The sequence below is a fragment of the Amblyomma americanum genome, chromosome 8 (genome assembly GCF_052857255.1).
Source record: "Amblyomma americanum isolate KBUSLIRL-KWMA chromosome 8, ASM5285725v1, whole genome shotgun sequence".
NCBI classification, from domain to species: domain Eukaryota; kingdom Metazoa; phylum Arthropoda; class Arachnida; order Ixodida; family Ixodidae; genus Amblyomma; species Amblyomma americanum.
The window spans coordinates 104,652,681-104,724,769 of NC_135504.1; positions in this window are offsets into that span (position 1 = coordinate 104,652,681).

Here is a 72,089-nt window from a genome sequence, read left to right on the forward strand (position 1 = left end):
TCGTAGCTCAGTTGGTAAGAGCACCGAACGCGATATTCGGAGGATATGGGTTCGGATCCCACCGGCGGCATGGTTGTTTTTTCTGCTGATTTATAAGCAATTTTCTTCAATCGATAGATTAATCTAAGTATCATTTTCCCATTGATTAGCACAACACATTAAAAAAAATTAAAACAGTCCCCTATGCACCTTGGTTTCGGTGATTGTCGGTTTTTTTCATAAGTTTGTCAAAACGAGTCCCTAATTTTCCTTACCTTATCTTCTAATTGCTTAACGAGGGTCTCGGTTCTGGCAGACTTGATGCCATGGGTAGCATAAGAAGGCTCTCGCACAGTTTCCGCCCTCGCCGTTAGATGACGTTGTACGTCACACTCGCGGTATTAGAGGACGTTCTACTTCCACCGCTATGGAAGAGGGTGGCGCTGTTGAACACTCTCATGGTTAGCTTACAAGCATAAATATAAATACCCACGAAAGCAGCAGATTGGACAGCCGTCGTCGTAGCTCAGTTGGTAAGAGCACCGGACGCGATATTCGGAGGTCGTGGGTTCCGCTCCCACCGGCGGCATGGTTGTTTTTTCTGCTGATTTATAAGGAATTTTCTTCAATCGATAGATTAATCGAAGTATCATTATCCCATTGATTAGCACAACACATAAAAAAAATTAAAACATTCCCCTATGCACCTTGGTTTCGGTGATTGTCGGCTTTCTTCATAAGTTTGTCAAAACGAGTCCCTAATTTTCCTTACCTTATCTGCTAATTGCTTAACGAGGGTCTCGGTTCTGGCAGACTTGATGCCATGGGTAGTATAAGAGGGCTCTCGCACAGTTTCCGCCCTCGCCGTTAGATGATGTTGTACGTCACACTCGCGGTATTACAGGACGTTCTACGTCCACCGCTATGGAAGAGGGTCGCGCTGGTGAACACTCTCATGGTTAGCTTACAAGCAAAAAATATAAATACCCACGAAAGCAGCAGATTGGACAGCCGTCATCGTAGCTCAGTTGGTAAGAGCACCGGACGCGATATTCGGAGGTCGTGGGTTCGGATCCCACCGGCGGCATGGTTGTTTTTTCTGCTGATTTATAAGCAATTTTCTTCAATCGATAGATTAATCTAAGTATCATTATCCCATTGATTAGCACAACGCATTAAAAAAAATTAAAACATTTCCCTATGCACATTGGTTTCGGTGATTGTCGGCTTTCTTCATAAGTTTGTCAAAACGAGTCCCTAATTTTCCTTACCTTATCTGCTAATTGCTTAACGAGGGTCTCGGTTCTGGCAGACTTGATGCCATGGGTAGTATAAGAGGGCTCTCGCACAGTTTCCGCCCTCGCCGTTAGATGACGTTGTACGTCACAATCGCGGTATTACAGGACGTTCTACGTCCACCGCTATGGAAGAGGGTCGCGCTGGTGAACACTATCATGGTTAGCTTACAAGAAAAAAATATAAATACCCACGAAAGCAGCAGATTGGACAGCCGTCATCGTAGCTCAGTTGGTAAGAGCACCGGACGCGATATTCGGAGGTCGTGGGTTCGGATCCCACCGGCGGCATGGTTGTTTTTTCTGCTGATTTATAAGCAATTTTCTTCAATCGATAGATTAATCTAAGTATCATTATCCCATTGATTAGCACAACGCATTAAAAAAATTAAAACATTCCCCTATGCACATTGGTTTCGGTGATTGTCGGCTTTCTTCATAAGTTTGTCAAAACGAGTCCCTAATTTTCCTTACCTTATCTGCTAATTGCTTAACGAGGGTCTCGGTTCTGGCAGACTTGATGCCATGGGTAGTATAAGAGGGCTCTCGCACAGTTTCCGCCCTCGCCGTTAGATGACGTTGTACGTCACAATCGCGGTATTACAGGACGTTCTACGTCCACCGCTATGGAAGAGGGTCGCGCTGGTGAACACTATCATGGTTAGCTTGCAAGCAAAAATATAAATACCCACGAAAGCAGCAGATTGGACAGCCGTCGTCGTAGCTCAGTTGGTAAAAGCACCGGACGCGATATTCGGAGGTCTTGGGTTCGGATCCCACCGGCGGCATGGTTGTTTTTCTGCTGATTTATAAGCAATTTTCTCCAATCGATAGGTTAATCTAAGTATCATTATCCCATTGATTAGCACAACACATTAAAAAAAATAAAACATGCCCCTATGCACCTTAGTTTCGGTGATTGTCGGCTTTCTTCATAAGTTTGTCAAAACGAGTCCCTAATTTTCCTTACCTTATCTGCTAATTGCTTAACGAGGGTCTCGGTTCTGGCAGACTTGATGCCATGGGTAGTATAAGAGGGCTTTCGCACAGTTTCCGCCCTCGCCGTTAGATGACGTTGTACGTCACACTCGCGGTATTACAGGACGTTCTACGTCCACCGCTATGGAAGAGGGTGGCGCTGGTGAACACTCTCATGGTTAGCTTACAAGCAAAAATATAAATACCCACGAAAGCAGCAGATTGGACAGCCGTCGTCGTAGCTCAGTTGGTAAGAGCACCGAACGCGATATTCGGAGGATATGGGTTCGGATCCCACCGGCGGCATGGTTGTTTTTTCTGCTGATTTATAAGCAATTTTCTTCAATCGAGAGATTAATCTAAGTATCATTTTCCCATTGATTAGCACAACACATTAAAAAAAATTAAAACAGTCCCCTATGCACCTTGGTTTCGGTGATTGTCGGTTTTTTTCATAAGTTTGTCAAAACGAGTCCCTAATTTTCCTTACCTTATCTTCTAATTGCTTAACGAGGGTCTCGGTTCTGGCAGACTTGATGCCATGGGTAGCATAAGAAGGCTCTCGCACAGTTTCCGCCCTCGCCGTTAGATGACGTTGTACGTCACACTCGCGGTATTAGAGGACGTTCTACTTCCACCGCTATGGAAGAGGGTGGCGCTGTTGAACACTCTCATGGTTAGCTTACAAGCATAAATATAAATACCCACGAAAGCAGCAGATTGGACAGCCGTCGTCGTAGCTCAGTTGGTAAGAGCACCGGACGCGATATTCGGAGGTCGTGGGTTCCGCTCCCACCGGCGGCATGGTTGTTTTTTCTGCTGATTTATAAGCAATTTTCTTCAATCGATAGATTAATCGAAGTATCATTATCCCATTGATTAGCACAACACATAAAAAAAATTAAAACATTCCCCTATGCACCTTGGTTTCGGTGATTGTCGGCTTTCTTCATAAGTTTGTCAAAACGAGTCCCTAATTTTCCTTACCTTATCTGCTAATTGCTTAACGAGGGTCTCGGTTCTGACAGACTTGATGCCATGGGTAGTATAAGAGGGCTCTCGCACAGTTTCCGCCCTCGCCGTTAGATGATGTTGTACGTCACACTCGCGGTATTACAGGACGTTCTACGTCCACCGCTATGGAAGAGGGTCGCGCTGGTGAACACTATCATGGTTAGCTTACAAGCAAAAAATATAAATACCCACGAAAGCAGCAGATTGGACAGCCGTCATCGTAGCTCAGTTGGCAAGAGCACCGGACGCGATATTCGGAGGTCGTGGGTTCGGATCCCACCGGCGGCATGGTTGTTTTTTCTGCTGATTTATAAGCAATTTTCTTCAATCGATAGATTAATCTAAGTATCATTATCCCATTGATTAGCACAACGCATTAAAAAAAATTAAAACATTCCCCTATGCACATTGGTTTCGGTGATTGTCGGCTTTCTTCATAAGTTTGTCAAAACGAGTCCCTAATTTTCCTTACCTTATCTGCTAATTGCTTAACGAGGGTCTCGGTTCTGGCAGACTTGATGCCATGGGTAGTATAAGAGGGCTCTCGCACAGTTTCCGCCCTCGCCGTTAGATGACGTTGTACGTCACAATCGCGGTATTACAGGACGTTCTACGTCCACCGCTATGGAAGAGGGTCGCGCTGGTGAACACTATCATGGTTAGCTTACAAGAAAAAAATATATATACCCACGAAAGCAGCAGATTGGACAGCCGTCATCGTAGCTCAGTTGGTAAGAGCACCGGACGCGATATTCGGAGGTCGTGGGTTCGGATCCCACCGGCGGCATGGTTGTTTTTTCTGCTGATTTATAAGCAATTTTCTTCAATCGATAGATTAATCTAAGTATCATTATCCCATTGATTAGCACAACGCATTAAAAAAATTAAAACATGCCCCTATGCACCTTAGTTTCGGTGATTGTCGGCTTTCTTCATAAGTTTGTCAAAACGAGTCCCTAATTTTCCTTACCTTATCTGCTAATTGCTTAACGAGGGTCTCGGTTCTGGCAGACTTGATGCCATGGGTAGTATAAGAGGGCTTTCGCACAGTTTCCGCCCTCGCCGTTAGATGACGTTGTACGTCACACTCGCGGTATTACAGGACGTTCTACGTCCACCGCTATGGAAGAGGGTGGCGCTGGTGAACACTCTCATGGTTAGCTTACAAGCAAAAATATAAATACCCACGAAAGCAGCAGATTCGACAGCCGTCGTCGTAGCTCAGTTGGTAAGAGCACCGGACGCGATATTCGGAGGTCGTGGGTTCGGATCCCACCGGCGGCATGGTTGTTTTTTCTGCTGATTTATAAGCAATTGTCTTCAGTCGATAGGTTAATCGAAGTATCATTATCCCATTGATTAGCACAACACATTAAAAAAAATTAAAACATTCCCCTATGCACCTTGGTTTCGGTGATTGTCGGCTTTCTTCATAAGTTTGTCAAAACGAGTACCTAATTTTCCTTACATTATCTGCTAATTGCTTAACGAGGGTCTCGGTTATGGCAGACTTGATGCCATGGGCAGCATAAGAGGGCTCTCGCACAGTTTCCGCCCTCGCCGATAGATGACGTTGTACGTCACACTCACGGTATTACAGGACGTTCTACGTCCACCGCTATAGAAGAGGGTGGCGCTGGTGAACACTCTCATGGTTAGCTTGCATGCAAAAATATAAATACCCACGAAAGCAGCAGATTGGACAGCCGTCGTCGTAGCTCAGTTGGTAAAAGCACCGGACGCGATATTCGGAGGTCTTGGGTTCGGATCCCACCGGCGGCATGGTTGTTTTTTCTGCTGATTTATAAGCAATTTTCTTCAATCGATAGATTAATCTAAGTATCATTATCCCATTGATTAGCACAACACATTAAAAAAATTAAAACATTCCCCTATGCACCTTGGTTTCGGTGATTGTCGGCATTCTTCATAAGTTTGTCAATACGAGTCCCTAATTTTCCTTACCTTATCTGCTAATTGCTTAACGAGGGTCTCGGTTCTGGCAGACTTGATGCCATGGGTAGCAAAAGAGGGCTCTCGCACAGTTTCCGCCCTCGCCGTTAGATGACGTTGTACGTCACACTCACGGTATTACAGGACGTTCTACGTCCACCGCTATGGAAGAGGGTGGCGCTGGTGAACACTCTCATGGTTAGCTTACAAGCAAAAATATAAATGCCCACGAAAGCAGCAGATTGGACAGCCGTCGTCGTAGCTCAGTTGGTAAGAGCACCGGACGCGATATTCGAAGGTCGTGGGTTCGGATCCCACCGGCGGCATGGTTGTTTTTTCTGCTGATTTATAAGCAATTTTTTTCAATCGATATGTTAATATAAGTATCATTATCCCATTGATTAGCACAACACATTAAAAAAAATAAAACATTCCCCTATGCACCTTGGTTGCGGTGATTGTCGGCTTTCTTCATAAGTTTGTCAAAACGAGTCCCTAATTTTCCTTACCTTATCTGCTAATTGCTTAACGAGGGTCTCGGTTCTGGCAGACTTGATGCCATGGGTAGTATAAGAGGGCTCTCGCACAGTTTCCGCCCTCGCCGTTAGATGACGTTGTACGTCACACTCGCGGTATTACAGAAAGTTCTACGTCCACCGCTATGGAAGAGGGTCGCGCTGGTGAACACTCTCATGGTTAGCTTACAAGCAAAAAATATAAATACCCACGAAAGCAGCAGATTGGACAGCCGTCATCGTAGCTCAGTTGGTAAGAGCACCGGACGCGATATTCGGAGGTCGTGGGTTCGGATCCCACCGGCGGCATGGTTGTTTTTTCTGCTGATTTATAAGCAATTTTCTTCAATCGATAGATTAATCTAAGTATCATTATCCCATTGATTAGCACAACGCATTAAAAAAAATTAAAACATTCCCCTATGCACCTTGGGTTCGGTGATTGTCGGCTTTCTTCATAAGTTTGTCAAAACGAGTCCCTAATTTTCCTTACCTTATCTGCTGATTGCTTAACGAGGGTCTCGGTTATGGCAGACTTGATGCCATGGGCAGCATAAGAGGGCTCTCGCACAGTTTCCGCCCTCGCCGTTAGATGACGTTGTACGTCACACTCACGGTATTACAGGACGTACTACGTCCACCGCTATAGAAGAGGGTGGCGCTGGTAAACACTCTCATGGTTAGCTTACAAGCAAAAATATAAATACCCACGAAAGCAGCAGATTGGACAGCCGTCGTCGTAGCTCAGTTGGTAAGAGCACCGGACGCGATATTCGGAGGTCGTGGGTTCGGATCCCACCGGCGGCATGGTTGTTTTTTCTGCTGATTTATAAGCAATTTTCTTCAATCGATAGATTAATCTAAGTATCATTATCCCATTGATTAGCACAACACATTAAAAAAAATTAAAACATTCCCCTATGCACCTTGGTTTCGGTGATTGTCGGCTTTCTTCATAAGTTTGTCAAAACGAGTCCCTAATTTTCATTACCTTATCTGCTAATTGCTTAACGAGGGTCTCGGTTCTGGCAGACTTGATGCCATGGGTAGCATAAGAGGGCTCTCGCACAGTTTCCGCCCTCGCCGTTAGATGACTTTGTACGTCACACTCGCGGTATTACAGGACGTTCTACGTCCACCGCTATGGAAGAGGGTGGCGCTGGTGAACACTCTCATGGATAGCTTACAAGCAAAAATATAAATACCCAAGAAAGCAGCAGATTGGACAGCCGACGTCGTAGCTCAGTTGGTAAGAGCACCGGACGCGATATTCGGTGGTCGTGGGTTCGGATCCCACCGGCGGCATGGTTGTTTTTTCTGCTGATTTATAAGCAATTTTCTTCAATCGATAGGTTAATCTAAGTATCATTATCCCATTGATTAGCACAACACATTAAAAAAAAATAAAACATTCCCCTATGCACCTTGGTTTCGGTGATTGTCGGCTTTCTTCATAAGTTTGTCGAAACGAGTCCCTAATTTTCCTTACCTTATCTGCTAATCGCTTAACGAGAGTCTCGATTCTGGCAGACTTGATGCCATGGGTAGTATAAGAGGGCTCTCGCACAGTTTCCGCCCTCGCCGTTAGATGACGTTGTACGTCACACTCGCGGTATTACAGGACGTTCTACGTCCACCGCTATGGAAGAGGGTGGCGCTGGTGAACACTCTCATGGTTAGCTTACAAGCAAAAATATAAATACCCACGAAAGCAGCAGATTGGACAGCCGTCGTCGTAGCTCAGTTGGTAAGAGCACCGAAGGATATGGGTTCGGATCCCACCGGCGGCATGGTTGTTTTTTCTGCTGATTTATAAGCAATTTTCTTCAATCGTTAGATTAATCTAAGTATCATTATCCCATTGATTAGCACAACACATAAAAAAAATTAAAACAGTCCCCTATGCACCTTGGTTTCGGTGATTGTCGGCTTTTTTCATAAGTTTGTCAAAACGAGTCCCTAATTTTCCTTACCTTATCTTCTAATTGCTTAACGAGGGTCTCGGTTCTGGCAGACTTGATGCCATGGGTAGCATAAGAAGGCTCTCTCACAGTTTCCGCCCTCGCCGTTAGATGACGTTGTACGTCACACTCGCGGTATTAGAGGACGTTCTACTTCCACCGCTATGGAAGAGGGTGGCGCTGGTGAACACTCTCATGGTTAGCTTACAAGCATAAATATAAATACCCACGAAAGCAGCAGATTGGACAGCCGTCGTCGTAGCTCAGTTGGTAGGAGCACCGGACGCGATATTCGGAGGTCGTGGGTTCGGCTCCCACCGGCGGCATGGTTGTTTTTTCTGCTGATTTATAAGCAATTTTCTTCAATCGATAGATTAATCGAAGTATCATTATCCAATTGATTAGCACAACACATTAAAAAAAATTAAAACAGTCCCCTATGCACCTTGGTTTCGGTGATTGTCGGCTTTTTTCATAAGTTTGTCAAAACGAGTCCCTAATTTTCCTTACCTTATCTGCTAATTGCTTAACGAGGGTCTCGGTTATGGCAGACTTGATGCCATGGGTAGCATAAGAGGGCTCTCGCACAGTTTCCGCCCTCGCCATTACATGACGTTGTACGTCACGCTCACGGTATTACAGGACGTTCTACGTCCACCGCTATGGAAGAGAGTGGCCCTGGTGAACACTCTCATGGTTAGCTTACAAGCAAAAATATAAATACCCACGAAAGCAGCAGATTGGACAGCCGTCGTCGTAGCTCAGTTGGTAAGGGCACCGGACGCGATATTCGGTGGTCGTGGGTTCGGATCCCACCGGCGGCATGGTTGTTTTTCTGATGATGTATAAGCAATTTTCTTCAATCGATAGTTTAATCTAAGTATCATTATCCTATTGATTAGCACAACACATTTAAAAAAATAAAACATTCCCCTATGCACCTTGGTTTCGGTGATTGTCGGCTTTCTTCATAAGTTTGTCAAAACGAGTCCCTAATTTTCCTTACCTTATCTGCTAATTGCTTAACCAGGGTCCCGGTTCTGGCAGACTTGATGCCATGGGTAGCATAAGAGGGCTCTCGCACAGTTTCCGCCTTCGCCGTTAGATGACCTTGTACGTCACACTCGCGGTATTAGAGGACGTTCTACGTCCACCGCTATGGAAGAGGGTGGCGCTGGTGAACACTCTCATGGTTAGCTTGCATGCAAAAATATAAATACCCACGAAAGCAGCAGATTGGACAGCCGTCGTCGTAGCTCAGTTGGTAAAAGCACCGGACGCGATATTCGGAGGTCTTGGGTTCGGATCCCACCGGCGGCATGGTTGTTTTTTCTGCTGATTTATAAGCAATTTTCTTCAATCGATAGATTAATCTAAGTATCATTATCCCATTGATTAGCACAACACATTAAAAAAAATTAAAACATTCCCCTATGCACCTTGGTTTCGGTGATTGTCGGCATTCTTCATAAGTTTGTCAATACGAGTCCCTAATTTTCCTTACCTTATCTGCTAATTGCTTAACGAGGGTCTCGGTTCTGGCAGACTTGATGCCATGGGTAGCAAAAGAGGGCTCTCGCACAGTTTCCGCCCTCGCCGTTAGATGACGTTGTACGTCACACTCGCGGTATTACAGGACGTTCTACGTCCACCGCTATGGAAGAGGGTGGCGCTGGTGAACACTCTCATGGTTAGCTTACAAGCAAAAATATAAATGCCCACGAAAGCAGCAGATTGGACAGCCGTCGTCGTAGCTCAGTTGGTAAGAGCACCGGACGCGATATTCGGAGGTCGTGGGTTCGGATCCCACCGGCGGCATGGTTGTTTTTTCTGCTGATTTATAAGCAATTTTCTTCAATCGATAGATTAATCTAAGTATCATTATCCCATTGATTAGCACAACGCATTAAAAAAAATAAAACATTCCCCTATGCACCTTGGGTTCGGTGAGTGTCGGCTTTCTTCATAAGTTTGTCAAAACGAGTCCCTAATTTTCCTTACCTTATCTACTAATTGCTTAACGAGGGTCTCGGTTATGGCAGACTTGATGCCATGGGCAGCATAAGAGGGCTCTCGCACAGTTTCCGCCCTCGCCGTTAGATGACGTTGTACGTCACACTCGCGGTATTACAGGACGTTCTACGTCCACCGCTATGGAAGAGGGTGGCGCTGGTGAACACTCTCATGGTTAGCTTACAAGCAAAAATATAAATACCCACGAAAGCAGCAGATTGGACAGCCGTCGTCGTAGCTCAGTTGGTAAGAGCACCGGACGCGATATTCGGAGGTCGTGGGTTCGGATCCCACCGGCGGCATGGTTGTTTTTTCTGCTGATTTATAAGCAATTTTCTTCAATCGATAGATTAATCGAAGTATCATTATCCCATTGATTAGCACAACACATTAAAAAAAATTAAAACATTCCCCTATGCACCTTGGTTTCGGTGATTGTCGGCTTTCTTCATAAGTTTGTCAAAACTAGTCCCTAATTTTCCTTACCTTATCTGCTAATTGCTTAACGAGGGTCTCGGTTCTGGCAGACTTGATGCCATGGGTAGTATAAGAGGGCTCTCGCACAGTTTCCGCCCTCGCCGTTAGATGACGTTGTACGTCACAGTCGCGGTATTACAGGACGTACTACGTCCACCGCTATGGAAGAGGGTCGCGCTGGTGAACACTCTCATGGTTAGCTTACAAGCAAAAAATATGAATACCCACGAAAGCAGCAAATTCGACAGCCGTCGTCGTAGCTCAGTTGGTAAGAGCACCGGACGCGATATTCGGAGGTCGTGGGTTCGGATCCCACCGGCGGCATGGTTGTTTTTTCTGCTGATTTATAAGCAATTTTCTTCAATCGATAGATTAATCTAAGTATCATTATACCATTCATTAGCACAACGCATTAAAAAAAATTAAAACATTCCCCTATGCACCTTGGTTTCGGTGATTGTCGGCTTTCTTCATAAGTTTGTCAAAACGAGTCCCTAATTTTCCTTACCTTATCTGCTAATTGCTTAACGAGGGTCTCGGTTATGGAAGACTTGATGCCATGGGTAGCATAAGAGGGCTCTCGCACAGTTTCCGCCCTCGCCGTTAGATGACGTTGTACGTCACACTCACGGTATTACAGGACGTTCTACGTCCACCGCTATGGAAGAGGGTGGCGCTGGTGAACACTCTCATGGTTAGCTTACAAGCAAAAATATAAATACCCACGAAAGCAGCAGATTGGACAGCCGTCGTCGTAGCTCAGTTGGTAAGAGCACCGAACGCGATATTCGGAGGTCGTGGGTTCGGATCCCACCGGCGGCATGGTTGTTTTTTCTGCTGATTTATAAGCAATTTTCTTCAATCGATAGATTAATCTAAGTATCATTATCCCATTGATTAGCACAACACAATAAAAAAAATTAAAACAGTCCCCTATGCACCTTGGTTTCGGTGATTGTCGGCTTTTTTCATAAGTTTGTCAAAACGAGTCCCTAATTTTCCTTACCTTATCTTCTAATTGCTTAACGAGGGTCTCGGTTCTGGCAGACTTGATGCCATGGGTAGCATAAGAAGGCTCTCGCACAGTTTCCGCCCTCGCCGTTAGATGACGTTGTACGTCACACTCGCGGTATTAGAGGACGTTCTACTTCCACCGCTATGGGAGAGGGTGGCGCTGGTGAACACTCTCATGGTTAGCTTACAAGCATAAATATAAATACCCACGAAAGCAGCAGATTGGACAGCCGTCGTCGTAGCTCAGTTGGTAAGAGCACCGGACGCGATATTCGGAGGTCGTGGGTTCGGCTCCCACCGGCGGCATGGTTGTTTTTTCTGCTGATTTATAAGCAATTTTCTTCAATCGATAGGTTAATCGAAGTATCATTATCCCATTGATTAGCACAACACATTAAAAAAAATTATAACATTCCCCTATGCACCTTGGTTTCGGTGATTGTCGGCTTTCTTCATAAGCTTGTCAAAACGAGTCCCTAATTTTGCTTACCTTATCTGCTAATTGCTTAACGAAGGTCTCGGTTCTGGCAGACTTGATGCCATGGGTAGTATAAGAGGGCTCTCGCACAGTTTCCGCCCTCGCCGTTAGATGACGTTGTACGTCACACTCGCGGTATTACAGGACGTTCTACGTCCACCGCTATGGAAGAGGGTCGCGCTGGTGAACACTCTCATGGTTAGCTTACAAGCAAAAAATATAAATATCCACGAAAGCAGCAGATTGGACAGCCGTCATCGTAGCTCTGTTGGTAAGAGCACCAGACGCGATATTCGGAGGTCGTGGGTTCGGATCCCACCGGTGGCATGGTTGCTTTTTCTGCTTATTTATAAGCAATTTTCTTCAATCGATAGATTAATCGAAGTATCATTATCCCATTGATTAGCACAACACATTAAAAAAAATTAAAACATTCCCCTATGCACCTTGGTTTCGGTGATTGTCGGCTTTCTTCATAAGTTGGTCAAAACGAGTACCTAATTTTCCTTACCTTATCTGCTAATTGCTTAACGAGGGTCTCGGTTCTGGCAGACTTGATGCCATGGGTAGTATAAGAGGGCTCTCGCACAGTTTCCGCCCTCGCCGTTAGACGACGTTGTACGTCACACTCGCTGTATTACAGGACGTTCTACGTCCACCGCTATGGACGAGGGTGGCGCTGGTGAACACTCTCATGGTTAACTTACAAGCAAAAATATAAATACCCACGAAAGCAGCAGATTGGACAGCCGTCGTCGTAGCTCAGTTGGTAAGAGCACCGCACGCGATATTCGGAGGTCTTGGGTTCGGATCCCACCGGCGGCATGGTTGTTTTCTCTGCTGATTTATAAGCAATTTTCTTCAATCGATAGGTTAATCTAAGTATCATTATCCCATTGATTAGCACAACACATTAAAAAAATTAAAACATTCCTCTATGCACCTTGGTTTCGGTGATGTCGGCTTTCTTCATAAGTTTGTCGAAACGAGTCCCTAATTTTCCTTACCTTATCTGCTAATTGCTTAACGAGAGTCTCGGTTCTGGCAGACTTGATGCCATGGGTAGTATAAGAGGGCTCTCGCACAGTTTCCGCCCTCGCCGTAAGATGACGTTGTACGTCACACTCGCGGTTTTGCAGGACGTTCTACGTCCACCGCTATGGAAGAGGGTGGCGGTGGTGAACACTCTCATGGTTAGCTTACAAGCAAAAATATAAATACCTACGAAAGCAGCAGATTGGACAGCCGTCGTCGTAGCTCAGTTGGTAAGAGCACCGGACGCGATATTCGGAGGTCGTGGGTTCGGATCCCACCGGCAGCATGGTTGTTTTTTCTGCTGATTTATAAGCAATTTTCTTCAATCGATAGATTAATCGAAGTATCATTATCCCATTGATTAGCACAACACATTAAAAAAAATTAAAACATTCCCCTATGCACCTTGGTTTCGGTGATTGTCGGCTTTCTTCATAAGTTTGTCGAAACGAGTCCCTAATTTTCCTTACCTTATCTGCTAATTGCTTAACGAGAGTCTCGGTTCTGGCAGACTTGATGCCATGGGTAGTATAAGAGGGCTCTCGCACAGTTTCCGCCCTCGCCGTTAGATGACGTTGTACGTCACACTCGCGGTATTACAGGACGTTCTACGTCCACCGCTATGGAAGAGGGTGGCGCTGGTGAACACTCTCATGGTTAGCTTACAAGCAAAAATATAAATACCCACGAAAGCAGCAGATTGGACAGCCGTCGTCGTAGCTCAGTTGGTAAGAGCACCGGACGCGATATTCGGAGGTCGTGGGTTCGGATCCCACCGGCGGCATGGTTGTTTTTTCTGCTGATTTATAAGCAATTTTCTTCAATCGATAGATTAATCGAAGTATCATTATCCCATTGATTAGCACAACACAATAAAAAAAAATTAAAACATTCCCCTATGCACCTTGGTTTCGGTGATTGTCGGCTTTCTTCATAAGTTTGTCAAAACTAGTCCCTAATTTTCCTTACCTTATCTGCTAATTGCTTAACGAGGGTCTCGGTTCTGGCAGACTTGATGCCATGGGTAGTATAAGAGGGCTCTCGCACAGTTTCCGCCCTCGCCGTTAGATGACGTTGTACGTCACAGTCGCGGTATTACAGGACGTACTACGTCCACCGCTATGGAAGAGGGTCGCGCTGGTGAACACTCTCATGGTTAGCTTACAAGCAAAAAATATGAATACCCACGAAAGCAGCAAATTCGACAGCCGTCGTCGTAGCTCAGTTGGTAAGAGCACCGGACGCGATATTCGGAGGTCGTGGGTTCGGATCCCACCGGCGGCATGGTTGTTTTTTCTGCTGATTTATAAGCAATTTTCTTCAATCGATAGATTAATCTAAGTATCATTATACCATTCATTAGCACAACGCATTAAAAAAAATTAAAACATTCCCCTATGCACCTTGGTTTCGGTGATTGTCGGCTTTCTTCATAAGTTTGTCAAAACGAGTCCCTAATTTTCCTTACCTTATCTGCTAATTGCTTAACGAGGGTCTCGGTTATGGAAGACTTGATGCCATGGGTAGCATAAGAGGGCTCTCGCACAGTTTCCGCCCTCGCCGTTAGATGACGTTGTACGTCACACTCACGGTATTACAGGACGTTCTACGTCCACCGCTATGGAAGAGGGTGGCGCTGGTGAACACTCTCATGGTTAGCTTACAAGCAAAAATATAAATACCCACGAAAGCAGCAGATTGGACAGCCGTCGTCGTAGCTCTGTTGGTAAGAGCACCGAACGCGATATTCGGAGGTCGTGGGTTCGGATCCCACCGGCGGCATGGTTGTTTTTTCTGCTGATTTATAAGCAATTTTCTTCAATCGATAGATTAATCTAAGTATCATTATCCCATTGATTAGCACAACACAATAAAAAAAATTAAAACAGTCCCCTATGCACCTTGGTTTCGGTGATTGTCGGCTTTTTTCATAAGTTTGTCAAAACGAGTCCCTAATTTTCCTTACCTTATCTTCTAATTGCTTAACGAGGGTCTCGGTTCTGGCAGACTTGATGCCATGGGTAGCATAAGAAGGCTCTCGCACAGTTTCCGCCCTCGCCGTTAGATGACGTTGTACGTCACACTCGCGGTATTAGAGGACGTTCTACTTCCACCGCTATGGGAGAGGGTGGCGCTGGTGAACACTCTCATGGTTAGCTTACAAGCATAAATATAAATACCCACGAAAGCAGCAGATTGGACAGCCGTCGTCGTAGCTCAGTTGGTAAGAGCACCGGACGCGATATTCGGAGGTCGTGGGTTCGGCTCCCACCGGCGGCATGGTTGTTTTTTCTGCTGATTTATAAGCAATTTTCTTCAATCGATAGGTTAATCGAAGTATCATTATCCCATTGATTAGCACAACACATTAAAAAAAATTATAACATTCCCCTATGCACCTTGGTTTCGGTGATTGTCGGCTTTCTTCATAAGCTTGTCAAAACGAGTCCCTAATTTTGCTTACCTTATCTGCTAATTGCTTAACGAAGGTCTCGGTTCTGGCAGACTTGATGCCATGGGTAGTATAAGAGGGCTCTCGCACAGTTTCCGCCCTCGCCGTTAGATGACGTTGTACGTCACACTCGCGGTATTACAGGACGTTCTACGTCCACCGCTATGGAAGAGGGTCGCGCTGGTGAACACTCTCATGGTTAGCTTACAAGCAAAAAATATAAATATCCACGAAAGCAGCAGATTGGACAGCCGTCATCGTAGCTCTGTTGGTAAGAGCACCAGACGCGATATTCGGAGGTCGTGGGTTCGGATCCCACCGGTGGCATGGTTGCTTTTTCTGCTTATTTATAAGCAATTTTCTTCAATCGATAGATTAATCGAAGTATCATTATCCCATTGATTAGCACAACACATTAAAAAAAATTAAAACATTCCCCTATGCACCTTGGTTTCGGTGATTGTCGGCTTTCTTCATAAGTTGGTCAAAACGAGTACCTAATTTTCCTTACCTTATCTGCTAATTGCTTAACGAGGGTCTCGGTTCTGGCAGACTTGATGCCATGGGTAGTATAAGAGGGCTCTCGCACAGTTTCCGCCCTCGCCGTTAGACGACGTTGTACGTCACACTCGCGGTATTACAGGACGTTCTACGTCCACCGCTATGGAAGAGGGTCGCGCTGGTGAACACTCTCATGGTTAGCTTACAAGCAAAAAATATAAATACCCACGAAAGCAGCAGATTGGACAGCCGTCGTCGTAGCTCAGTTGGTAAGAGCACCGGACGCGATATTCGGAGGTTGTGGGTTCGGATCCCACCGGCGGCATGGTTGTTTTTTCTGCTGATTTATAAGCAATTTTCTTCAATCGATAGATTAATCTAAGTATTATTATCCCATTGATTAGCACAACGCATTAAAAAAAATTAAAACATTCCTCTATGCACCTTGGTTTCGGTAATGTCGGCTTTCTTCATAAGTTTGTCGAAACGAGTCCCTAATTTTTCTTACCTTATCTGCTAATTGCTTAACGAGAGTCTCGGTTCTGGCAGACTTGATGCCATGGGTAGTATAAGAGGGCTCTCGCACAGTTTCCGCCCTCGCCGTTAGATGACGTTGTACGTCACACTCGCGGTATTGCAGGACGTTCTACGTCCACCGCTATGGAAGAGGGTGGCGGTGGTGAACACTCTCATGGTTAGCTTACAAGAATAAATATAAATACCTACGAAAGCAGCAGATTGGACAGCCGTCGTCGTAGCTCAGTTGGTAAGAGCACCGGACGCGATATTAGGAGGTCGTGGGTTCGGATCCCACCGGCAGCATGGTTGTTTTTTCTGCTGATTTATAAGCAATTTTCTTCAATCGATAGAAAATCGAAGTATCATTATCCCATTGATTAGTACAACACATTAAAAAAAATTAAAACATTCCCCTATGCACCTTGGTTTCTGTGATTGTCGGCTTTCTTCATAAGTTTGTCAAAACGAGTCCCTAATTTTCCTTACATTATCTGCTAATTGCTTAACGAGGGTCTCGGTTATGGAAGACTTGATGCCATGGGTAGCATAAGAGGGCTCTCGCACAGTTTCCGCCCTCGCCGTTAGATGACGTTTTACGTCACACTCACGGTATTACAGGACGTTCTACGTCCACCGCTATGGAAGAGGGTGGCGCTGGTGAACACTCTCATGGTTAGCTTACAAGCAAAAATATAAATACCCACGAAAGCAGCAGATTGGACAGCCGTCGTCGTAGCTCAGTTGGTAAGAGCACCAAACGCGATATTCGGAGGTCGTGGGTTCGGATCCCACCGGCGGCATGGTTGTTTTTTCTGCTGATTTATAAGCAATTTTCTTCAATCGATAGATTAATCTAAGTATTATTATCCCATTGATTAGCACAACACAATAAAAAAAAATTAAAACAGTCCCCTATGCACCTTGGTTTCGGTGATTGTCGGCTTTTTTCATAAGTTTGTCAAAACGAGTCCCTAATTTTCCTTACCTTATCTTCTAATTGCTTAACGAGGGTCTCGGTTCTGGCAGACTTGATGCCATGGGTAGCATAAGAAGGCTCTCGCACAGTTTCCGCCCTCGCCGTTAGATGACGTTGTACGTCACACTCGCGGTATTAGAGGACGTTCTACTTCCACCGCTATGGAAGAGGGTGGCGCTGGTGAACACTCTCATGGTTAGCTTACAAGCATAAATATAAATACCCACGAAAGCAGCAGATTGGACAGCCGTCGTCGTAGCTCAGTTGGTAAGAGCACCGGACGCGATATTCGGAGGTCGTGGGTTCGGCTCCCACCGGCGGCATGGTTGTTTTTTCTGCTGATTTATAAGCAATTTTCTTCAATCGATAGGTTAATCGAAGTATCATTATCCCATTGATTAGCACAACACATTAAAAAAAAATTATAACATTCCCCTATGCACCTTGGTTTTGGTGATTGTCGGCTTTCTTCATAAGCTTGTCAAAACGAGTCTCTAATTTTCCTTACCTTATCTGCTAATTGCTTAACGAAGGTCTCAGTTCTGGCAGACTTGATGCCATGGGTAGTATAAGAGGGCTCTCGCACAGTTTCCGCCCTCGCCGTTAATGACGTTGTACGTCACACTCGTGGTATTACAGGACGTTCTACGTCCACCGCTATGGAAGATGGTCGCGCTGGTGAACACTCTCATGGTTAGCTTACAAGCAAAAAATATAAATATAAATACCCACGAAAGCAGCAGATTGGACCGCCGTCATCGTAGCTCAGTTGGTAAGAGCACCGGACGCGATATTCGGAGGTCGTGGGTTCGGATCCCACCGGTGGCATGGTTGCTTTTTCTGCTGATTTATAAGCAATTTTCTTCAATCGATAGATTAATCTAAGTATCATTATCCCATTGATTAGCACAACGCATTAAAAAAAATTAAAACATTCCCCTATGCACCTTGGTTTCGGTGATTGTCGGCTTTCTTCATAAGTTTGTCAAAACGAGTCCCTAATTTTCCTTACCTTATCTGCTAATTGCTTAACGAGGGTCTCGGTTATGGCAGACTTGATGCCATGGGTAGCATAAGAGGGCTCTCGCACAGTTTCCGCCCTCGCCGTTAGATGACGTTGTACGTCACACTCACGGTATTACAGGACGTTCTACGTCCACCGCTATGGAAGAGGGTGGCGCTGGTGAACACTTTCATGGTTAGCTTACAAGCAAAAATATAAATACCCACGAAAGCAGCAGATTGGACAGCCGTCGTCGTAGCTCAGTTGGTAAGAGCACCGGACGCGATATTCGGAGGTCGTGGGTTCGGATCCCACCGGCGGCATGGTTGTTTTTTCTGCTGATTTATAAGCAATTTTCTTCAATCGATAGATTAATCTAAGTATCATTATCCCATTGATTAGCACAACACATAAAAAAAAATTAAAACATTCCCCTATGCACCTTGGTTTCGGTGATTTTCGGCTTTCTTCATAAGTTTGTCAAAACGAGTCCCTAATTTTCCTTACCTAATCTGCTAATTGCTAAACGAGGGTCTCGGTTCTGGCAGACTTGATGCCATGGGTAGCATAAGAGGGCTCTCGCACAGTTTCCGCCCTCGCCGTTAGATGACGTTGTACGTCACACTCGCGGTATAACAGGACGTTCTACGTCCACCGCTATGGAAGAGGGTGGCGCTGGTGAACACTCTCATGGTTAGCTTACAAGCAAAAATATAAATACCCACGAAAGCAGCAGATTGGACAGCCGTCGTCGTAGCTCAGTTGGTAAGAGCACCGGACGCGATATTCGGAGGTCTTGGGTTCGGATCCCACCGGCGGCATGGTTGTTTTTTCTGCTGATTTATAAGCAATTTTCTTCAATCGATAGGTTAATCTAAGTATCATTATCCCATTGATTAGCACAACACATTACAAAAAATTAAAACATTCCCCTATGCACCTTGGTTTCGGTGATGTCGGCTTTCTTCATAAGTTTGTCGAAACGAGTCCCTAATTTTCCTTACCTTATCTGCTAATTGCTTAACGAGAGTCTCGGTTCTGGCAGACTTGATGCCATGGGTAGTATAAGAGGGCTCTCGCACAGTTTCCGCCCTCGCCGTTAGATGACGTTGTACGTCACACTCGCGGTATTACAGGACGTTCTACGTCCACCGCTATGGAAGAGGGTGGCGGTGGTGAACACTCTCATGGTTAGCTTACAAGCAAAAATATAAATACCCACGAAAGCAGCAGATTGGACAGCCGTCGTCGTAGCTCAGTTGGTAAGAGCACCGGACGCGATATTCGGAGGTCGTGGGTTCGGATCCCACCGGCAGCATGGTTGTTTTTTCTGCTGATTTATAAGCAATTTTCTTCAATCGATAGATTAATCGAAGTATCATTATCCCATTGATTAGCACAACACATTAAAAAAATCTAAAACATTCCCCTATGCACCTTGGTTTCGGTGATTGTCGGCTTTCTTCATAAGTTTATCAAAACGAGTCCCTAATTTTCCTTACCTTATCTGCTAATTGCTTAACGAGGGTCTCGGTTCTGGCAGACTTGATGCCATGGGTAGTATAAGAGGGCTCTCGCACAGTTTCCACCCTCGCCGTTAGATGACGTTGCACGTCACACTCGCGGTATTACAGGACGTTCTACGTCCACCGCTATGGAAGAGGGTCGCGCTGGTGAACATTCTCATGGTTAGCTTACAAGCAAAAAATATAAATACCCAAGAAAGCAGCAGATTCGACAGCCGTCGTCGTAGCTCAGTTGGTAAGAGCACCGAACGCGATATTCGAAGGTCGTGGGCTCGGATCCCACCGGCGGCATGGTTGTTTTTTCTGCTGATTTATAAGCAATTTTCTTCAATCGATAGATTAATCTAAGTATCATTATCCCATTGATTAGCACAACGCATTAAAAAAATTAAAACATTCCCCTATGCACCTTGGTTTCGGTGAATGTCGGCTTTCTTCATAAGTTTGTCAAAACGAGTCCCTAATTTTCCTTACCTTATCTGCTAATTGCTTAACGAGGGTCTCGGTTCTGGCAGACATGATGCCATGGGTAGCATAAGAGGGCTCTCGCACAGTTTCCGCCCTCGCCGTTAGATGACATTGTACGTCACACTCGCGGTATTACAGGACGTTCTACTTCCACCGCTATGGAAGAGGGTGGCGCTGGTGAACACTCTCATGGTTAGCTTACAAACAAAAATATAAATACCCGCGAAAGCAGCAGATTGGACAGCCGTCGTCGTAGCTCAGTTGGTAAGAGCACCGAACGCGATATTCGGAGGTCGTGGGTTCGGATCCCACCGGCGGCATGGTTGTTTTTTCTTCTGATTTATAAGCAAATTTCTTCAATCGATAGATTAATCTAAGTATCATTATCCCATTGATTAGCACAACACATTAAAAAAATTAAAACAGTCCCCTATGCACCTTGGTTTCGGTGATTGTCGGCATTCTTCATAAGTTTGTCAAAACGAGTCCCTAATTTTCCTTACCTTATCTGCTAATTGCTTAACGAGGGTCTCGGTTCTGGCAGACTTGATGCCATGGGTAGTATAAGAGGGCTCTCACAGTTTCCGCCCTCGCCGTCAGATGACGTTGTACGTCACACTCGCGGTATTACAGGACGTTCTACGTCCACCGTTATGGAAGAGGGTGGCGCTGGTGAACACACTCATGGTTAGCTTACAAGCAAAAATATAAATACCCACGAAAGCAGCAGATTGGACAGCCGTCTTCGTGGCTCAGTTGGTAAGAGCACCAGACGCGATATTCGGAGGTCGTGGGTTCGGATCCCACCGGCGGCATGGTTGTTTTTTCTGCTGATTTATAAGCAATTTTCTTCAATCGATAGGTTAATCGAAGTATCATTATCCCATTGATTAGCACAACACATTAAAAAAAATTAAAACATTCCCTTATGCACCTTGGTTTCGGTGATTGTCGGCTTTCTTCATAAGCTTGCCAAAACGAGTCCCTAATTTTCCTTACCTTATCTGCTAATTGCTTAACGAGGGTCTCGGTTCTGGCAGACTTGATGCCATGGGTAGTATAAGAGGGCTCTCGCACAGTTTCCGCCCTCGCCGTTAGATGACGTTGTACGTCACACTCGCGGTATTACAGGACGTTCTACGTCCACCGCTATGGAAGAGGGTCGCGCTGGTGAACACTCATGGTTAGCTTACAAGCAAAAAATATAAATACCCACGAAAGCAGCAGATTGGACAGCCGTCATCGTAGCTCAGTTGGTAAGAGCACCGGACGCGATATTCGGAGGTCGTGGGTTCGGATCCCACCGGTGGCATGGTTGTTTTTTCTGCTGATTTATAAGGAATTTTCTTCAATCGATAGATTAATCTAAGTATCATTATCCCATTGATTAGCACAACGCATTAAAAAAAATTAAAACATTCCCCTATGCACCTTGGTTTCGGTGATTGTCGGCTTTCTTCATAAGTTTGTCAAAACGAGTCCCTAATTTTCCTTACCTAATCTGCTAATTGCTAAACGAGGGTCTCGGTTCTGGCAGACTTGATGCCATGGGTAGCATAAGAGGGCTCTCGCACAGTTTCCGCCCTCGCCGTTAGATGACGTTGTACGTCACACTCGCTGTATTACAGGACGTTCTACGTCCACCGCTATGGAAGAGGGTGGCGCTGGTGAACACTCTCATGGTTAACTTACAAGCAAAAATATAAATACCCACGAAAGCAGCAGATTGGACAGCCGTCGTCGTAGCTCAGTTGGTAAGAGCACCGCACGCGATATTCGGAGGTCTTGGGTTCGGATCCCACCGGCGGCATGGTTGTTTTCTCTGCTGATTTATAAGCAATTTTCTTCAATCGATAGGTTAATCTAAGTATCATTATCCCATTGATTAGCACAACACATTAAAAAAATTAAAACATTCCTCTATGCACCTTGGTTTCGGTGATGTCGGCTTTCTTCATAAGTTTGTCGAAACGAGTCCCTAATTTTCCTTACCTTATCTGCTAATTGCTTAACGAGAGTCTCGGTTCTGGCAGACTTGATGCCATGGGTAGTATAAGAGGGCTCTCGCACAGTTTCCGCCCTCGCCGTAAGATGACGTTGTACGTCACACTCGCGGTATTGCAGGACGTTCTACGTCCACCGCTATGGAAGAGGGTGGCGGTGGTGAACACTCTCATGGTTAGCTTACAAGCAAAAATATAAATACCAACGAAAGCAGCAGATTGGACAGCCGTCGTCGTAGCTCAGTTGGTAAGAGCACCGGACGCGATATTCGGAGGTCGTGGGTTCGGATCCCACCGGCAGCATGGTTGTTTTTTCTGCTGATTTATAAGCAATTTTCTTCAATCGAAAGATTAATCGAAGTATCATTATCCCATTGATTAGCACAACACATTAAAAAAAATTAAAACATTCCCCTATGCACCTTGGTTTCGGTGATTGTCGGCTTTCTTCATAAGTTTGTCGAAACGAGTCCCTAATTTTCCTTACCTTATCTGCTAATTGCTTAACGAGAGTCTCGGTTCTGGCAGACTTGATGCCATGGGTAGTATAAGAGGGCTCTCGCACAGATTCCGCCCTCGCCGTTAGATGACGTTGTACGTCACAGTCGCGGTATTACAGGACGTACTACGTCCACCGCTATGGAAGAGGGTCGCGCTGGTGAACACTCTCATGGTTAGCTTACAAGCAAAAAATATGAATACCCACGAAAGCAGCAAATTCGACAGCCGTCGTCGTAGCTCAGTTGGTAAGAGCACCGGACGCGATATTCGGAGGTCGTGGGTTCGGATCCCACCGGCGGCATGGTTGTTTTTTCTGCTGATTTATAAGCAATTTTCTTCAATCGATAGATTAATCTAAGTATCATTATACCATTCATTAGCACAACGCATTAAAAAAAATTAAAACATTCCCCTATGCACCTTGGTTTCGGTGATTGTCGGCTTTCTTCATAAGTTTGTCAAAACGAGTCCCTAATTTTCCTTACCTTATCTGCTAATTGCTTAACGAGGGTCTCGGTTATGGAAGACTTGATGCCATGGGTAGCATAAGAGGGCTCTCGCACAGTTTCCGCCCTCGCCGTTAGATGACGTTGTACGTCACACTCACGGTATTACAGGACGTTCTACGTCCACCGCTATGGAAGAGGGTGGCGCTGGTGAACACTCTCATGGTTAGCTTACAAGCAAAAATATAAATACCCACGAAAGCAGCAGATTGGACAGCCGTCGTCGTAGCTCAGTTGGTAAGAGCACCGAACGCGATATTCGGAGGTCGTGGGTTCGGATCCCACCGGCGGCATGGTTGTTTTTTCTGCTGATTTATAAGCAATTTTCTTCAATCGATAGATTAATCTAAGTATCATTATCCCATTGATTAGCACAACACAATAAAAAAAATTAAAACAGTCCCCTATGCACCTTGGTTTCGGTGATTGTCGGCTTTTTTCATAAGTTTGTCAAAACGAGTCCCTAATTTTCCTTACCTTATCTTCTAATTGCTTAACGAGGGTCTCGGTTCTGGCAGACTTGATGCCATGGGTAGCATAAGAAGGCTCTCGCACAGTTTCCGCCCTCGCCGTTAGATGACGTTGTACGTCACACTCGCGGTATTAGAGGACGTTCTACTTCCACCGCTATGGGAGAGGGTGGCGCTGGTGAACACTCTCATGGTTAGCTTACAAGCATAAATATAAATACCCACGAAAGCAGCAGATTGGACAGCCGTCGTCGTAGCTCAGTTGGTAAGAGCACCGGACGCGATATTCGGAGGTCGTGGGTTCGGCTCCCACCGGCGGCATGGTTGTTTTTTCTGCTGATTTATAAGCAATTTTCTTCAATCGATAGGTTAATCGAAGTATCATTATCCCATTGATTAGCACAACACATTAAAAAAAATTATAACATTCCCCTATGCACCTTGGTTTCGGTGATTGTCGGCTTTCTTCATAAGCTTGTCAAAACGAGTCCCTAATTTTCCTTACCTTATCTGCTAATTGCTTAACGAAGGTCTCGGTTCTGGCAGACTTGATGCCATGGGTAGTATAAGAGGGCTCTCGCACAGTTTCCGCCCTCGCCGTTAGATGACGTTGTACGTCACACTCGCGGTATTACAGGACGTTCTACGTCCACCGCTATGGAAGAGGGTCGCGCTGGTGAACACTCTCATGGTTAGCTTACAAGCAAAAAATATAAATATCCACGAAAGCAGCAGATTGGACAGCCGTCATCGTAGCTCTGTTGGTAAGAGCACCAGACGCGATATTCGGAGGTCGTGGGTTCGGATCCCACCGGTGGCATGGTTGCTTTTTCTGCTTATTTATAAGCAATTTTCTTCAATCGATAGATTAATCGAAGTATCATTATCCCATTGATTAGCACAACACATTAAAAAAAATTAAAACATTCCCCTATGCACCTTGGTTTCGGTGATTGTCGGCTTTCTTCATAAGTTGGTCAAAACGAGTACCTAATTTTCCTTACCTTATCTGCTAATTGCTTAACGAGGGTCTCGGTACTGGCAGACTTGATGCCATGGGTAGTATAAGAGGGCTCTCGCACAGTTTCCGCCCTCGCCGTTAGACGACGTTGTACGTCACACTCGCGGTATTACAGGACGTTCTACGTCCACCGCTATGGAAGAGGGTCGCGCTGGTGAACACTCTCATGGTTAGCTTACAAGCAAAAAATATAAATACCCACGAAAGCAGCAGATTGGACAGCCGTCGTCGTAGCTCAGTTGGTAAGAGCACCGGACGCGATATTCGGAGGTTGTGGGTTCGGATCCCACCGGCGGCATGGTTGTTTTTTCTGCTGATTTATAAGCAATTTTCTTCAATCGATAGATTAATCTAAGTATTATTATCCCATTGATTAGCACAACGCATTAAAAAAATTAAAACATTCCTCTATGCACCTTGGTTTCGGTAATGTCGGCTTTCTTCATAAGTTTGTCGAAACGAGTCCCTAATTTTTCTTACCTTATCTGCTAATTGCTTAACGAGAGTCTCGGTTCTGGCAGACTTGATGCCATGGGTAGTATAAGAGGGCTCTCGCACAGTTTCCGCCCTCGCCGTTAGATGACGTTGTACGTCACACTCGCGGTATTGCAGGACGTTCTACGTCCACCGCTATGGAAGAGGGTGGCGGTGGTGAACACTCTCATGGTTAGCTTACAAGAATAAATATAAATACCTACGAAAGCAGCAGATTGGACAGCCGTCGTCGTAGCTCAGTTGGTAAGAGCACCGGACGCGATATTAGGAGGTCGTGGGTTCGGATCCCACCGGCAGCATGGTTGTTTTTTCTGCTGATTTATAAGCAATTTTCTTCAATCGATAGAAAATCGAAGTATCATTATCCCATTGATTAGTACAACACATTAAAAAAAATTAAAACATTCCCCTATGCACCTTGGTTTCGGTGATTGTCGGCTTTCTTCATAAGTTTGTCAAAACGAGTCCCTAATTTTCCTTACCTTATCTGCTAATTGCTTAACGAGGGTCTCGGTTATGGAAGACTTGATGCCATGGGTAGCATAAGAGGGCTCTCGCACAGTTTCCGCCCTCGCCGTTAGATGACGTTGTACGTCACACTCACGGTATTACAGGACGTTCTACGTCCACCGCTATGGAAGAGGGTGGCGCTGGTGAACACTCTCATGGTTAGCTTACAAGCAAAAATATAAATACCCACGAAAGCAGCAGATTGGACAGCCGTCGTCGTAGCTCAGTTGGTAAGAGCACCAAACGCGATATTCGGAGGTCGTGGGTTCGGATCCCACCGGCGGCATGGTTGTTTTTTCTGCTGATTTATAAGCAATTTTCTTCAATCGATAGATTAATCTAAGTATTATTATCCCATTGATTAGCACAACACAATAAAAAAAAATTAAAACAGTCCCCTATGCACCTTGGTTTCGGTGATTGTCGGCTTTTTTCATAAGTTTGTCAAAACGAGTCCCTAATTTTCCTTACCTTATCTTCTAATTGCTTAACGAGGGTCTCGGTTCTGGCAGACTTGATGCCATGGGTAGCATAAGAAGGCTCTCGCACAGTTTCCGCCTTCGCCGTTAGATGACGTTGTACGTCACACTCGCGGTATTAGAGGACGTTCTACTTCCACCGCTATGGAAGAGGGTGGCGCTGGTGAACACTCTCATGGTTAGCTTACAAGCATAAATATAAATACCCACGAAAGCAGCAGATTGGACAGCCGTCGTCGTAGCTCAGTTGGTAAGAGCACCGGACGCGATATTCGGAGGTCGTGGGTTCGGCTCCCACCGGCGGCATGGTTGTTTTTTCTGCTGATTTATAAGCAATTTTCTTCAATCGATAGGTTAATCGAAGTATCATTATCCCATTGATTAGCACAACACATTAAAAAAAAATTATAACATTCCCCTATGCACCTTGGTTTCGGTGATTGTCGGCTTTCTTCATAAGTTTATCAAAACGAGTCCCTAATTTTCCTTACCTTATCTGCTAATTGCTTAACGAGGGTCTCGGTTCTGGCAGACTTGATGCCATGGGTAGTATAAGAGGGCTCTCGCACAGTTTCCGCCCTCGCCGTTAGATGACGTTGCACGTCACACTCGCGGTATTACAGGACGTTCTACGTCCACCGCTATGGAAGAGGGTCGCGCTGGTGAACATTCTCATGGTTAGCTTACAAGCAAAAAATATAAATACCCAAGAAAGCAGCAGATTCGACAGCCGTCGTCGTAGCTCAGTTGGTAAGAGCACCGAACGCGATATTCGAAGGTCGTGGGCTCGGATCCCACCGGCGGCATGGTTGTTTTTTCTGCTGATTTATAAGCAATTTTCTTCAATCGATAGAATAATCTAAGTATCATTATCCCATTGATTAGCACAACGCATTAAAAAAATTAAAACATTCCCCTATGCACCTTGGTTTCGGTGAATGTCGGCTTTCTTCATAAGTTTGTCAAAACGAGTCCCTAATTTTCCTTACCTTATCTGCTAATTGCTTAACGAGGGTCTCGGTTCTGGCAGACATGATGCCATGGGTAGCATAAGAGGGCTCTCGCACAGTTTCCGCCCTCGCCGTTAGATGACATTGTACGTCACACTCGCGGTATTACAGGACGTTCTACTTCCACCGCTATGGAAGAGGGTGGCGCTGGTGAACACTCTCATGGTTAGCTTACAAACAAAAATATAAATACCCGCGAAAGCAGCAGATTGGACAGCCGTCGTCGTAGCTCAGTTGGTAAGAGCACCGAACGCGATATTCGGAGGTCGTGGGTTCGGATCCCACCGGCGGCATGGTTGTTTTTTCTGCTGATTTATAAGCAATTTTCTTCAATCGATAGATTAATCTAAGTATTATTATCCCATTGATTAGCACAACGCATTAAAAAAAATTAAAACATTCCTCTATGCACCTTGGTTTCGGTAATGTCGGCTTTCTTCATAAGTTTGTCGAAACGAGTTCCTAATTTTTCTTACCTTATCTGCTAATTGCTTAACGAGAGTCTCGGTTCTGGCAGACTTGATGCCATGGGTAGTATAAGAGGGCTCTCGCACAGTTTCCGCCCTCGCCGTTAGATGACGTTGTACGTCACACTCGCGGTATTGCAGGACGTTCTACGTCCACCGCTATGGAAGAGGGTGGCGGTGGTGAACACTCTCATGGTTAGCTTACAAGAATAAATATAAATACCTACGAAAGCAGCAGATTGGACAGCCGTCGTCGTAGCTCAGTTGGTAAGAGCACCGGACGCGATATTAGGAGGTCGTGGGTTCGGATCCCACCGGCAGCATGGTTGTTTTTTCTGCTGATTTATAAGCAATTTTCTTCAATCGATAGAAAATCGAAGTATCATTATCCCATTGATTAGTACAACACATTAAAAAAAATTAAAACATTCCCCTATGCACCTTGGTTTCGGTGATTGTCGGCTTTCTTCATAAGTTTGTCAAAACGAGTCCCTAATTTTCCTTACATTATCTGCTAATTGCTTAACGAGGGTCTCGGTTATGGAAGACTTGATGCCATGGGTAGCATAAGAGGGCTCTCGCACAGTTTCCGCCCTCGCCGTTAGATGACGTTGTACGTCACACTCACGGTATTACAGGACGTTCTACGTCCACCGCTATGGAAGAGGGTGGCGCTGGTGAACACTCTCATGGTTAGCTTACAAGCAAAAATATAAATACCCACGAAAGCAGCAGATTGGACAGCCGTCGTCGTAGCTCAGTTGGTAAGAGCACCAAACGCGATATTCGGAGGTCGTGGGTTCGGATCCCACCGGCGGCATGGTTGTTTTTTCTGCTGATTTATAAGCAATTTTCTTCAATCGATAGATTAATCTAAGTATTATTATCCCATTGATTAGCACAACACAATAAAAAAAAATTAAAACAGTCCCCTATGCACCTTGGTTTCGGTGATTGTCGGCTTTTTTCATAAGTTTGTCAAAACGAGTCCCTAATTTTCCTTACCTTATCTTCTAATTGCTTAACGAGGGTCTCGGTTCTGGCAGACTTGATGCCATGGGTAGCATAAGAAGGCTCTCGCACAGTTTCCGCCCTCGCCGTTAGATGACGTTGTACGTCACACTCGCGGTATTAGAGGACGTTCTACTTCCACCGCTATGGAAGAGGGTGGCGCTGGTGAACACTCTCATGGTTAGCTTACAAGCATAAATATAAATACCCACGAAAGCAGCAGATTGGACAGCCGTCGTCGTAGCTCAGTTGGTAAGAGCACCGGACGCGATATTCGGAGGTCGTGGGTTCGGCTCCCACCGGCGGCATGGTTGTTTTTTCTGCTGATTTATAAGCAATTTTCTTCAATCGATAGGTTAATCGAAGTATCATTATCCCATTGATTAGCACAACACATTAAAAAAAAATTATAACATTCCCCTATGCACCTTGGTTTCGGTGATTGTCGGCTTTCTTCATAAGCTTGTCAAAACGAGTCTCTAATTTTCCTTACCTTATCTGCTAATTGCTTAACGAAGGTCTCAGTTCTGGCAGACTTGATGCCATGGGTAGTATAAGAGGGCTCTCGCACAGTTTCCGCCCTCGCCGTTAATGACGTTGTACGTCACACTCGTGGTATTACAGGACGTTCTACGTCCACCGCTATGGAAGATGGTCGCGCTGGTGAACACTCTCATGGTTAGCTTACAAGCAAAAAATATAAATATAAATACCCACGAAAGCAGCAGATTGGACCGCCGTCATCGTAGCTCAGTTGGTAAGAGCACCGGACGCGATATTCGGAGGTCGTGGGTTCGGATCCCACCGGTGGCATGGTTGCTTTTTCTGCTGATTTATAAGCAATTTTCTTCAATCGATAGATTAATCTAAGTATCATTATCCCATTGATTAGCACAACGCATTAAAAAAAATTAAAACATTCCCCTATGCACCTTGGTTTCGGTGATTGTCGGCTTTCTTCATAAGTTTGTCAAAACGAGTCCCTAATTTTCCTTACCTTATCTGCTAATTGCTTAACGAGGGTCTCGGTTATGGCAGACTTGATGCCATGGGTAGCATAAGAGGGCTCTCGCACAGTTTCCGCCCTCGCCGTTAGATGACGTTGTACGTCACACTCACGGTATTACAGGACGTTCTACGTCCACCGCTATGGAAGAGGGTGGCGCTGGTGAACACTTTCATGGTTAGCTTACAAGCAAAAATATAAATACCCACGAAAGCAGCAGATTGGACAGCCGTCGTCGTAGCTCAGTTGGTAAGAGCACCGGACGCGATATTCGGAGGTCGTGGGTTCGGATCCCACCGGCGGCATGGTTGTTTTTTCTGCTGATTTATAAGCAATTTTCTTCAATCGATAGATTAATCTAAGTATCATTATCCCATTGATTAGCACAACACATAAAAAAAAATTAAAACATTCCCCTATGCACCTTGGTTTCGGTGATTTTCGGCTTTCTTCATAAGTTTGTCAAAACGAGTCCCTAATTTTCCTTACCTAATCTGCTAATTGCTAAACGAGGGTCTCGGTTCTGGCAGACTTGATGCCATGGGTAGCATAAGAGGGCTCTCGCACAGTTTCCGCCCTCGCCGTTAGATGACGTTGTACGTCACACTCGCGGTATAACAGTACGTTCTACGTCCACCGCTATGGAAGAGGGTGGCGCTGGTGAACACTCTCATGGTTAGCTTACAAGCAAAAATATAAATACCCACGAAAGCAGCAGATTGGACAGCCGTCGTCGTAGCTCAGTTGGTAAGAGCACCGGACGCGATATTCGGAGGTCTTGGGTTCGGATCCCACCGGCGGCATGGTTGTTTTTTCTGCTGATTTATAAGCAATTTTCTTCAATCGATAGGTTAATCTAAGTATCATTATCCCATTGATTAGCACAACACATTACAAAAAATTAAAACATTCCCCTATGCACCTTGGTTTCGGTGATGTCGGCTTTCTTCATAAGTTTGTCGAAACGAGTCCCTAATTTTCCTTACCTTATCTGCTAATTGCTTAACGAGAGTCTCGGTTCTGGCAGACTTGATGCCATGGGTAGTATAAGAGGGCTCTCGCACAGTTTCCGCCCTCGCCGTTAGATGACGTTGTACGTCACACTCGCGGTATTACAGGACGTTCTACGTCCACCGCTATGGAAGAGGGTGGCGGTGGTGAACACTCTCATGGTTAGCTTACAAGCAAAAATATAAATACCCACGAAAGCAGCAGATTGGACAGCCGTCGTCGTAGCTCAGTTGGTAAGAGCACCGGACGCGATATTCGGAGGTCGTGGGTTCGGATCCCACCGGCAGCATGGTTGTTTTTTCTGCTGATTTATAAGCAATTTTCTTCAATCGATAGATTAATCGAAGTATCATTATCCCATTGATTAGCACAACACATTAAAAAAATCTAAAACATTCCCCTATGCACCTTGGTTTCGGTGATTGTCGGCTTTCTTCATAAGTTTATCAAAACGAGTCCCTAATTTTCCTTACCTTATCTGCTAATTGCTTAACGAGGGTCTCGGTTCTGGCAGACTTGATGCCATGGGTAGTATAAGAGGGCTCTCGCACAGTTTCCGCCCTCGCCGTTAGATGACGTTGCACGTCACACTCGCGGTATTACAGGACGTTCTACGTCCACCGCTATGGAAGAGGGTCGCGCTGGTGAACATTCTCATGGTTAGCTTACAAGCAAAAAATATAAATACCCAAGAAAGCAGCAGATTCGACAGCCGTCGTCGTAGCTCAGTTGGTAAGAGCACCGAACGCGATATTCGAAGGTCGTGGGCTCGGATCCCACCGGCGGCATGGTTGTTTTTTCTGCTGATTTATAAGCAATTTTCTTCAATCGATAGATTAATCTAAGTATCATTATCCCATTGATTAGCACAACGCATTAAAAAAATTAAAACATTCCCCTATGCACCTTGGTTTCGGTGAATGTCGGCTTTCTTCATAAGTTTGTCAAAACGAGTCCCTAATTTTCCTTACCTTATCTGCTAATTGCTTAACGAGGGTCTCGGTTCTGGCAGACATGATGCCATGGGTAGCATAAGAGGGCTCTCGCACAGTTTCCGCCCTCGCCGTTAGATGACATTGTACGTCACACTCGCGGTATTACAGGACGTTCTACTTCCACCGCTATGGAAGAGGGTGGCGCTGGTGAACACTCTCATGGTTAGCTTACAAACAAAAATATAAATACCCGCGAAAGCAGCAGATTGGACAGCCGTCGTCGTAGCTCAGTTGGTAAGAGCACCGAACGCGATATTCGGAGGTCGTGGGTTCGGATCCCACCGGCGGCATGGTTGTTTTTTCTTCTGATTTATAAGCAAATTTCTTCAATCGATAGATTAATCTAAGTATCATTATCCCATTGATTAGCACAACACATTAAAAAAATTAAAACAGTCCCCTATGCACCTTGGTTTCGGTGATTGTCGGCATTCTTCATAAGTTTGTCAAAACGAGTCCCTAATTTTCCTTACCTTATCTGCTAATTGCTTAACGAGGGTCTCGGTTCTGGCAGACTTGATGCCATGGGTAGTATAAGAGGGCTCTCACAGTTTCCGCCCTCGCCGTCAGATGACGTTGTACGTCACACTCGCGGTATTACAGGACGTTCTACGTCCACCGTTATGGAAGAGGGTGGCGCTGGTGAACACACTCATGGTTAGCTTACAAGCAAAAATATAAATACCCACGAAAGCAGCAGATTGGACAGCCGTCTTCGTGGCTCAGTTGGTAAGAGCACCAGACGCGATATTCGGAGGTCGTGGGTTCGGATCCCACCGGCGGCATGGTTGTTTTTTCTGCTGATTTATAAGCAATTTTCTTCAATCGATAGGTTAATCGAAGTATCATTATCCCATTGATTAGCACAACACATTAAAAAAAATTAAAACATTCCCTTATGCACCTTGGTTTCGGTGATTGTCGGCTTTCTTCATAAGCTTGCCAAAACGAGTCCCTAATTTTCCTTACCTTATCTGCTAATTGCTTAACGAGGGTCTCGGTTCTGGCAGACTTGATGCCATGGGTAGTATAAGAGGGCTCTCGCACAGTTTCCGCCCTCGCCGTTAGATGACGTTGTACGTCACACTCGCGGTATTACAGGACGTTCTACGTCCACCGCTATGGAAGAGGGTCGCGCTGGTGAACACTCATGGTTAGCTTACAAGCAAAAAATATAAATACCCACGAAAGCAGCAGATTGGACAGCCGTCATCGTAGCTCAGTTGGTAAGAGCACCGGACGCGATATTCGGAGGTCGTGGGTTCGGATCCCACCGGTGGCATGGTTGTTTTTTCTGCTGATTTATAAGGAATTTTCTTCAATCGATAGATTAATCTAAGTATCATTATCCCATTGATTAGCACAACGCATTAAAAAAAATTAAAACATTCCCCTATGCACCTTGGTTTCGGTGATTGTCGGCTTTCTTCATAAGTTTGTCAAAACGAGTCCCTAATTTTCCTTACCTAATCTGCTAATTGCTAAACGAGGGTCTCGGTTCTGGCAGACTTGATGCCATGGGTAGCATAAGAGGGCTCTCGCACAGTTTCCGCCCTCGCCGTTAGATGACGTTGTACGTCACACTCGCTGTATTACAGGACGTTCTACGTCCACCGCTATGGAAGAGGGTGGCGCTGGTGAACACTCTCATGGTTAACTTACAAGCAAAAATATAAATACCCACGAAAGCAGCAGATTGGACAGCCGTCGTCGTAGCTCAGTTGGTAAGAGCACCGCACGCGATATTCGGAGGTCTTGGGTTCGGATCCCACCGGCGGCATGGTTGTTTTCTCTGCTGATTTATAAGCAATTTTCTTCAATCGATAGGTTAATCTAAGTATCATTATCCCATTGATTAGCACAACACATTAAAAAAATTAAAACATTCCTCTATGCACCTTGGTTTCGGTGATGTCGGCTTTCTTCATAAGTTTGTCGAAACGAGTCCCTAATTTTCCTTACCTTATCTGCTAATTGCTTAACGAGAGTCTCGGTTCTGGCAGACTTGATGCCATGGGTAGTATAAGAGGGCTCTCGCACAGTTTCCGCCCTCGCCGTAAGATGACGTTGTACGTCACACTCGCGGTATTGCAGGACGTTCTACGTCCACCGCTATGGAAGAGGGTGGCGGTGGTGAACACTCTCATGGTTAGCTTACAAGCAAAAATATAAATACCTACGAAAGCAGCAGATTGGACAGCCGTCGTCGTAGCTCAGTTGGTAAGAGCACCGGACGCGATATTCGGAGGTCGTGGGTTCGGATCCCACCGGCAGCATGGTTGTTTTTTCTGCTGATTTATAAGCAATTTTCTTCAATCGAAAGATTAATCGAAGTATCATTATCCCATTGATTAGCACAACACATTAAAAAAAATTAAAACATTCCCCTATGCACCTTGGTTTCGGTGATTGTCGGCTTTCTTCATAAGTTTGTCGAAACGAGTCCCTAATTTTCCTTACCTTATCTGCTAATTGCTTAACGAGAGTCTCGGTTCTGGCAGACTTGATGCCATGGGTAGTATAAGAGGGCTCTCGCACAGTTTCCGCCCTCGCCGTTAGATGACGTTGTACGTCACACTCGCGGTATTACAGGACGTTCTACGTCCACCGCTATGGAAGAGGGTGGCGCTGGTGAACACTCTCATGGTTAGCTTACAAGCAAAAATATAAATACCCACGAAAGCAGCAGATTGGACAGCCGTCGTCGTAGCTCAGTTGGTAAGAGCACCGGACGCGATATTCGGAGGTCGTGGTTTCGGATCCCACCGGCGGCATGGTTGTTTTTTCTGCTGATTTATAAGCAATTTTCTTCAATCGATAGATTAATCGAAGTATCATTATCCCATTGATTAGCACAACACATTAAAAAAAAATTAAAACATTCCCCTATGCACCTTGGTTTCGGTGATTGTCGGCTTTCTTCATAAGTTTGTCAAAACTAGTCCCTAATTTTCCTTACCTTATCTGCTAATTGCTTAACGAGGGTCTCGGTTCTGGCAGACTTGATGCCATGGGTAGTATAAGAGGGCTCTCGCACAGTTTCCGCCCTCGCCGTTAGATGACGTTGTACGTCACAGTCGCGGTATTACAGGACGTACTACGTCCACCGCTATGGAAGAGGGTCGCGCTGGTGAACACTCTCATGGTTAGCTTACAAGCAAAAAATATGAATACCCACGAAAGCAGCAAATTCGACAGCCGTCGTCGTAGCTCAGTTGGTAAGAGCACCGGACGCGATATTCGGAGGTCGTGGGTTCGGATCCCACCGGCGGCATGGTTGTTTTTTCTGCTGATTTATAAGCAATTTTCTTCAATCGATAGATTAATCTAAGTATCATTATACCATTCATTAGCACAACGCATTAAAAAAAATTAAAACATTCCCCTATGCACCTTGGTTTCGGTGATTGTCGGCTTTCTTCATAAGTTTGTCAAAACGAGTCCCTAATTTTCCTTACCTTATCTGCTAATTGCTTAACGAGGGTCTCGGTTATGGAAGACTTGATGCCATGGGTAGCATAAGAGGGCTCTCGCACAGTTTCCGCCCTCGCCGTTAGATGACGTTGTACGTCACACTCACGGTATTACAGGACGTTCTACGTCCACCGCTATGGAAGAGGGTGGCGCTGGTGAACACTCTCATGGTTAGCTTACAAGCAAAAATATAAATACCCACGAAAGCAGCAGATTGGACAGCCGTCGTCGTAGCTCAGTTGGTAAGAGCACCGAACGCGATATTCGGAGGTCGTGGGTTCGGATCCCACCGGCGGCATGGTTGTTTTTTCTGCTGATTTATAAGCAATTTTCTTCAATCGATAGATTAATCTAAGTATCATTATCCCATTGATTAGCACAACACAATAAAAAAAATTAAAACAGTCCCCTATGCACCTTGGTTTCGGTGATTGTCGGCTTTTTTCATAAGTTTGTCAAAACGAGTCCCTAATTTTCCTTACCTTATCTTCTAATTGCTTAACGAGGGTCTCGGTTCTGGCAGACTTGATGCCATGGGTAGCATAAGAAGGCTCTCGCACAGTTTCCGCCCTCGCCGTTAGATGACGTTGTACGTCACACTCGCGGTATTAGAGGACGTTCTACTTCCACCGCTATGGGAGAGGGTGGCGCTGGTGAACACTCTCATGGTTAGCTTACAAGCATAAATATAAATACCCACGAAAGCAGCAGATTGGACAGCCGTCGTCGTAGCTCAGTTGGTAAGAGCACCGGACGCGATATTCGGAGGTCGTGGGTTCGGCTCCCACCGGCGGCATGGTTGTTTTTTCTGCTGATTTATAAGCAATTTTCTTCAATCGATAGGTTAATCGAAGTATCATTATCCCATTGATTAGCACAACACATTAAAAAAAATTATAACATTCCCCTATGCACCTTGGTTTCGGTGATTGTCGGCTTTCTTCATAAGCTTGTCAAAACGAGTCCCTAATTTTCCTTACCTTATCTGCTAATTGCTTAACGAAGGTCTCGGTTCTGGCAGACTTGATGCCATGGGTAGTATAAGAGGGCTCTCGCACAGTTTCCGCCCTCGCCGTTAGATGACGTTGTACGTCACACTCGCGGTATTACAGGACGTTCTACGTCCACCGCTATGGAAGAGGGTCGCGCTGGTGAACACTCTCATGGTTAGCTTACAAGCAAAAAATATAAATATCCACGAAAGCAGCAGATTGGACAGCCGTCATCGTAGCTCTGTTGGTAAGAGCACCAGACGCGATATTCGGAGGTCGTGGGTTCGGATCCCACCGGTGGCATGGTTGCTTTTTCTGCTTATTTATAAGCAATTTTCTTCAATCGATAGATTAATCGAAGTATCATTATCCCATTGATCAGCACAACACATTAAAAAAAATTAAAACATTCCCCTATGCACCTTGGTTTCGGTGATTGTCGGCTTTCTTCATAAGTTGGTCAAAACGAGTACCTAATTTTCCTTACCTTATCTGCTAATTGCTTAACGAGGGTCTCGGTACTGGCAGACTTGATGCCATGGGTAGTATAAGAGGGCTCTCGCACAGTTTCCGCCCTCGCCGTTAGACGACGTTGTACGTCACACTCGCGGTATTACAGGACGTTCTACGTCCACCGCTATGGAAGAGGGTCGCGCTGGTGAACACTCTCATGGTTAGCTTACAAGCAAAAAATATAAATACCCACGAAAGCAGCAGATTGGACAGCCGTCGTCGTAGCTCAGTTGGTAAGAGCACCGGACGCGATATTCGGAGGTTGTGGGTTCGGATCCCACCGGCGGCATGGTTGTTTTTTCTGCTGATTTATAAGCAATTTTCTTCAATCGATAGATTAATCTAAGTATTATTATCCCATTGATTAGCACAACGCATTAAAAAAATTAAAACATTCCTCTATGCACCTTGGTTTCGGTAATGTCGGCTTTCTTCATAAGTTTGTCGAAACGAGTCCCTAATTTTTCTTACCTTATCTGCTAATTGCTTAACGAGAGTCTCGGTTCTGGCAGACTTGATGCCATGGGTAGTATAAGAGGGCTCTCGCACAGTTTCCGCCCTCGCCGTTAGATGACGTTGTACGTCACACTCGCGGTATTGCAGGACGTTCTACGTCCACCGCTATGGAAGAGGGTGGCGGTGGTGAACACTCTCATGGTTAGCTTACAAGAATAAATATAAATACCTACGAAAGCAGCAGATTGGACAGCCGTCGTCGTAGCTCAGTTGGTAAGAGCACCGGACGCGATATTAGGAGGTCGTGGGTTCGGATCCCACCGGCAGCATGGTTGTTTTTTCTGCTGATTTATAAGCAATTTTCTTCAATCGATAGAAAATCGAAGTATCATTATCCCATTGATTAGTACAACACATTAAAAAAAATTAAAACATTCCCCTATGCACCTTGGTTTCGGTGATTGTCGGCTTTCTTCATAAGTTTGTCAAAACGAGTCCCTAATTTTCCTTACCTTATCTGCTAATTGCTTAACGAGGGTCTCGGTTATGGAAGACTTGATGCCATGGGTAGCATAAGAGGGCTCTCGCACAGTTTCCGCCCTCGCCGTTAGATGACGTTGTACGTCACACTCACGGTATTACAGGACGTTCTACGTCCACCGCTATGGAAGAGGGTGGCGCTGGTGAACACTCTCATGGTTAGCTTACAAGCAAAAATATAAATACCCACGAAAGCAGCAGATTGGACAGCCGTCGTCGTAGCTCAGTTGGTAAGAGCACCAAACGCGATATTCGGAGGTCGTGGGTTCGGATCCCACCGGCGGCATGGTTGTTTTTTCTGCTGATTTATAAGCAATTTTCTTCAATCGATAGATTAATCTAAGTATTATTATCCCATTGATTAGCACAACACAATAAAAAAAAATTAAAACAGTCCCCTATGCACCTTGGTTTCGGTGATTGTCGGCTTTTTTCATAAGTTTGTCAAAACGAGTCCCTAATTTTCCTTACCTTATCTTCTAATTGCTTAACGAGGGTCTCGGTTCTGGCAGACTTGATGCCATGGGTAGCATAAGAAGGCTCTCGCACAGTTTCCGCCTTCGCCGTTAGATGACGTTGTACGTCACACTCGCGGTATTAGAGGACGTTCTACTTCCACCGCTATCGAAGAGGGTGGCGCTGGTGAACACTCTCATGGTTAGCTTACAAGCATAAATATAAATACCCACGAAAGCAGCAGATTGGACAGCCGTCGTCGTAGCTCAGTTGGTAAGAGCACCGGACGCGATATTCGGAGGTCGTGGGTTCGGCTCCCACCGGCGGCATGGTTGTTTTTTCTGCTGATTTATAAGCAATTTTCTTCAATCGATAGGTTAATCGAAGTATCATTATCCCATTGATTAGCACAACACATTAAAAAAAAATTATAACATTCCCCTATGCACCTTGGTTTCGGTGATTGTCGGCTTTCTTCATAAGTTTATCAAAACGAGTCCCTAATTTTCCTTACCTTATCTGCTAATTGCTTAACGAGGGTCTCGGTTCTGGCAGACTTGATGCCATGGGTAGTATAAGAGGGCTCTCGCACAGTTTCCGCCCTCGCCGTTAGATGACGTTGCACGTCACACTCGCGGTATTACAGGACGTTCTACGTCCACCGCTATGGAAGAGGGTCGCGCTGGTGAACATTCTCATGGTTAGCTTACAAGCAAAAAATATAAATACCCAAGAAAGCAGCAGATTCGACAGCCGTCGTCGTAGCTCAGTTGGTAAGAGCACCTAACGCGATATTCGAAGGTCGTGGGCTCGGATCCCACCGGCGGCATGGTTGTTTTTTCTGCTGATTTATAAGCAATTTTCTTCAATCGATAGATTAATCTAAGTATCATTATCCCATTGATTAGCACAACGCATTAAAAAAATTAAAACATTCCCCTATGCACCTTGGTTTCGGTGAATGTCGGCTTTCTTCATAAGTTTGTCAAAACGAGTCCCTAATTTTCCTTACCTTATCTGCTAATTGCTTAACGAGGGTCTCGGTTCTGGCAGACATGATGCCATGGGTAGCATAAGAGGGCTCTCGCACAGTTTCCGCCCTCGCCGTTAGATGACATTGTACGTCACACTCGCGGTATTACAGGACGTTCTACTTCCACCGCTATGGAAGAGGGTGGCGCTGGTGAACACTCTCATGGTTAGCTTACAAACAAAAATATAAATACCCGCGAAAGCAGCAGATTGGACAGCCGTCGTCGTAGCTCAGTTGGTAAGAGCACCGAACGCGATATTCGGAGGTCGTGGGTTCGGATCCCACCGGCGGCATGGTTGTTTTTTCTGCTGATTTATAAGCAATTTTCTTCAATCGATAGATTAATCTAAGTATCATTATCCCATTGATTAGCACAACACATTAAAAAAATTAAAACAGTCCCCTATGCACCTTGGTTTCGGTGATTGTCGGCATTCTTCATAAGTTTGTCAAAACGAGTCCCTAATTTTCCTTACCTTATCTGCTAATTGCTTAACGAGGGTCTCGGTTCTGGCAGACTTGATGCCATGGGTAGTATAAGAGGGCTCTCACAGTTTCCGCCCTCGCCGTCAGATGACGTTGTACGTCACACTCGCGGTATTACAGGACGTTCTACGTCCACCGTTATGGAAGAGGGTGGCGCTGGTGAACACACTCATGGTTAGCTTACAAGCAAAAATATAAATACCCACGAAAGCAGCAGATTGGACAGCCGTCTTCGTAGCTCAGTTGGTAAGAGCACCAGACGCGATATTCGGAGGTCGTGGGTTCGGATCCCACCGGCGGCATGGTTGTTTTTTCTGCTGATTTATAAGCAATTTTCTTCAATCGATAGGTTAATCGAAGTATCATTATCCCATTGATTAGCACAACACATTAAAAAAAATTAAAACATTCCCTTATGCACCTTGGTTTCGGTGATTGTCGGCTTTCTTCATAAGCTTGCCAAAACGAGTCCCTAATTTTCCTTACCTTATCTGCTAATTGCTTAACGAGGGTCTCGGTTCTGGCAGACTTGATGCCATGGGTAGTATAAGAGGGCTCTCGCACAGTTTCCGCCCTCGCCGTTAGATGACGTTGTACGTCACACTCGCGGTATTACAGGACGTTCTACGTCCACCGCTATGGAAGAGGGTCGCGCTGGTGAACACTCTCATGGTTAGCTTACAAGCAAAAAATATAAATACCCACGAAAGCAGCAGATTGGACAGCCGTCATCGTAGCTCAGTTGGTAAGAGCACCGGACGCGATATTCGGAGGTCGTGGGTTCGGATCCCACCGGTGGCATGGTTGTTTTTTCTGCTGATTTATAAGGAATTTTCTTCAATCGATAGATTAATCTAAGTATCATTATCCCATTGATTAGCACAACGCATTAAAAAAAATTAAAACATTCCCCTATGCACCTTGGTTTCGGTGATTGTCGGCTTTCTTCATAAGTTTGTCAAAACGAGTCCCTAATTTTCCTTACCTTATCTGCTAATTGCTTAACGAGGGTCTCGGTCATGGCAGACTTGATGCCATGGGTAGCATAAGAGGGCTCTCGCACAGTTTCCGCCCTCGCCGTTAGATGACGTTCTACGTCACACTCACGGTATTACAGGACGTTCTACGTCCACCGCTATGGAAGAGGGTGGCGCTGGTGAACACTTTCATGATTAGCTTACAAGCAAAAATATAAATACCCACGAAAGCAGCAGATTGGACAGCTGTCGTCGTAGTTCAGTTGGTAAGAGCACCGGACGCGATATTCGGAGGTCGTGGGTTCGGATCCCACCGGCGGCATGGTTGTTTTTTCTGCTGATTTATAAGCAATTTTCTTCATTCGATAGATTAATCTAAGTATCATTATCCCATTGATTAGCACAACACATTAAAAAAAATTAAAACATTCCCCTATGCACCTTGGTTTCGGTGATTGTCGGCTTTCTTCATAAGTTTGTCGAAACGAGTCCCTAATTTTCCTTACCTTATCTGCTAATTGCTTAACGAGAGTCTCGGTTCTGGCAGACTTGATGCCATGGGTAGTATAAGAGGGCTCTCGCACAGTTTCCGCCCTCGCCGTTAGATGACGTTGTACGTCACACTCGCGGTATTACAGGACGTTCTACGTCCACCGCTATGGAAGAGGGTGGCGGTGGTGAACACTCTCATGGTTAGCTTACAAGCAAAAATATAAATACCCACGAAAGCAGCAGATTGGACAGCCGTCGTCGTAGCTCAGTTGGTAAGAGCACCGGACGCGATATTCGGAGGTCGTGGGTTCGGATCCCACCGGCAGCATGGTTGTTTTTTCTGCTGATTTATAAGCAATTTTCTTCAATCGATAGATTAATCGAAGTATCATTATCCCATTGATTAGCACAACACATTAAAAAAATCTAAAACATTCCCCTATGCACCTTGCTTTCGGTGATTGTCGGCTTTCTTCATTAGTTTATCAAAACAAGTCCCTAATTTTCCTTACCTTATCTGCTAATTGCTTAACGAGGGTCTCGGTTCTGGCAGACTTGATGCCATGGGTAGTATAAGAGGGCTCTCGCACAGTTTCCTCCCTCGCCGTTAGATGACGTTGCACGTCACACTCGCGGTATTACAGGACGTTCTACGTCCACCGCTATGGAAGAGGGTCGCGCTGGTGAACATTCTCATGGTTAGCTTACAAGCAAAAAATATAAATACCCAAGAAAGCAGCAGATTCGACAGCCGTCGTCGTAGCTCAGTTGGTAAGAGCACCGGACGCGATATTCGAAGGTCGTGGGCTCGGATCCCACCGGCGGCATGGTTGTTTTTTCTGCTGATTTATAAGCAATTTTCTTCAATCGATAGATTAATCTAAGTATCATTATCCCATTGATTAGCACAACGCATTAAAAAAATTAAAATTTCCCCTATGCACCTTGGTTTCGGTGAATGTCGGCTTTCTTCATAAGTTTGTCAAAACGAGTCCCTAATTTTCCTTACCTTATCTGCTAATTGCTTAACGAGGGTCTCGGTTCTGGCAGACATGATGCCATGGGTAGCATAAGAGGGCTCTCGCACAGTTTCCGCCCTCGCCGTTAGATGACATTGTACGTCACACTCGCGGTATTACAGGACGTTCTACTTCCACCGCTATGGAAGAGGGTGGCGCTGGTGAACACTCTCATGGTTAGCTTACAAACAAAAATATAAATACCCGCGAAAGCAGCAGATTGGACAGCCGTCGTAGCTCAGTTGGTAAGAGCACCGAACGCGATATTCGGAGGTCGTGGGTTCGGATCCCACCGGCGGCATGGTTGTTTTTTCTGCTGATTTATAAGCAATTTTCTTCAATCGATATAATCTAGGTATCATTATCCCATTGATTAGCACAACACATTAAAAAAAATTAAAACAGTCCCCTATGCACCTTGGTTTCGGTGATTGTCGGCATTCTTCATAAGTTTGTCAAAACGAGTCCCTAATTTTCCTTACCTTATCTGCTAATTGCTTAACGAGGGTCTCGGTTCTGGCAGACTTGATGCCATGGGTAGTATAAGAGGGCTCTCACACAGTTTCCGCCCTCGCCGTCAGATGACGTTGTACGTCACACTCGCGGTATTACAGGACGTTCTACGTCCACCGTTATGGAAGAGGGTGGCGCTGGTGAACACTCTCATGGTTAGCTTACAAGCAAAAATATAAATACCCACGAAAGCAGCAGATTGGACAGCCGTCTTCGTAGCTCAGTTGGTAAGAGCACCAGACGCGATATTCGGAGGTCGTGGGTTCGGATCCCACCGGCGGCATGGTTGTTTTTTCTGCTGATTTATAAGCAATTTTCTTCAATCGATAGATTAATCTAAGTATCATTATCCCATTGATTAGCACAACGCATTAAAAAAGTTAAAACATTCCCCTATGCACCTTGGTTTCGGTGATTGTCGGCTTTCTTCATAAGTTTGTCAAAACGAGTCCCTAATTTTTCTTACCTTATCTGCTAATTGCTTAACGAGGGTCTCGGTTCTGGCAGACTTGATGCCATGGGTAGCATAAGAGGGCTCTCGCACAGTTTCCGCCCTCGCCGTCAGATGACGTTGTACGTCACACTCGCGGTATTACAGGACGTTCTACTTCCACCGCTATTGAAGAGGGTGGCGCTGGTGAACACTCTCATGGTTAGGTTACAAGCAAAAATATAAATACCCCCGAAAGCAGCAGATTGGACAGCCGTCGTCGTAGCTCAGTTGGTAAGAGCACCGGAAGCGATATTCGGAGGTCGTGGGTTCGGATCCCACCGGCGGCATGGTTGTTTTTTCTGCTGATTTATAAGCAATTTTCTTCAATCGATAGATTATTCTAAGTATCATTATACCATTGATTAGCACAACGCATTAAAAAAAATTAAAACATTCTCCTATGCACCTTGGTTTCGGTGATTGTCGGCTTTCTTCATAAGTTTGTCAAAATGAATCCATAATTTTCCTTACCTTATCTGCTAATTGCTTAACGATGTCTCGGTTATGGCAGACTTGATGCCATGGGTAGCATAAGAGGGCTCTCGCATAGTTTCCGCCCTCGCCGTTAGATGACGTTGTACGTCACACTCACGGTATTACAGGACGTTCTACGTCCACCGCTATGGAAGAGGGTGGCGCTGGTGAACACTCTCATGGTTAGCTTACAAGCATATATATAAATACCCACGAAAGCAGCAGATTGGACAGCCGTCGTCGTAGCTCAGTTGGTAAGAGCACCGGACGCGATATTCGGAGGTCGTGGGTTCGGCTCCCACCGGCGGCATGGTTGTCTTTTCTGCTGATTTATAAGCAATTTTCTTCAATCGATAGGTTAATCGAAGTATCATTATCCCATTGATTAGCACAACACATTAAAAAAAATTAAAACATTCCCTTATGCACCTTGGTTTCGGTGATTGTCGGCTTTCTTCATAAGCTTGCCAAAACGAGTCCCTAATTTTCCTTACCTTATCTGCTAATTGCTTAACGAGGGTCTCGGTTCTGGCAGACTTGATGCCATGGGTAGTATAAGAGGGCTCTCGCACAGTTTCCGCGCTCGCCGTTAGATGACGTTGTACGTCACACTCGCGGTATTACAGGACGTTCTACGTCCACCGCTATGGAAGAGGGTCGCGCTGGTGAACACTCTCATGGTTAGCTTACAAGCAAAAAATATAAATACCCACGAAAGCAGCAGATTGGACAGCCGTCATCGTAGCTCAGTTGGTAAGAGCACCGGACGCGATATTCGGAGGTCGTGGGTTCGGATCCCACCGGTGGCATGGTTGTTTTTTCTGCTGATTTATAAGGAATTTTCTTCAATCGATAGATTAATCTAAGTATCATTATCCCATTGATTAGCACAACGCATTAAAAAAAATTAAAACATTCCCCTATGCACCTTGGTTTCGGTGATTGTCGGCTTTCTTCATAAGTTTGTCAAAACGAGTCCCTAATTTTTCTTACCTTATCTGCTAATTGCTTAACGAGGGTCTCGGTCATGGCAGACTTGATGCCATGGGTAGCATAAGAGGGCTCTCGCACAGTTTCCGCCCTCGCCGTTAGATGACGTTCTACGTCACACTCACGGTATTACAGGACGTTCTACGTCCACCGCTATGGAAGAGGGTGGCGCTGGTGAACACTTTCATGATTAGCTTACAAGCAAAAATATAAATACCCACGAAAGCAGCAGATTGGACAGCTGTCGTCGTAGTTCAGTTGGTAAGAGCACCGGACGCGATATTCGGAGGTCGTGGGTTCGGATCCCACCGGCGGCATGGTTGTTTTTTCTGCTGATTTATAAGCAATTTTCTTCAATGGATAGATTAATCTAAGTATCATTATCCCATTGATTAGCACAACACATTAAAAAAAATTAAAACATTCCCCTATGCACCTTGGTTTCGGTGATTTTCGGCTTTCTTCATAAGTTTGTCAAAACGAGTCCCTAATTTTCCTTACCTAATCTGCTAATTGCTAAACGAGGGTCTCGGTTCTGGCAGACTTGATGCCATGGGTAGCATAAGAGGGCTCTCGCACAGTTTCCGCCCTCGCCGTTAGATGACGTTGTACGTCACACTCGCGGTATTACAGGACGTTCTACGTCCACCGCTATGGAAGAGGGTGGCGCTGGTGAACACTCTCATGGTTAGCTTACAAGCAAAAATATAAATACCCACGAAAGCAGCAGATTGGACAGCCGTCGTCGTAGCTCAGTTGGTAAGAGCACCGGACGCGATATTCGGAGGTCTTGGGTTCGGATCCCACCGGCGGCATGGTTGTTTTTTCTGCTGATTTATAAGCAATTTTCTTCATTCGATAGATTAATCTAAGTATCATTATCCCATTGATTAGCACAACACATTAAAAAAAATTAAAACATTCCCCTATGCACCTTGGTTTCGGTGATTGTCGGCTTTCTTCATAAGTTTGTCGAAACGAGTCCCTAATTTTCCTTACCTTATCTGCTAATTGCTTAACGAGAGTCTCGGTTCTGGCAGACTTGATGCCATGGGTAGTATAAGAGGGCTCTCGCACAGTTTCCGCCCTCGCCGTTAGATGACGTTGTACGTCACACTCGCGGTATTACAGGACGTTCTACGTCCACCGCTATGGAAGAGGGTGGCGCTGGTGAACACTCTCATGGTTAGCTTACAAGCAAAAATATAAATACCCACGAAAGCAGCAGATTGGACAGCCGTCGTCGTAGCTCAGTTGGTAAGAGCACCGGACGCGATATTCGGAGGTCGTGGGTTCGGATCCCACCAGCGGCATGGTTGTTTTTTCTGCTGATTTATAAGCAATTTTCTTCAATCGATAGATTAATCTAAGTATCATTATACCATTGATTAGCACAACGCATTAAAAAAAAATTAAAACATTCCCCTATGCACCTTGGTTTCGGTGATTGTCGGCTTTCTTCATAAGTTTGTCAAAACAAATCCCTAATTTTCCTTCCCTTATCTGCTAATTGCTTAACGAGGGTCTCGGTTATGGCAGACTTGATGCCATGGGTAGCATAAGAGGGCTCTCGCATAGTTTCCGCTCTCGCCGTTAGATGACGTTGTACGTCACACTCACGGTATTACAGGACGTTCTACGTCCACCGCTATGGAAGAGGGTGGCGCTGGTGAACACCCATGGTTAGCTTACAAGCAAAAATATAAATACCCACGAAAGCAGCAGATTGGACAGCCTTCGTCGTAGCTCAGTTGGTAAGAGCACCGAACGCGATATTCGGAGGTCGTGGGTTCGGATCCCACAGGCGGCATGGTTGTTTTTTCTGCTGATTTATAAGCAATTTTCTTTAATCGATAGATTAATCTAAGTATCATTATCCCATTGATTAGCACAACACATTAAAAAAAATTAAAACAGTCCCCTATGCACCTTGGTTTCGGTGATTGTCGGCTTTTTTCATAAGTTTGTCAAAACGAGTCCCTAATTTTCCTTACCTTATCTTCTAATTGCTTAACGAGGGTCTCGGTTCTGGCAGACTTGATGCCATGGGTAGCATAAGAGGGCTCTCGCACAGTTTCCGCCCTCGCCGTTAGATGACGTTCTACGTCACACTCACGGTATTACAGGACGTTCTACGTCCACCGCTATGGAAGAGGGTGGCGCTGGTGAACACTTTCATGGTTAGCTTACAAGCAAAAATATAAATACCCACGAAAGCAGCAGATTGGACAGCCGTCGTCGTAGTTCAGTTGCTAAGAGCACCGGACGCGATATTCGGAGGTCGTGGGTTCGGATCCCACCGGCGGCATGGTTGTTTTTTCTGCTGATTTATAAGCAATTTTCTTCAATGGATAGATTAATCTAAGTATCATTATCCCATTGATTATCACAACATAATAAAAAAAATTAAAACATTCCCCTATGCACCTTGGTTTCGGTGATTTTCGGCTTTCTTCATAAGTTTGTCAAAACGAGTCCCTAATTTTCCTTACCTAATCTGCTAATTGCTAAACGAGGGTCTCGGTTCTGGCAGACTTGATGCCATGGGTAGCATAAGAGGGCTCTCGCACAGTTTCCGCCCTCGCCGTTAGATGACGTTGTACGTCACACTCGCGGTATTACAGGACGTTCTACGTCCACCGCTATGGAAGAGGGTGGCGCTGGTGAACACTCTCATGGTTAGCTTACAAGCAAAAATATAAATACCCACGAAAGCAGCAGATTGGACAGCCGTCGTCGTAGCTCAGTTGGTAAGAGCACAGGACGCGATATTCGGAGGTCTTGGGTTCGGATCCCACCGGCGGCATGGTTGTTTTTTCTGCTGATTTATAAGCAATTTTCTTCAGTCGATAGGTTAATCTAAGTATCATTATCCCATTGATTAGCACAACACATTAAAAAAATTAAAACATTCCCCTATGCACCTTGGTTTCGGTGATGTCGGCTTTCTTCATAAGTTTGTCGAAACGAGTCCCTAATTTTCCTTACCTTATCTGCTAATTGCTTAACGAGAGTCTCGGTTCTGGCAGACTTGATGCCATGGGTAGTATAAGAGGGCTCTCGCACAGTTTCCGCCCTCACCGTTAGATGATGTTGTACGTCACTCTCGCGGTATTACAGAACGTTCTACGTCCACCGCTATGGAAGAGGGTGGCGGTGGTGAACACTCTCATGGTTAGCTTACAAGCAAAAATATAAATACCCACGAAAGCAGCAGATTGGACAGCCGTCGTCGTAGCTCAGTTGGTAAGAGCACCGGACGCGATATTCGGAGGTCGTGGGTTCGGATCCCACCTGCGGCATGGTTGTTTTTTCTGCTGATTTATAAGCAATTTTCTTCAATCGATAGAATAATCTAAGTATCATTATCCTATTGATTAGCACAACACATTAAAAAAAATAAAACATTCCCCTATGCACCTTGGTTTCGGTGATTGTCGGCTTTCTTCATAACTTTGTCAAAACGAGTCCCTAATTTTCCTTACCTTATCTGCTAATTGCTTAACGAGGGTCCCGGTTCTGGCAGACTTGATGCCATGGGTAGCATAAGAGGGCTCTCGCACAGTTTCCGCCTTCGCCGTTAGATGACCTTGTACGTCACACTCGCGGTATTAGAGGACGTTCTACGTCCACCGCTATGGAAGAGGGTGGCGCTGGTGAACACTCTCATGGTTAGCTTACAAGCAAAAATATAAATACCCACGAAAGCAGCAGATTGGACAGCCGTCGTCGTAGCTCAGTTGGTAAGAGCACCGAACGCGATATTCGGAGGATATGGGTTCGGATCCCACCGGCGGCATGGTTGTTTTTTCTGCTGATTTATAAGCAATTTTCTTCAATCGATAGATTAATCTAAGTATCATTTTCCCATTGATTAGCACAACACATAAAAAAATTAATACAGTCCCCTATGCACCTTGGTTTCGGTGATTGTCGGCTTTTTTCATAAGCTTGTCAAAACGAGTCCCTAATTTTCCTTACCTTATCTTCTAATTGCTTAACGAGGGTCTCGGTTCTGGCAGACTTGATGCCATGGGTAGCATAAGAAGGCTCTCGCACAGTTTCCGCCCTCGCCGTTAGATGACGTTGTACGTCACACTCGCGGTATTAGAGGACGTTCTACTTCCACCGCTATGGAAGAGGGTGGCGCTGTTGAACACTCTCATGGTTAGCTTACAAGCATAAATATAAATACCCACGAAAGCAGCAGATTGGACAGCCGTCGTCGTAGCTCAGTTGGTAAGAGCACCGGACGCGATATTCGGAGGTCGTGGGTTCCGCTCCCACCGGCGGCATGGTTGTTTTTTCTGCTGATTTATAAGCAATTTTCTTCAATCGATAGATTAATCGAAGTATCATTATCCCATTGATTAGCACAACACATTAAAAAAAATTAAAACATTCCCCTATGCACCTTGGTTTCGGTGATTGTCGGCTTTCTTCATAAGTTTGTCAAAACGAGTCCCTAATTTTCCTTACCTTATCTGCTAATTGCTTAACGAGGGTCCCGGTTCTGGCAGACTTGATGCCATGGGTAGTATAAGAGGGCTCTCGCACAGTTTCCGCCCTCACCGTTAGATGATGTTGTACGTCACTCTCGCGGTATTACAGAACGTTCTACGTCCACCGCTATGGAAGAGGGTGGCGGTGGTGAACACTCTCATGGTTAGCTTACAAGCAAAAATATAAATACCCACGAAAGCAGCAGATTGGACAGCCGTCGTCGTAGCTCAGTTGGTAAGAGCACCGGACGCGATATTCGGAGGTCGTGGGTTCGGATCCCACCAGCGGCATGGTTGTTTTTTCTGCTGATTTATAAGCAATTTTCTTCAATCGATAGATTAATCTAAGTATCATTATACCATTGATTAGCACAACGCATTAAAAAAAATTAAAACATTCCCCTATGCACCTTGGTTTCGGTGATTGTCGGCTTTCTTCATAAGTTTGTCAAAACGAATCCCTAATTTTCCTTCCCTTATCTGCTAATTGCTTAACGAGGGTCTCGGTTATGGCAGACTTGATGCCATGGGTAGCATAAGAGGGCTCTCAGATAGTTTCCGCTCTCGCCGTTAGATGACGTTGTACGTCACACTCACGGTATTACAGGACGTTCTACGTCCACCGCTATGGAAGAGGGTGGCGCTGGTGAACACCCATGGTTAGCTTACAAGCAAAAATATAAATACCCACGAAAGCAGCAGATTGGACAGCCTTCGTCGTAGCTCAGTTGGTAAGAGCACCGAACGCGATATTCGGAGGTCGTGGGTTCGGATCCCACAGGCGGCATGGTTGTTTTTTCTGCTGATTTATAAGCAATTTTCTTTAATCGATAGATTAATCTAAGTATCATTATCCCATTGATTAGCACAACACATTAAAAAAAAATTATAACATTCCCCTATGCACCTTGGTTTCGGTGATTGTCGGCTTTCTTCATAAGCTTGTCAAAACGAGTCCCTAATTTTCCTTACCTTATCTGCTAATTGCTTAACGAGGGTCTCGGTTCTGGCAGACTTGATGCCATGGGTAGTATAAGAGAGCTCTCGCACAGTTTCCGCCCTCGCCGTTAGATGCCGTTGTACGTCACACTAGCGGTATTACAGAACGTTCTACGTCCACCGCTATGGAAGAGGGTCGCGCTGGTGAACACTCTCATGGTTAGCTTACAAGCAAAAAATATAAATACCCACGAAAGCAGCAGATTGGACAGCCGTCATCGTGCTCAGTTGGTAAGAGCACCGGACGCGATATTCGGAGGTCGTGGGTTCGGATCCCACCGGTGGCATGGTTGTTTTTTCTGCTGATTTATAAGGAATTTTCTTCAATCGATAGATTAATCTAAGTATCATTATCCCATTGATTAGCACAACGCATTAAAAAAAATTAAAACATTCCCCTATGCACCTTGGTTTCGGTGATTGTCGGCTTTCTTCATAAGTTTGTCAAAACGAGTCCCTAATTTTCCTTACCTTATCTGCTAATTGCTTAACGAGGGTCTCGGTTATGGCAGACTTGATGCCATGGGTAGCATAAGAGGGCTCTCGCACAATTTCCGCCCTCGCCGTTAGATGACGTTCTACGTCACACTCACGGTATTACAGGACGTTCTACGTCCACCGCTATGGAAGAGGGTGGCGCTGGTGAACACTTTCATGGTTAGCTTACAAGCAAAAATATAAATACCCACGAAAGCAGCAGATTGGACAGCCGTCGTCGTAGTTCAGTTGCTAAGAGCACCGGACGCGATATTCGGAGGTCGTGGGTTCGGATCCCACCGGCGGCATGGTTGTTTTTTCTGCTGATTTATAAGCAATTTTCTTCAATGGATAGATTAATCTAAGTATCATTATCCCATTGATTATCACAACATAATAAAAAAAATTAAAACATTCCCCTATGCACCTTGGTTTCGGTGATTTTCGGCTTTCTTCATAAGTTTGTCAAAACGAGTCCCTAATTTTCCTTACCTAATCTGCTAATTGCTAAACGAGGGTCTCGGTTCTGGCAGACTTGATGCCATGGGTAGCATAAGAGGGCTCTCGCACAGTTTCCGCCCTCGCCGTTAGATGACGTTGTACGTCACACTCGCGGTATTACAGGACGTTCTACGTCCACCGCTATGGAAGAGGGTGGCGCTGGTGAACACTCTCATGGTTAGCTTACAAGCAAAAATATAAATACCCACGAAAGCAGCAGATTGGACAGCCGTCGTCGTAGCTCAGTTGGTAAGAGCACCGGACGCGATATTCGGAGGTCTTGGGTTCGGATCCCACCGGCGGCATGGTTGTTTTTTCTGCTGATTTATAAGCAATTTTCTTCAGTCGATAGGTTAATCTAAGTATCATTATCCCATTGATTAGCACAACACATTAAAAAAAATTAAAACATTCCCCTATGCACCTTGGTTTCGGTGATGTCGGCTTTCTTCATAAGTTTGTCGAAACGAGTCCCTAATTTTCCTTACCTTATCTGCTAATTGCTTAACGAGAGTCTCGGTTCTGGCAGACTTGATGCCATGGGTAGTATAAGAGGGCTCTCGCACAGTTTCCGCCCTCACCGTTAGATGATGTTGTACGTCACTCTCGCGGTATTACAGAACGTTCTACGTCCACCGCTATGGAAGAGGGTGGCGGTGGTGAACACTCTCATGGTTAGCTTACAAGCAAAAATATAAATACCCACGAAAGCAGCAGATTGGACAGCCGTCGTCGTAGCTCAGTTGGTAAGAGCACCGGACGCGATATTCGGAGGTCGTGGGTTCGGATCCCACCTGCGGCATGGTTGTTTTTTCTGCTGATTTATAAGCAATTTTCTTCAATCGATAGAATAATCTAAGTATCATTATCCTATTGATTAGCACAACACATTAAAAAAATAAAACATTCCCCTATGCACCTTGGTTTCGGTGATTGTCGGCTTTCTTCATAAGTTTGTCAAAACGAGTCCCTAATTTTCCTTACCTTATCTGCTAATTGCTTAACGAGGGTCCCGGTTCTGGCAGACTTGATGCCATGGGTAGCATAAGAGGGCTCTCGCACAGTTTCCGCCTTCGCCGTTAGATGACCTTGTACGTCACACTCGCGGTATTAGAGGACGTTCTACGTCCACCGCTATGGAAGAGGGTCGCGCTGGTGAACACTCTCATGGTTAGCTTACAAGCAAAAAATATAAATACCCACGAAAGCAGCAGATTGGACAGCCGTCATCGTGCTCAGTTGGTAAGAGCACCGGACGCGATATTCGGAGGTCGTGGGTTCGGATCCCACCGGTGGCATGGTTGTTTTTTCTGCTGATTTATAAGGAATTTTCTTCAATCGATAGATTAATCTAAGTATCATTATCCCATTGATTAGCACAACGCATTAAAAAAAATTAAAACATTCCCCTATGCACCTTGGTTTCGGTGATTGTCGGCTTTCTTCATAAGTTTGTCAAAACGAGTCCCTAATTTTCCTTACCTTATCTGCTAATTGCTTAACGAGGGTCTCGGTTATGGCAGACTTGATGCCATGGGTAGCATAAGAGGGCTCTCGCACAATTTCCGCCCTCGCCGTTAGATGACGTTCTACGTCACACTCACGGTATTACAGGACGTTCTACGTCCACCGCTATGGAAGAGGGTGGCGCTGGTGAACACTTTCATGGTTAGCTTACAAGCAAAAATATAAATACCCACGAAAGCAGCAGATTGGACAGCCGTCGTCGTAGTTCAGTTGCTAAGAGCACCGGACGCGATATTCGGAGGTCGTGGGTTCGGATCCCACCGGCGGCATGGTTGTTTTTTCTGCTGATTTATAAGCAATTTTCTTCAATGGATAGATTAATCTAAGTATCATTATCCCATTGATTATCACAACATAATAAAAAAAATTAAAACATTCCCCTATGCACCTTGGTTTCGGTGATTTTCGGCTTTCTTCATAAGTTTGTCAAAACGAGTCCCTAATTTTCCTTACCTAATCTGCTAATTGCTAAACGAGGGTCTCGGTTCTGGCAGACTTGATGCCATGGGTAGCATAAGAGGGCTCTCGCACAGTTTCCGCCCTCGCCGTTAGATGACGTTGTACGTCACACTCGCGGTATTACAGGACGTTCTACGTCCACCGCTATGGAAGAGGGTGGCGCTGGTGAACACTCTCATGGTTAGCTTACAAGCAAAAATATAAATACCCACGAAAGCAGCAGATTGGACAGCCGTCGTCGTAGCTCAGTTGGTAAGAGCACCGGACGCGATATTCGGAGGTCTTGGGTTCGGATCCCACCGGCGGCATGGTTGTTTTTTCTGCTGATTTATAAGCAATTTTCTTCAGTCGATAGGTTAATCTAAGTATCATTATCCCATTGATTAGCACAACACATTAAAAAAAATTAAAACATTCCCCTATGCACCTTGGTTTCGGTGATGTCGGCTTTCTTCATAAGTTTGTCGAAACGAGTCCCTAATTTTCCTTACCTTATCTGCTAATTGCTTAACGAGAGTCTCGGTTCTGGCAGACTTGATGCCATGGGTAGTATAAGAGGGCTCTCGCACAGTTTCCGCCCTCACCGTTAGATGATGTTGTACGTCACTCTCGCGGTATTACAGAACGTTCTACGTCCACCGCTATGGAAGAGGGTGGCGGTGGTGAACACTCTCATGGTTAGCTTACAAGCAAAAATATAAATACCCACGAAAGCAGCAGATTGGACAGCCGTCGTCGTAGCTCAGTTGGTAAGAGCACCGGACGCGATATTCGGAGGTCGTGGGTTCGGATCCCACCTGCGGCATGGTTGTTTTTTCTGCTGATTTATAAGCAATTTTCTTCAATCGATAGAATAATCTAAGTATCATTATCCTATTGATTAGCACAACACATTAAAAAAAATAAAACATTCCCCTATGCACCTTGGTTTCGGTGATTGTCGGCTTTCTTCATAAGTTTGTCAAAACGAGTCCCTAATTTTCCTTACCTTATCTGCTAATTGCTTAACGAGGGTCCCGGTTCTGGCAGACTTGATGCCATGGGTAGCATAAGAGGGCTCTCGCACAGTTTCCGCCTTCGCCGTTAGATGACCTTGTACGTCACACTCGCGGTATTAGAGGACGTTCTACGTCCACCGCTATGGAAGAGGGTGGCGCTGGTGAACACTCTCATGGTTAGCTTACAAGCAAAAATATAAATACCCACGAAAGCAGCAGATTGGACAGCCGTCGTCGTAGCTCAGTTGGTAAGAGCACCGAACGCGATATTCGGAGGATATGGGTTCGGATCCCACCGGCGGCATGGTTGTTTTTTCTGCTGATTTATAAGCAATTTTCTTCAATCGATAGATTAATCTAAGTATCATTTTCCCATTGATTAGCACAACACATTAAAAAAATTAATACAGTCCCCTATGCACCTTGGTTTCGGTGATTGTCGGCTTTTTTCATAAGCTTGTCAAAACGAGTCCCTAATTTTCCTTACCTTATCTTCTAATTGCTTAACGAGGGTCTCGGTTCTGGCAGACTTGATGCCATGGGTAGCATAAGAAGGCTCTCGCACAGTTTCCGCCCTCGCCGTTAGATGACGTTGTACGTCACACTCGCGGTATTAGAGGACGTTCTACTTCCACCGCTATGGAAGAGGGTGGCGCTGTTGAACACTCTCATGGTTAGCTTACAAGCATAAATATAAATACCCACGAAAGCAGCAGATTGGACAGCCGTCGTCGTAGCTCAGTTGGTAAGAGCACCGGACGCGATATTCGGAGGTCGTGGGTTCCGCTCCCACCGGCGGCATGGTTGTTTTTTCTGCTGATTTATAAGCAATTTTCTTCAATCAATAGATTAATCGAAGTATCATTATCCCATTGATTAGCACAACACATTAAAAAAAATTAAAACATTCCCCTATGCACCTTGGTTTCGGTGATTGTCGGCTTTCTTCATAAGTTTGTCAAAACGAGTCCCTAATTTTCCTTACCTTATCTGCTAATTGCTTAACGAGGGTCCCGGTTCTGGCAGACTTGATGCCATGGGTAGCATAAGAGGGCTCTCGCACAGTTTCCGCCCTCGCCGTTAGATGACGTTGTACGTCACACTCGCGGTATTACAGGACGTTCTACGTCCACCGCTATCGAAGAGGGTGGCGCTGGTGAACACTCTCATGGTTAGCTTACAAGCAAAAATATAAATACCCACGAAAGCAGCAGATTGGACAGCCGTCGTCGTAGCTCAGTTGGTAAGAGCACCGGACGCGACATTCGGAGGTCTTGGGTTCGGATCCCACCGGCGGCATGGTTGTTTTTTCTGCTGATTTATAAGCAATTTTCTTCAATCGATAGGTTAATCTAAGTATCATTATCCCATTGATTAGCACAACACATTAAAAAAAATTAAAACATTCCCCTATGCACCTTGGTTTCGGTGATGTCGGCTTTCTTCATAAGTTTGTCGAAACGAGTCCCTAATTTTCCTTACCTTATCTGCTAATTGCTTAACGAGAGTCTCGGTTCTGGCAGACTTGATGCCATGGGTAGTATAAGAGGGCTCTCGCACAGTTTCCGCCCTCGCCGTTAGATGATGTTGTACGTCACACTCGCGGTATTACAGGACGTTCTACGTCCACCGCTATGGAAGAGGGTGGCGGTGGTGAACACTCTCATGGTTAGCTTACAAGCATAAATATAAATACCCACGAAAGCAGCAGATTGGACTGCCGTCGTCGTAGCTCAGTTGGTAAGAGCACCGGACGCGATAATCGGAGGTCGTGGGTTCGGCTCCCACTGGCGGCATGGTTGTTTTTTCTGCTGATTTATAAGCAATTTTCTTCAATCGATAGGTTAATCGAAGTATCATTATCCCATTGATTAGCACAACACATTAAAAAAATTATAACATTCCCCTATGCACCTTGGTTTCGGCGATTGTCGGCTTTCTTCATAAGCTTGTCAAAACGAGTCCCTAATTTTCCTTACCTTATCTGCTAATTGCTTAACGAGGGTCTCGGTTCTGGCAGACTTGATGCCATGGGTAGTATAAGAGGGCTCTCGCACAGTTTCCGCCCTCGCCGTTAGATGACGTTGTACGTCACACTCGCGGTATTACAGGACGTTCTACGTCCACCGCTATGGAAGAGGGTCGCGCTGGTGAACACTCTCATGGTTAGCTTACAAGCAAAAAATATAAATACCCACGAAAGGAGCAGATTGGACAGCCGTCATCGTAGCTCAGTTGGTAAGAGCACCAGACGCGATATTCGGAGGTCGTGGGTTCGGATCCCACCGGTGGCATGTTTGTTTTTTCTGCTGATTTATAAGGAATTTTCTTCAATCGATAGATTAATCTAAGTATCATTATCCCATTGATTAGCACAACGCATTAAAAAAAATTAAAACATTCCCCTATGCACCTTGGTTTCGGTGATTGTCGGCTTTCTTCATAAGTTTGTCAAAACGAATCCCTAATTTTCCTTACCTTATCTGCTAATTGCTTAACGAGGGTCTCGGTTATGGCAGACTTGATGCCATGGGTAGCATAAGAGGGCTCTCGCACAGTTTCCGCCCTCGCCGTTAGATGACGTTCTACGTCACACTCACGGTATTACAGGACGTTCTACGTCCACCGCTATGGAAGAGGGTGGCGCTGGTGAACACCTTCATGGTTAGCTTACAAGCAAAAATATAAATACCCACGAAAGCAGCAGATTGGACAGCCGTCGTCGTAGTTCAGTTGGTAAGAGCACCGGACGCGATATTCGGATGTCGTGGGTTCGGATCCCACCGGCGGCATGGTTGTTTTTTCTGCTGATTTATAAGCAATTTTCTTCAATGGATAGATTAATCTAAGTATCATTATCCCATTGATTATCACAACACATTAAAAAAAATTAAAACATTAACCTATGCACCTTGGTTTCGGTGATTTTCGGCTTTCTTCATAAGTTTGTCAAATAGAGTCCCTAATTTTCATTACCTTATCTGCTAATTGCTTAACGAGGGTCTCGGTTCTGGCAGACTTGATGCCATGGGTAGCATAAGAGGGCTCTCGCACAGTTTCCGCCCTCGCCGTTAGATGACGTTGTACGTCACACTCGCGGTATTACAGGACGTTCTGCGTCCACCGCTATGGAAGAGGGTGGCGCTGGTGAACACTCTCATGGTTAGCTTACAAGTAAAAATATAAATACCCAGGAAAGCAGCAGATTGGACAGCCGTCGTCGTAGCTCAGTTGGTAAGAGCACCGGACGCGATATTCGGAGGTCGTGGGTTCGGATCCCACCGGCGGCATGGTTGTTTTTTCTGATGATTTATAAGCAATTTTCTTCAATCGATAGGTTAATCTAAGTATCATTATCCCATTGATTAGCACAACACATTAAAAAAATTATAACATTCCCCTATGCACCTTGGTTTCGGCGATTGTCGGCTTTCTTCATAAGCTTGTCAAAACGAGTCCCTAATTTTCCTTACCTTATCTGCTAATTGCTTAACGAGGGTCTCGGTTCTGGCAGACTTGATGCCATGGGTAGTATAAGAGGGCTCTCGCACAGTTTCCGCCCTCGCCGTTAGATGACGTTGTACGTCACACTCGCGGTATTACAGGACGTTCTACGTCCACCGCTATGGAAGAGGGTCGCGCTGGTGAACACTCTCATGGTTAGCTTACAAGCAAAAAATATAAATACCCACGAAAGGAGCAGATTGGACAGCCGTCATCGTAGCTCAGTTGGTAAGAGCACCAGACGCGATATTCGGAGGTCGTGGGTTCGGATCCCACCGGTGGCATGTTTGTTTTTTCTGCTGATTTATAAGGAATTTTCTTCAATCGATAGATTAATCTAAGTATCATTATCCCATTGATTAGCACAACGCATTAAAAAAAATTAAAACATTCCCCTATGCACCTTGGTTTCGGTGATTGTCGGCTTTCTTCATAAGTTTGTCAAAACGAATCCCTAATTTTCCTTACCTTATCTGCTAATTGCTTAACGAGGGTCTCGGTTATGGCAGACTTGATGCCATGGGTAGCATAAGAGGGCTCTCGCACAGTTTCCGCCCTCGCCGTTAGATGACGTTCTACGTCACACTCACGGTATTACAGGACGTTCTACGTCCACCGCTATGGAAGAGGGTGGCGCTGGTGAACACCTTCATGGTTAGCTTACAAGCAAAAATATAAATACCCACGAAAGCAGCAGATTGGACAGCCGTCGTCGTAGTTCAGTTGGTAAGAGCACCGGACGCGATATTCGGATGTCGTGGGTTCGGATCCCACCGGCGGCATGGTTGTTTTTTCTGCTGATTTATAAGCAATTTTCTTCAATGGATAGATTAATCTAAGTATCATTATCCCATTGATTATCACAACACATTAAAAAAAATTAAAACATTAACCTATGCACCTTGGTTTCGGTGATTTTCGGCTTTCTTCATAAGTTTGTCAAAACGAGTCCCTAATTTTCCTTACCTAATCTGCTAATTGCTAAACGAGGGTCTCGGTTCTGGCAGACTTGATGCCATGGGTAGCATAAGAGGGCTCTCGCACAGTTTCCGCCCTCGCCGTTAGATGACGTTGCACGTCACACTCGCGGTATTACAGGACGTTCTACGTCCACCGCTATGGAAGAGGGTGGCGCTGGTGAACACTCTCATGGTTAGCTTACAAGCAAAAATATAAATACCCACGAAAGCAGCAGATTGGACAGCCGTCGTCGTAGCTCAGTTGGTAAGAGCACCGGACGCGATATTCGGAGGTCTTGGGTTCGGATCCCACCGGCGGCATGGTTGTTTTTTCTGCTGATTTATAAGCAATTTTCTTCAATCGATAGGTTAATCTTAGTATTATTATCCCATTGATTAGCACAACGCATTAAAAAAATTAAAACATTGCCATATGCACCTTGGTTTCGGTGATTGTCGGCTTTCTTCATAAGTTTGTCAAAACGAGTACCTAATTTTCCTTACCTTATCTGCTAATTGCTTAACGAGGGTCTCGGTTCTGGCAGACTTGATGCCATGGCTAGCATAAGAGGGCTCTCACACAGTTTCCGCCCTCGCCGTTAGATGATGTTGTACGTCACTCTCGCGGTATTACAGAACGTTCTACGTCCACCGCTATGGAAGAGGGTGGCGGTGGTGAACACTCTCATGGTTAGCTTACAAGCAAAAATATAAATACCCACGAAAGCAGCAGATTGGACAGCCGTCGTCGTAGCTCAGTTGGTAAGAGCACCGGACGCGATATTCGGAGGTCGTGGGTTCGGATCCCACCTGCGGCATGGTTGTTTTTTCTGCTGATTTATAAGCAATTTTCTTCAATCGATAGAATAATCTAAGTATCATTATCCTATTGATTAGCACAACACATTAAAAAAAATAAAACATTCCCCTATGCACCTTGGTTTCGGTGATTGTCGGCTTTCTTCATAAGTTTGTCAAAACGAGTCCCTAATTTTCCTTACCTTATCTGCTAATTGCTTAACGAGGGTCCCGGTTCTGGCAGACTTGATGCCATGGGTAGCATAAGAGGGCTCTCGCACAGTTTCCGCCTTCGCCGTTAGATGACCTTGTACGTCACACTCGCGGTATTAGAGGACGTTCTACGTCCACCGCTATGGAAGAGGGTGGCGCTGGTGAACACTCTCATGGTTAGCTTACAAGCAAAAATATAAATACCCACGAAAGCAGCAGATTGGACAGCCGTCGTCGTAGCTCAGTTGGTAAGAGCACCGAACGCGATATTCGGAGGATATGGGTTCGGATCCCACCGGCGGCATGGTTGTTTTTTCTGCTGATTTATAAGCAATTTTCTTCAATCGATAGATTAATCTAAGTATCATTTTCCCATTGATTAGCACAACACATTAAAAAAATTAATACAGTCCCCTATGCACCTTGGTTTCGGTGATTGTCGGCTTTTTTCATAAGCTTGTCAAAACGAGTCCCTAATTTTCCTTACCTTATCTTCTAATTGCTTAACGAGGGTCTCGGTTCTGGCAGACTTGATGCCATGGGTAGCATAAGAAGGCTCTCGCACAGTTTCCGCCCTCGCCGTTAGATGACGTTGTACGTCACACTCGCGGTATTAGAGGACGTTCTACTTCCACCGCTATGGAAGAGGGTGGCGCTGTTGAACACTCTCATGGTTAGCTTACAAGCATAAATATAAATACCCACGAAAGCAGCAGATTGGACAGCCGTCGTCGTAGCTCAGTTGGTAAGAGCACCGGACGCGATATTCGGAGGTCGTGGGTTCCGCTCCCACCGGCGGCATGGTTGTTTTTTCTGCTGATTTATAAGCAATTTTCTTCAATCAATAGATTAATCGAAGTATCATTATCCCATTGATTAGCACAACACATTAAAAAAAATTAAAACATTCCCCTATGCACCTTGGTTTCGGTGATTGTCGGCTTTCTTCATAAGTTTGTCAAAACGAGTCCCTAATTTTCCTTACCTTATCTGCTAATTGCTTAACGAGGGTCCCGGTTCTGGCAGACTTGATGCCATGGGTAGCATAAGAGGGCTCTCGCACAGTTTCCGCCCTCGCCGTTAGATGACGTTGTACGTCACACTCGCGGTATTACAGGACGTTCTACGTCCACCGCTATCGAAGAGGGTGGCGCTGGTGAACACTCTCATGGTTAGCTTACAAGCAAAAATATAAATACCCACGAAAGCAGCAGATTGGACAGCCGTCGTCGTAGCTCAGTTGGTAAGAGCACCGGACGCGACATTCGGAGGTCTTGGGTTCGGATCCCACCGGCGGCATGGTTGTTTTTTCTGCTGATTTATAAGCAATTTTCTTCAATCGATAGGTTAATCTAAGTATCATTATCCCATTGATTAGCACAACACATTAAAAAAAATTAAAACATTCCCCTATGCACCTTGGTTTCGGTGATGTCGGCTTTCTTCATAAGTTTGTCGAAACGAGTCCCTAATTTTCCTTACCTTATCTGCTAATTGCTTAACGAGAGTCTCGGTTCTGGCAGACTTGATGCCATGGGTAGTATAAGAGGGCTCTCGCACAGTTTCCGCCCTCGCCGTTAGATGATGTTGTACGTCACACTCGCGGTATTACAGGACGTTCTACGTCCACCGCTATGGAAGAGGGTGGCGGTGGTGAACACTCTCATGGTTAGCTTACAAGCATAAATATAAATACCCACGAAAGCAGCAGATTGGACTGCCGTCGTCGTAGCTCAGTTGGTAAGAGCACCGGACGCGATAATCGGAGGTCGTGGGTTCGGCTCCCACTGGCGGCATGGTTGTTTTTTCTGCTGATTTATAAGCAATTTTCTTCAATCGATAGGTTAATCGAAGTATCATTATCCCATTGATTAGCACAACACATTAAAAAAATTATAACATTCCCCTATGCACCTTGGTTTCGGCGATTGTCGGCTTTCTTCATAAGCTTGTCAAAACGAGTCCCTAATTTTCCTTACCTTATCTGCTAATTGCTTAACGAGGGTCTCGGTTCTGGCAGACTTGATGCCATGGGTAGTATAAGAGGGCTCTCGCACAGTTTCCGCCCTCGCCGTTAGATGACGTTGTACGTCACACTCGCGGTATTACAGGACGTTCTACGTCCACCGCTATGGAAGAGGGTCGCGCTGGTGAACACTCTCATGGTTAGCTTACAAGCAAAAAATATAAATACCCACGAAAGGAGCAGATTGGACAGCCGTCATCGTAGCTCAGTTGGTAAGAGCACCAGACGCGATATTCGGAGGTCGTGGGTTCGGATCCCACCGGTGGCATGTTTGTTTTTTCTGCTGATTTATAAGGAATTTTCTTCAATCGATAGATTAATCTAAGTATCATTATCCCATTGATTAGCACAACGCATTAAAAAAAATTAAAACATTCCCCTATGCACCTTGGTTTCGGTGATTGTCGGCTTTCTTCATAAGTTTGTCAAAACGAATCCCTAATTTTCCTTACCTTATCTGCTAATTGCTTAACGAGGGTCTCGGTTATGGCAGACTTGATGCCATGGGTAGCATAAGAGGGCTCTCGCACAGTTTCCGCCCTCGCCGTTAGATGACGTTCTACGTCACACTCACGGTATTACAGGACGTTCTACGTCCACCGCTATGGAAGAGGGTGGCGCTGGTGAACACCTTCATGGTTAGCTTACAAGCAAAAATATAAATACCCACGAAAGCAGCAGATTGGACAGCCGTCGTCGTAGTTCAGTTGGTAAGAGCACCGGACGCGATATTCGGATGTCGTGGGTTCGGATCCCACCGGCGGCATGGTTGTTTTTTCTGCTGATTTATAAGCAATTTTCTTCAATGGATAGATTAATCTAAGTATCATTATCCCATTGATTATCACAACACATTAAAAAAAATTAAAACATTAACCTATGCACCTTGGTTTCGGTGATTTTCGGCTTTCTTCATAAGTTTGTCAAATAGAGTCCCTAATTTTCATTACCTTATCTGCTAATTGCTTAACGAGGGTCTCGGTTCTGGCAGACTTGATGCCATGGGTAGCATAAGAGGGCTCTCGCACAGTTTCCGCCCTCGCCGTTAGATGACGTTGTACGTCACACTCGCGGTATTACAGGACGTTCTGCGTCCACCGCTATGGAAGAGGGTGGCGCTGGTGAACACTCTCATGGTTAGCTTACAAGTAAAAATATAAATACCCAGGAAAGCAGCAGATTGGACAGCCGTCGTCGTAGCTCAGTTGGTAAGAGCACCGGACGCGATATTCGGAGGTCGTGGGTTCGGATCCCACCGGCGGCATGGTTGTTTTTTCTGATGATTTATAAGCAATTTTCTTCAATCGATAGGTTAATCTAAGTATCATTATCCCATTGATTAGCACAACACATTAAAAAAATTATAACATTCCCCTATGCACCTTGGTTTCGGCGATTGTCGGCTTTCTTCATAAGCTTGTCAAAACGAGTCCCTAATTTTCCTTACCTTATCTGCTAATTGCTTAACGAGGGTCTCGGTTCTGGCAGACTTGATGCCATGGGTAGTATAAGAGGGCTCTCGCACAGTTTCCGCCCTCGCCGTTAGATGACGTTGTACGTCACACTCGCGGTATTACAGGACGTTCTACGTCCACCGCTATGGAAGAGGGTCGCGCTGGTGAACACTCTCATGGTTAGCTTACAAGCAAAAAATATAAATACCCACGAAAGGAGCAGATTGGACAGCCGTCATCGTAGCTCAGTTGGTAAGAGCACCAGACGCGATATTCGGAGGTCGTGGGTTCGGATCCCACCGGTGGCATGTTTGTTTTTTCTGCTGATTTATAAGGAATTTTCTTCAATCGATAGATTAATCTAAGTATCATTATCCCATTGATTAGCACAACGCATTAAAAAAAATTAAAACATTCCCCTATGCACCTTGGTTTCGGTGATTGTCGGCTTTCTTCATAAGTTTGTCAAAACGAATCCCTAATTTTCCTTACCTTATCTGCTAATTGCTTAACGAGGGTCTCGGTTATGGCAGACTTGATGCCATGGGTAGCATAAGAGGGCTCTCGCACAGTTTCCGCCCTCGCCGTTAGATGACGTTGTACGTCACACTCGCGGTATTACAGGACGTTCTGCGTCCACCGCTATGGAAGAGGGTGGCGCTGGTGAACACTCTCATGGTTAGCTTACAAGTAAAAATATAAATACCCAGGAAAGCAGCAGATTGGACAGCCGTCGTCGTAGCTCAGTTGGTAAGAGCACCGGACGCGATATTCGGAGGTCGTGGGTTCGGATCCCACCGGCGGCATGGTTGTTTTTTCTGATGATTTATAAGCAATTTTCTTCAATCGATAGGTTAATCTAAGTATCATTATCCCATTGATTAGCACAACACATTAAAAAAAAATAAAACATGCCCCTATGCACCTTAGTTTCGGTGATTGTCGGCTTTCTTCATAAGTTTGTCGAAACGAGTCCCTAATTTTCCTTACCTAATCTGCTAATTGCTAAACGAGGGTCTCGGTTCTGGCAGACTTGATGCCATGGGTAGCATAAGAGGGCTCTCGCACAGTTTCCGCCCTCGCCGTTAGATGACGTTGCACGTCACACTCGCGGTATTACAGGACGTTCTACGTCCACCGCTATCGAAGAGGGTGGCGCTGGTGAACACTCTCATGGTTAGCTTACAAGCAAAAATTTAAATACCCACGAAAGCAGCAGATTGGACAGCCGTCGTCGTAGCTCAGTTGGTAAGAGCACCGGACGCGATATTCGGAGGTCTTGGGTTCGGATCCCACCGGCGGCATGGTTGTTTTTTCTTCTGATTTATAAGCAATTTTCTTCAATCGATAGGTTAATCTAAGTATTATTATCCCATTGATTAGCACAACGCATTAAAAAAAATTAAAACATTCCCATATGCACCTTGGTTTCGGTGATTGTCGGCTTTCTTCATAAGTTTGTCAAAACGAGTACCTAATTTTCCTTACCTTATCTGCTAATTGCTTAACGAGGGTCTCGGTTCTGGCAGACTTGATGCCATGGCTATCATAAGAGGGCTCTCACACAGTTTCCGCCCTCGCCGTTAGATGACGTTGTACGTCACACTCACGGTATTACAGGACGTTCTACGTCCACCGCTATGGAAGAGGGTGGCGCTGGTGAACACTCTCATGGTTAGCTTACAAGCAAAAATATAAATACCCACGAAGGCAGCAGATTGGACAGCCGTCGTCGTAGCTCAGTTGGTAAGAGCACCGGACGCGATATTCGGAGGTCGTGGGTTCGGATCCCACCTGCGGCATGGTTGTTTTTTCTGCTGATTTATAAGCAATTTTCTTCAATCGATAGATTAATCTAAGTATCATTATCGTATTGATTAGCACAACACATTAAAAAAAATAAAACATTCCCCTATGCACCTTGGTTTCGGTGATTGTCGGCTTTCTTCATAAGTATGTCAAAACGAGTCCCTAATTTTCCTTACCTTATCTGCTAATTGCTTATCGAGGGTCCCGGTTCTGGCAGACTTGATGCCATGGGTAGCATAAGAGGGCTCTCGCACAGTTTCCGCCTTCGCCGTTAGATGACCTTGTACGTCACACTCGCGGTATTAGAGGACGTTCTACGTCCACCGCTATGGAAGAGGGTGGCGCTGGTGAACACTCTCATGGTTAGCTTGCAAGCAAAAATATAAATACCCACGAAAGCAGCAGATTGGACAGCCGTCGTCGTAGCTCAGTTGGTAAAAGCACCGGACGCGATATTCGGAGGTCTTGGGTTCGGATCCCACCGGCGGCATGGTTGTTTTTTCTGCTGATTTAAAAGCAATTTTCTTCAATCGTTAGATTAATCTAAGTATCATTATCCCATTGATTAGCACAACACATTAAAAAAATTAAAACATTCCCCTATGCACCTTGGTTTCGGTGATTGTCGGCTTTCTTCATAAGTTTGTCAAATAGAGTCCCTAATTTTCATTACCTTATCTGCTAATTGCTTAACGAGGGTCTCGGTTCTGGCAGACTTGATGCCATGGGTAGCATAAGAGGGCTCTCGCACAGTTTCCGCCCTCGCCGTTAGATGACGTTGTACGTCACACTCGCGGTATTACAGGACGTTCTGCGTCCACCGCTATGGAAGAGGGTGGCGCTGGTGAACACTCTCATGGTTAGCTTACAAGCAAAAATATAAATACCCAGGAAAGCAGCAGATTGGACAGCCGTCGTCGTAGCTCAGTTGGTAAGAGCACCGGACGCGATATTCGGAGGTCGTGGGTTCGGATCCCACCGGCGGCATGGTTGTTTTTTCTGCTGATTTATAAGCAATTTTCTTCAATCGATAGATTAATCTAAGTATCATTTTCCCATTGATTAGCACAACACATTAAAAAAAAATTAAAACAGTCCCCTATGCACCTTGGTTTCGGTGATTGTCGGCTTTTTTCATAGGTTTGTCAAAACGAGTCCCTAATTTTCCTTACCTTATCTTCTAATTGCTTAACGAGGGTCTCGGTTCTGGCAGACTTGATGCCATGGGTAGCATAAGAAGGCTCTCGCACAGTTTCCGCCCTCGCCGTTAGATGACGTTGTACGTCACACTCGCGGTATTAGAGGACGTTCTACTTCCACCGCTATGGAAGAGGGTGGCGCTGTTGAACACTCTCATGGTTAGCTTACAAGCATAAATATAAATACCCACGAAAGCAGCAGATTGGACAGCCGTCGTCGTAGCTCAGTTGGTAAGAGCACCGGACGCGATATTCGGAGGTCGTGGGTTCCGCTCCCACCGGCGGCATGGTTGTTTTTTCTGCTGATTTATAAGCAATTTTTTTCAATCGATAGATTAATCGAAGTATCATTATCCCATTGATTAGCACAACACATAAAAAAATTAAAACATTCCCCTATGCACCTTGGTTTCGGTGATTGTCGGCTTTCTTCATAAGTTTGTCAAAACGAGTCCCTAATTTTCCTTACCTTATCTGCTAATTGCTTAACGAGGGTCTCGGTTCTGGCAGACTTGATGCCATGGGTAGTATAAGAGGGCTCTCGCACAGTTTCCGCCCTCGCCGTTAGATGATGTTGTACGTCACACTCGCGGTATTACAGGACGTTCTACGTCCACCGCTATGGAAGAGGGTCGCGCTGGTGAACACTCTCATGGTTAGCTTACAAGCAAAAAATATAAATACCCACGAAAGCAGCAGATTGGACAGCCGTCATCGTAGCTCAGTTGGTAAGAGCACCGGACGCGATATTCGGAGGTCGTGGGTTCGGATCCCACCGGCGGCATGGTTGTTTTTTCTGCTGATTTATAAGCAATTTTCTTCAATCGATAGATTAATCTAAGTATCATTATCCCATTGATTAGCACAACGCTTTAAAGAAATTAAAACATTCCCCTATGCACCTTGGTTTCGGTGATTGTCGGCTTTCTTCATAAGTTTGTCAAAACGAGTCCCTAATTTTCCTTACCTTATCTGCTAATTGCTTAACGAGGGTCTCGGTTATGGCAGACTTGATGCCATGGGCAGCATAAGAGGGCTCTCGCACAGTTTCCGCCCTCGCCGTTAGATGACGTTGTACGTCACACTCACGGTATTACAGGACGTTCTACGTCCACCGCTATAGAAGAGGGTGGCGCTGGTGAACACTCTCATGGTTAGCTTACAAGCAAAAATATAAATACCCACGAAAGCAGCAGATTCGACAGCCGTCGTCGTAGCTCAGTTGGTAAGAGCACCGGACGCGATATTCGGAGGTCGTGCGTTCGGATCCCACCGGCGGCATGGTTGTTTTTTCTGCTGATTTATAAGCAATTTTCGTCAATCGATAGATTAATCTAAGTATTATTATCCCATTGATTAGCACAACGCATTAAAAAAAAATTAAAACATTCCCATATGCACCTTGGTTTCGGTGATTGTCGGCTTTCTTCATAAGTTTATCAAAACGAGTACCTAATTTTCCTTACCTTATCTGCTAATTGCTTAACGAGGGTCTCGGTTCTGGCAGACTTGATGCCATGGCTAGCATAAGAGGGCTCTCACACAGTTTCCGCCCTCGCCGTTAGATGACGTTGTACGTCACACTCACGGTATTACAGGATGTTCTACGTCCACCGCTATGTAAGAAGGTGGCGCTGGTGAACACTCTCATGGTTAGCTTACAAGCAAAAATATAAATACCCACGAAAGCAGCAGATTGGACAGCCGTCGTCGTAGCTCAGTTGGTAAGAGCACCGGACGCGATATTCGGAGGTCGTGGGTTCGGATCCCACCGGCGATATGGTTGTTTTTTCTGCTGATTTATAAGCAATTTTCTTCAATCGATAGATTAATCTAAGTATCATTATCCTATTGATTAGCACAACACATTAAAAAAATAAAACATTCCCCTATGCACCTTGGTTTCGGTGATTGTCGGCTTTCTTCATAAGTTTGTCAAAACGAGTCCCTAATTTTCCTTACCTTATCTGCTAATTGCTTAACGAGGGTCCCGGTTCTGGCAGACTTGATGCCATGGGTAGCATAAGAGGGCTCTCGCACAGTTTCCGCCTTCGCCGTTAGATGACCTTGTACGTCCCACTCGCGGTATTAGAGGACGTTCTACGTCCACCGCTATGGAAAAGGGTGGCGCTGGTGAACACTCCCATGGTTAGCTTGCAAGCAAAAATATAAATACCCACGAAAGCAGCAAATTGGACAGCCGTCGTCGTAGCTCAGTTGGTAAAAGCACCGGACGCGATATTCGGAGGTCTTGGGTTCGGATCCCACCGGCGGCATGGTTGTTTTTTCTGCTGATTTATAAGCAATTTTCTTCAATCGATAGGTTAATCTAAGTATCATTATCCCATTGATTAGCACAACACATTAAAAAAAAACTAAAATATTCCCCTATGCACCTTAGTTTCGGTGATTGTCGGCTTTCTTCATAAGTTTGTCGAAACGAGTCCCTAATTTTCCTTACCTTATCTGCTAATTGCTTAACGAGGGTCTCGGTTATGGCAGACTTGATGCCATGGGTAGCATAAGAGGGCTCTCGCACAGTTTCTGCCCTCGCCGTTACATGACGTTGTACGTCACACTCACGGTATTACAGGACGTTCTACGTCCACCGCTATGGAAGAGAGTGGCCCTGGTGAACACTCTTATGGTTAGCTTACAAGCAAAAATATAAATACCCACGAAAGCAGCAGATTGGACAGCCGTCGTCGTAGCTCAGTTGGTAAGAGCACCGAACGCGATATTCGGAGGATATGGGTTCGGATCCCACCGGCGGCATGGTTGTTTTTTCTGCTGATTTTTAAGCAATTTTCTTTAATCGATAGATTAATCTAAGTATCATTTTCCCATTGATTAGCACAACACATTAAAAAAATAAAACATTCCCCTATGCACCTTGGTTTCGGTGATTGTCGGCTTTCTTCATAAGTTTGTCAAAACGAGTCCCTAATTTTCCTTACCTTATCTGCTAATTGCTTAACGAGGGTCTCGGTTATGGCAGACTTGATGCCATGGGCAGCATAAGAGGGCTCTCGCACAGTTTCCGCCCTCGCCGTTAGATGACGTTGTACGTCACACTCACGGTATTACAGGACGTTCTACATCCACCGCTATAGAAGAGGGTGTCGCTGGTGAACACTCTCATGGTTAGCTTACAAGCAAAAATATAAATACCCACGAAAGCAGCAGATTGGACAGCCGTCGTCGTAGCTCAGTTGGTAAGAGCACCGGACGCGATATGCGGAGGTCTTGGGTTCGGATCCCACCGGCGGCATGGTTGTTTTTTCTGCTGATTTATAAGCAATTTTCTTCAATCGATAGGTTAATCTAAGTATTATTATCCCGTTGATTAGCACAACGCATTAAAAAAAATTAAAACATTCCCATATGCACCTTGGTTTCGGTGATTGTCGGCTTTCTTCATAAGTTTGTCAAAACGAGTACCTAATTTTCCTTACATTATCTGCTAATTGTTTAACGAGGGTCTCGGTTCTGGCAGACTTGATGCCATGGCTAGCATAAGAGGGCTCTCACACAGTTTCCGCCCTCGCCGTTAGATGACGTTGTACGTCACACTCACGGTATTACAGGACGTTCTACGTCCACCGCTATGGAAGAGGGTGGCGCTGGTGAACACTCTCATGGTTAGCTTACAAGCAAAAATATAAATACCCACGAAAGCAGCAGATTGGACAGCCGTCGTCGTAGCTCAGTTGGTAAGAGCACCGGACGCGATATTCGGTGGTCGTGGGTTCGGATCCCACCTGCGGCATGGTTGTTTTTTCTGCTGATTTATAAGCAATTTTCTTCAATCGATAGATTAATCTAAGTATCATTATCCTATTGATTAGCACAACACATTAAAAAAAATAAAACATTCCCCTATGCACCTTGGTTTCGGAGATTGTCGGCTTTCTTCATAAGTATGTCAAAACGAGTCCCTAATTTTCCTTACCTTATCTGCTAATTGCTTAACGAGGGTCCCGGTTCTGGCAGACTTGATGCCATGGGTAGCATAAGAGGGCTCTCGCACAGTTTCCGCCTTCGCCGTTAGATGACCTTGTACGTCACACTCGCGGTATTAGAGGACGTTCTACGTCCACCGCTATGGAAGAGGGTGGCGCTGGTGAACACTCTCATGGTTAGCTTGCAAGCAAAAATATAAATACCCACGAAAGCAGCAGGTTGGACAGCCGTCGTCGTAGCTCAGTTGGTAAAAGCACCGGACGCGATATTCGGAGGTCTTGGGTTCGGATCCCACCAGCGGCATGGTTGTTTTTTCTGCTGATTTATAAGCAATTTTTTTCAATCGATAGATTAATCTAAGTATCATTATCCCATTGATTAGCACAACACATTAAAAAAAATTAAAACATTCCCCTATGCACCTTGGTTTCGGTGATTGTCGGCTTTCTTCATAAGTTTGTCAAATAGAGTCCCTAATTTTCCTTACCTTATCTGCTAATTGCTTAACGAGGGTCTCGGTTCTGGCAGACTTGATGCCATGGGTAGCATAAGAGGGCTCTCGCACAGTTTCCGCCCTCGCCGTTAGATGACGTTGTACGTCACACTCGCGGTATTACAGGACGTTCTACGTCCACCGCTATGGAAGAGGGTGGCGCTGGTGAACACTCTCATGGTTAGCTTACAAGCAAAAATATAAATACCCAGGAAAGCAGCAGATTGGACAGCCGTCGTCGTAGCTCAGGTGGTAAGAGCACCGGACGCGATATTCGGAGGTCGTGGGTTCGGATCCCACCGGCGTCATGGTTGTTTTTTCTGCTGATTTATAAGCAATTTTCTTCAATCGATAGATTAATCTATGTATCATTATCCCATTGATTAGCACAACGCATTAAAAAAAATTCAAACATTCCCCTATCCGCCTTGGTTTCGGTGATTGTCGGCTTTCTTCATAAGTTTGTCAAAACGAGTCCCTAATTTTCCTTACCTTATCTGCTAATTGCTTTACGAGGTCTCGTTTCTGGCAGACTTGATGCCATGGGTAGTATAAGAGGGCTCTCGCACAGTTTCCGCCCTCGCCGTTAGATGACGTTGTACGTCACACTCGCGGTATTACAGGACGTTCAACGTCCACCGCTATGGAAGAAGGTCGCGCTGGTGAACACTCTCATGGTTAGCTTACAAGCAAAAAATATAAATACCCACGAAAGCAGCAGATTGGACAGCCGTCGTCGTAGCTCAGTTGGTAAGAGCACCGGACGCGATATTCGGAGGTTGTGGGTTCGGATCCCACCGGCGGCATGGTTGTTTTTTCTGCTGATTTATAAGCAATTTTCTTCAGTCGATAGAATAATCTAAGTATTATTATCCCATTGATTAGCACAACGCATTAAAAAAAAAGTAAAACATTCCCATATGCACCTTGGTTACGGTGATTGTCGGCTTTCTTCATAAGTTTGTCAATACGAGTACCTAATTTTCCTTACCTTATCTGCTAATTGCTTAACGAGGGTCTCGGTTCTGGCAGACTTGATGCCATGGCTAGCATAAGAGGGCTCTCACACAGTTACCGCCCTCGCCGTTAGATGACGTTGTACGTCACACTCACGGTATTACAGGCTGTTCTACGTCCACCGCTATGGAAGAGGGTGGCGCTGGTGAACACTCTCATGGTTAGCTTACAAGCAAAAATATAAATACCCACGAAAGCAGCAGATTGGACAGCCGTCGTCGTAGCTCAGTTGGTAAGAGCACCGGACGCGATATTCGGAGGTCGTGGGTTCGGATCCCACCGGCGGCATGGTTGTTTTTTCTGCTGATTTATAAGCAATTTTCTTCAATCGATAGATTAATCTAAGTATCATTATCCCATTGATTAGCACAACACATTAAAAAAAATTAAAACATTCCCCTATGCACCTTGGTTTCGGTGATTGTCGGCTTTCTTCATAAGTTTGTCAAATAGAGTCCCTAATTTTCATTACCTTATCTGCTAATTGCTTAACGAGGGTCTCGGTTCTGGCAGACTTGATGCCATGGGTAGCATAAGAGGGCTCTCGCACAGTTTCCGCCCTCGCCGTTAGATGACGTTGTACGTCACACTCGCGGTATTACAGGACGTTCTGCGTCCACCGCTATGGAAGAGGGTGGCGC